Source organism: Rhipicephalus microplus, chromosome X (genome assembly GCF_043290135.1).
Source record: "Rhipicephalus microplus isolate Deutch F79 chromosome X, USDA_Rmic, whole genome shotgun sequence".
Classification (NCBI taxonomy): domain Eukaryota; kingdom Metazoa; phylum Arthropoda; class Arachnida; order Ixodida; family Ixodidae; genus Rhipicephalus; species Rhipicephalus microplus.
Genome location: NC_134710.1, coordinates 392,040,387 through 392,112,475, shown reverse-complemented (window position 1 = coordinate 392,112,475; position 72,089 = coordinate 392,040,387). Strand labels below are relative to the sequence as shown.

At 45.8% G+C, this 72,089-nt stretch overlaps 1 protein-coding gene and 2 pseudogenes across 1 annotated transcript; 2 read left to right on the top strand and 1 right to left on the bottom strand.

The window, feature by feature from the left end:
- The first annotated feature begins 5,402 nt into the window (after positions 1–5,402).
- LOC142776449 (uncharacterized) lies at positions 5,403–13,133 on the top strand (annotated as a pseudogene).
- Positions 13,134–45,595: 32,462 nt separating this feature from the next.
- LOC142777343 (protein LSM12 homolog A-like) lies at positions 45,596–49,829 on the bottom strand. Its single transcript, XM_075881643.1, has 4 exons — positions 49,699–49,829; positions 48,653–48,762; positions 47,391–47,523; positions 45,596–45,750 (listed from the first exon to the last, which is right to left on the bottom strand). The coding sequence occupies exons 1-4, from the start codon at positions 49,789–49,791 to the stop codon at positions 45,667–45,669; spliced, it is 420 nt and encodes a 139-aa protein (XP_075737758.1). The 5' UTR covers positions 49,792–49,829; the 3' UTR covers positions 45,596–45,666.
- A 1,336-nt stretch (positions 49,830–51,165) lies between these two features.
- Positions 51,166–51,786, top strand: LOC142777342 (proteasome subunit beta type-3 pseudogene; annotated as a pseudogene).
- The last annotated feature ends 20,303 nt before the right edge of the window (positions 51,787–72,089 follow it).

Sequence of the window (72,089 nt, the reverse complement as noted above, 5' to 3'; positions counted from 1 at the left end):
TATAGATTGCAACATGATGTGTCATTTCACCTAGCAGGCTCTGCAAAAGCTACAAGTATTGGCTTAACCAGCGATGCTGAAAAGGGTGGTAGCTGAACTTGCCATGTGTTGTAGCAGGCTCTTGGTATAAATACCCAACTTGATGTTAATGTCACGTTCATATACTGCCGGTCTCTATGCAATTCTGCCACAAATTCTAGATGCCTCTTTTTTTTTTTTTGGCTCGGGAGGGGAAGAGGGGACCGTTGCAAACAATACCAACTACAACTTATTTAACACATTGTCAAGTCAGGCAAAAAAATATTCACTAAGTTGTGGAGTCCAAAATATGTCATAATTGCTGAAGTTAAAGGTCATTGTGAGTATTGAATAATTCTTTGTTGCTTTCAGTCAACAGTCTGTACAGACAGAGTCCTTTCCTGGCGTGCACCGAGCCAAATGATTGTTCAACACTACCATCATCTTCATGATGGCATGGCGGCTGAAGCACCTCTGGGGTGCCCAGTGAGATGTGCGACAACCACTCATATGGTGCTCATACAATCGTACGGTGCCATGCCATTGCACAGAATACAACATACGAGCAGCCAGCTGCAAATGTGATAAAAGCATAGCTATTTCAGCAGTGCAGCTGTGAAAAGAGTTTTGTACTTCTAGTTATTCTTACTTAGATAATTATATTTTACAAAGCAGTGCATTATGAAAGAGCTTATCCCCCTTTGCACCCATGTGTGTCATGCAGGATGGCTTTTCACAAAATTTGGCGCTGCCAGCATGACACAAAGAACAAGAAGAGTGGCCCACGCAATGCCAAGGGCATGGCAAAAGTTGACGTAAAAATAAAGCTGGCCACATTTGACACCAAACACAGGGACAAGTATCTGCAGAGAGAGGTGCCTCTTTTTGCAGTGATACGAATCGACGACAGGCACAGCTACAGCACTGACTCAGCGGATGCTCTGCGGCTACTTCGCGGCACCAGGTCAACAAGGCAAACATTCCTCCGTTACTTCAGCGAAGGCATGACCCCTAGTGAAGCAAGGAGACTGCATGAGAGCAAGCTCTCTATGGAAGATGATGGCCCTGCAAAGCTGGCCAATGCAGCTTTAAATCCGCCTCAAAGAACGGTCTACCACTGGCACAGCGTTTGGAGGGAGGCCTGTTTTTGGTGGTACCTACATCGACCCAGTGCTGAAACTGGAGGAAAAGGCTTCTTTGTATGCAGCTCAAGGTATGTCTAAACTTGTGGGAGAATCTGTCCTCTACGTAAAACAGTATTCATAAGCACTCATTTTCAATGTGTGAATGGTGAAGTTGTAGCTATGACAAATTACAGACACATTCAGCACAAAGCCTCATCTACTTGTGATTCATGCCAGTGGCTTGGCTGTACACTGCACCTGCCAGTCAGAGCATAAATTTACCATTAGTTTCTTGGAAAGTAAGAAATGATGTATTTACTTTGAAACCCACAACTTTTTGATGAATTTATGTTCCTGTGAAATCAGAAACATCAAATGCTTGGAGTAACCTTGAGTATGGCAAACTTAAAGCCCAAGAGGTGCACAGGTGGTCGGAGTTTCGCGAAACTAGATCAGATTGATAGGGAAACCGAAATGATGAAAAAGAAAGGGGGGAAGAAGAACATATACATGACCAGATAAAAGAAATAACAAAAACGTTATTTATTTTCTTTGAAAGTGACACTGACTTATTTTTAAAAGGTTTTTGGTTCAAGGCATAAGTTGGCAATCTAGACCAACTGACACGTTGCATGAGCATCAATTCACAGGGAACCAGCATTAGTGAAGCTCGCGAGTCAGCCCATAGAAACAAATTGTGAAATATAAAACATGAAAAGAAGAGATGAGATGCCTCATACTGGCCGGCCTATGTTTCAATGTAAGTATTTATCTTTGTCAAAGGCATTTTGTCCTTCTTGGCTGTTACTTGAAAGGATTAGTTGTAAATGTCATTAAAGGAAGTGTTGAAATTTCGGAAAGCATGACAGCAGCAGCAACCAGAGCTGTACAGAGTGTCAGCCACACAGGTCAATCTAGATAGGCCATTTAAACTTGGGAGAAAACAAAAAAAGAAAAGCGCAAAGCGCAAGAATGGGACAAAGGAAGGCGATACAAAAATGGGCGCTGACTGCCAAGTGAAATTTTAATTGACAAAATCAAGGATAGACGGATACAAAAAAAAATGGTTAGATTACAAATCTTCAGTCATGTGCGTCACATCAAATAGATTTTTTTTTCAAACAGATTAAGTAGCGGAGTGCTCACGCATCTATGGCCCCTTTGGTGGATGGCAAAAGCCTCAAATATCTCCCGCGCGAGCCTTTGACAACAGCATTTTAGGACTGTAACATCCGACAGACGAAGGCATGGTGCAGTCATGCCTAGCACAATGTGTGGCTAAATTACTACAAACACCAATCTTTACATGAATTGACACGTTTGCGAGGCCTATAACTGATGCACCGCCCAGTCTGTACCACAGACACACAGCCGCTTGAACACTGAATTATGACATATATTGATCACTGGATGAACGGCTTGATATGTTTCTTTGAACAGCTTGCTCCGCTTCCTTTCTGTTCGTTCGCATGGCGGCACATTCCGCCTAGTTTGGTGGCACCGATTGCTCTCACTGCTCAGGAAGATGGTCAGGTATCTTAAACCTATCTTATCCTGGTCCTGGCGCCATACCATTGAAGACTGAGAAGTAGAGCCGAAACAGAGAACACCCTATTTGACAGATGCAAAACTAAAAAAAAAAAATTCAGCAGATCCCATATACTTTGGGACTTCACATTATGTGAAGCATGCGGAGGGAAGGTGGCCGTGTTGTAACTTTTTTTATTCAGCGACATGTTATGAAATGATGCTAAATATATGTACAAATGTTGCAGGAACAGATGCATATTGAACAGTTGCAGATGTTTCTATAACCAGTTGTTTGCACTTGCACAACGGTGCCATCAGTAACATGAGTATTAGCAACACCAGAAGTGATAAGCTGATATGAAGGGTTTGTGCTTGCAAGGATGGTAGCCCTGGACACTGGTACATAAATCCACTTCTGCGCATGGCACCTAACTACAATGCACATTTACACAACATAAAGATTGTAGCATAGGAGTAAATATGTAATCTTTATGAGATTGCATAGCCAGCACTGCAACCACATTTGACGTTTTACGAACATTACGGTCTATTTGAAAAATAGTTCCGAGATCTAGCATGGCTCTGTGGTAGAATTCTTGATTGCCTCGCATTATGCTTGGATTCGACTCCTGCTCACACCCTGATAGATTAATATGTGGAGTTTGACGTCCCAAAACCACCATATGATTATGAGAGACGCTGTAGTGGAGGGCTTCGCAAATTCCAACCACCTGAGGTTCTTTAACGTGCACCCTAATCTGAGCACACTAGCCTACAACATTTTTGCCTGCATCGAAAATGCAGCCGCCACAGCCAGAATTTGATTCCGCGACGTGCAAGTCAGCAGCCGAGTACCTTAGCCATTAGACCACCGCGGTGGGGCCCTGCTCGCACCCTGAAATTTTTCTTTGTGTTTGTCGAGTAAACGCTGCCGCTGTCAGTGTTGTCTTAAAGAGGCCCTGCAACACTTTTTGAGCATGGCCAGAAAATGTTGCCATTTGGTAGAAGAGGCTCCCGAGAACACACGGGCCAAATATTATAGTGCAGCACGCGGCTTGTAATTTGCAATAAATAAATGACCAAAGTCAGCTAAAAATTGCTTTCTCTCGTTTCAACAAATGACGGAGGAAGCTGAAAAATCATTCAAAGGCCATCTATGAGCCATTTGCTGATTTTAACATGGCGCGTTCGGTCCTTACAGGGATCGCCGCGAGATGCTGCAACTTGTCCCCACGCGCGCTCGCGATCACACAGAAAAGACCATGTATTCAAAGCGAAAAACAAAAAACAAAGAGAAAGTTTTCAATGACAAAAGGCACGTGTGACATTTTTTTTTTTGCCCATACCATACCCCCCCCCCCCCCCCCGGCTTAGCTCCCAGAGCTTTTGCCGGGATGAGAGCAGAGCGAATGCGATTGCAGCATGACAAATCTTTGCGAGTCCGCTCATACTGGACGTATTCTTAAAATTTTTGCAGCGTTGAATTCGTGAGGCAATAAGCTCTTTTAGTGAATCCATTCCATGGTTACTTAAAAAGGTGTTTTAGAGTCCCTTTAACGTTCATGCGTTACAATGGCCCATGTGTGTTCTCGTCGTTTTTGGGTAGATACCAAGTGTCAAACAGCTGTGGCAAGGTATGTGCCACTGTTTAACTGTTTAACAAGAAGTGTTTAACAATGCATATAATGTTATTTGTGTTTTGACCAGCGCGTCATAATCATCAAACCCTCTTATATTAATTTAGGTTCCCACCAAGTTAAGGAGATTATCACGAGAGCACCCAGACGTAAGCGGCTAGATAGATAGATAGAGATAGACAGACAGATAGATAGATGCCACCACCGCAACCAGGATTCGATCCCGCACCCTGTGGGACAGCAGCCGAGTACCTTAGCCACTAGACCACCGCGGCAGGGCTTGATAGATAGATAGATTAGATAGATTAGATAGGTAGGTAGGTAGGTAGGTAGGTAGGTAGGTAGGTAGGTAGGTAGGTAGGTAGGTAGGTAGGTAGGTAGGTAGGTAGGTAGGTAGGTAGGTAGGTAGGTAGATAGATAGATAGATAGATAGATAGATAGATAGATAGATAGATAGATAGATAGATAGATAGATACCGAAAGTGCATGCAGTACGCAAAGAAATGGTCCACATTCATAAGGGTCCATGCTCTCTTGATTTTGCTCATCTTCCCTGCTCTATCTGATACTAATTTGTTACAATGCTCGCTGATGTAGCCTCTTTCCCTTTGTCATTAATCGCTGTGTAGCTGACAGTGTGCTCGTGGAGAATCAATAAATGAAGTACAAAAAGATTGCAGTAAACCTGAACTCCACTCATACTTCAAGGAGTCAAAATATTTTTGCTGCGATTGATTTGTGAGGCAACAAACTCCGACAATGAGGTAATGTTATGATCGCTTGAAAAAAGCCTGCAGGACGTTTTTAAAAGGCAAGGTGAAGCTATAACTAAAACTTACTTTGCAAGAACACTTTGCACTGTACAGAGAGCAAAATGGCCATTAAAAGTCATGCGCCTGAAGATTGTTCTTAAAAGACCACCTGCCATTCCACATAACTTTCCAGGCACTCACATAAGTGTGACTCGTGGTGGCAGCAGTGCCTGCTGGGCAGTGATCGTGGTTACCCCCATCATGCGACGAGCTCATAACCTCGAGCTGGCAAGGGAGATCGTCTTTCTTGATTCGACTGCCTCATGCGACACCACCAAATGCACAGTAACAGTGGTGCTGACTGCGACAAAGGCTGGTGCTGTCCCACTCGCAGTACTAATTCACAAGGAGCAGAGCACCGATGGCTACCTGGCTGCTTTCAAGCTCCTCAAGGAAGCCCATCCTCTCTGCTTTGGAGGCCAACCAGTAAGTAAGGAAGTAGGCACAAAATTGTAAATTTTGTGCACAGTGAATTGCTATATACTAATGCCATCCCAATTCTCTACAATAGCATTGTTAACACAAACTTACAAGAGCAACTAGTGAAGAAAATGTTGAGGCCAGTGCTCAATGCGTGGCTTGACTGTAATTCAGTATCTGAACTACAGGTTTTCCCACCCACTTTAATCCAAGTGCCAGCTTAAATAATCTGCTTGCCATTGAAATAATCTGAGCGCCGAGCTATTTAATCCATGTGCCAACTCAATGAGGCCGCATGTCAGTGAGTTTAATCCAATTGCCAATGACAAATAAAGTGCCAGTCATTTTAATCCACACACTAGAAACACTAGTTTGCCGCTTTATACAGTATAAATGTGAAAATAACGTAAACATGAAGTCACAGAAAGAACTTTTCCTTCACCTATGCATGCTTGCGCTTATGAAATGAAGTGCACATTGCTATTTCCTCCTAACATTTTGGCGTCATAGCTTCAAAATAAAAAAAGAACAGTGTGTGTTGATTGCATTTATGGGTACTAAGAGTATTTGCTCATAGAGTCAGTGTATGGTTCGTCGCTACTGCATTATTCTGGCTAACCATGTACACCATCCCATATGGATAGATTCGTGTCGTCTGCTAAGCAGACGGCTTTCGGCTACTTATTTGCTGAGGCATTCGCAGTCGTCTGCTCAGCCCCGTGATAACGGTGATAGACAGATGGTCACCAGGGCCTTTGTCAAGCCCTTCTCGCTGCTTTTAGCCTTGGCGACCCTCCAGTTTTTGTATGGTAAATAAATAAAGTTTGATTTGATTTGATATTCATTCGTTCTTGAAATCAGAAACAACCATTTAAAACTCAAGTTGCATTTGTTTCAGTTCATTTGGAATTAAGTTTTTTATAAAAGCATCAAAAGAGAAACTCCTGTTTTCATATAAAAAGACAACGCTAGTATTCCTGAAGCGTGTTTGCTTGAAACATGCGTTCATCGAATACACATAATTTTGTTTGAATAAAAGATAACTAATATGAATATAAAATATGACTTCTGTTTTTCACATCAGGGTCACGAGTTTGCGTCTTATGTGCCCTGCAGGACGAAAGCCTCTTTTAAATGATTTCTAATTTGCTCTGCCCTAATTTATTGAGCATGTACCTGTTTCTGACTCATCACTGCCCACAGTCAAGTTCTTCATATCTTGTTATGCATCCCGGCACTCCAATAACAATATTATGTCTGCCGCATTACATGACCTGGCCCAGACATGTAATGCTATACAAATCTAATTATGAGCTTTGTTGATGAACACAAAATATCCTTGCTTTTTTCTTTCATTGCTATTAAAATGACTCCACCCGGGCCAAGCACTCATCTACAAACTTGTACATAGCACAGTATAAGCACTGCAAACATGGCTCAAGCGAACCACGGAATTTTTGTTTCCTTGAGTACTAGCGGCGAATACTAATAATAATGATTTATTCTACTTTCCGACTATAGTATTTTATATTGTAGAAACTGCATTTCAAATGCATTGCCATTTTTACGGCCCGTATAGTGCTTTTTGTGCATGGATTGAACTGACTGGCACCTGAATTCAAGCCATTGGCGATTGGATTAAACATGGTGGCACTTGGATTAAAATCACTGGCACGCAGCCTGATTGAGTTGGCACTTGGATTAAATATGTTGGGGCTTGGATTAAATGTTTGGCACATGGATTAAAGAGGTTGGCGCTCAGATTATTTCAATGGCGTGCAGATTATCTAAGCTGCTACTTGGATCAAAGTGAGCGGGAAAACCTGTAGTTTCCTATGGAACTTCTGTAACTACTTCTGAAGACATTTCTGAATTCGCATAGTGTAAGTAATGACACAATAGCAAATAGCTCCATTAAGCTGGACCAAAAAAATAAAAAGTTGTACCAGGACAGAAATTATTTGTGACAAAAACAAAAGTAAACAATGCTGCACAGACTAAGCCACAGGAGAGGGCCTTTGTGGTTCTTGTGGGCATTTATAGAAATCACCTACATGCTCTCATCATCATCATCACACATTTGGCTATGAATTCTAATCTTTCCCATGTGACACCATCATTGCGGGTGAAGTGTGCCTGTTCTGTGCATTTCACTCAGGCTAGATAAGCGTTTCTCAAGCTAAAACATGTGCCCACACCATAGGTCGGCATGGCTTGTGGAACTCTCTCAGGCTCATTCATGAAATATATCAGTCTGTTCAATTTGCCTCCACCACGTGAACCAGTTCACGATGTTCTGCGTCTTGCCATTCGTTTCAGCGGTGCAGCATTGACAACCTCTGAACCCTGCCATTCATTTCTAAAGGTGCAGAAGAGGTACAGCGCTGGTTCACGATTTTCCCGCCCCTCCCACACTGACAGTGCCGGCTTGGTGCAGCCGTGCGTGCAGCTGAGCAGACGACGCAATACTTTCGTGTAGGCACCGTACCTGCCTCTACTAACACGATGTGTTTTTTGCTAAGAAGTTTGTGCCTCATAAACTGTATGCATAATCATTTGGCCATCGATCAGTGTTACCTTAACGGTGTTAACTAAGTGAACAGAAATAAGGCCTGCATCAGCACATCGTCATTCGTTTTGGGTGTTTCACTGTGCCTGCACCACTGAACTTGCGCTTCACAATTTCTGAACTTTGCATGCACAGCCGTGAATCGGTTTCAATTGGTGCAGGTAAATCAAATGCACCTTGTATATTGAACTTTCCACTCATTGTACTCAGACTCACAAAATTTTTTCTGAGCTGAACTCACCCAAACTCTCGTTCACACATATTTATTTATTTAACAATACTGTAGGCCTTTGTACAGGCCCATACAGGTTCTTAAGCCGGACTCACTCAGACTCAAGCTCACCAAAACATTACTCAACCGCACACACTCAGCCTCAGACTCACGGCTGGACCTGAGTGTGAGTGAGTACTACTGAGTCAACTCATGAGTTCATCAGAATGGAATTAGCTTCTTTGATTGTGGTGTTAATGCTCTTTAACACCAATATCTGATGTAATCGGTGCTCTTCTTGGTGCCGCTTCACACAGCATCTTCGAAAACGAGTTCCGAGTGCTTCCAAACCAGTAAAGTCATTTTTCTTGGAGGAGATGTTAGAATATAATAGTCGAGAAATTCCCTGGAAAACTTAGTTTGGGACTGCCAAGGCGCCCCCTTGTATAATTAAAATGTCTAATTAATAAATATTGAAACGGTGTATGAAAAACACTGCTTTGGAATACCTATGAATAGATGTGAGTATAAATGTGAATCTAGGTAAGGCTGAGTAATGCTGAAAATGTCTAGGTGGAACCTCAAGTCTGCAAAAGAAAGTGGAACTCACTCAAGAAATATATTTTGCGCTTTAGACACACTCGGACTCAGACTCTCCAAAATTTTGCTTAGCCGAACCCGCTCGGGCTCACACTCACTAAAATTTTCTTCAAACAAACTCTCTCGGACTTCGACTCACAAAAATAGTGCTTATCCAGACTCAGACTCATAATGTGAGTCTGAGTGAGTCCGTGTGAGTTGGCCAATGAGTGAGTTCGTGGACCTATTGCCCGAACTCTCTCCTCTTTTTAAAATACTGGTAACAGATGCAAACTTACACTTGTCTTTAACCTTGAAACTTACCATAAATGTTACTGCTCTCTATAGTTTATTGAAAAGCAAATAGCGAACTCAAATTCAATAGAAAATTATTAGCCAAGGCTATTTATATTTTTAGATTCACCCACGAAAATTGTTCTCACAACATCCACGACTTTTCTATGCCTTTTATAACTATGGACAGCTTTCAACTTTATTGCATTGTCTTCCAGGCCCCACAGGTACTCATGAGTGACAATTCGAGTGCTGAGAAGGCCGCCCTGCAGCAGACATGGCCGTCAGCAAGGCAGCTTTTGTGCCATTTTCATGTGGCACAAGCGGAGTGGCGCTGGCTGACGACATCTCAAAACTCTGTTGACAAAGACCAGAGGAAACGATTCATGTCTGCCTTCCAACTGGCAAGTTTTTTTGCAATCTAGTTGTAACTCTAGCTCTAAGATACGAGGTGCATTCGTTGCATCTGCACTTAGTGAACAAATTCACAATGGTCTGCTATTTTAGCATTCGTTTCATGTTTCCAAGATGATGGCGCTGGCATAGCAGCATAGGTGTATAAAAAGCACAGCTGTCCTGCAAGGCTAGTGCATGAATTACCTTCACTTCCTCGTGATATAATTTGGAGTGTATGCCGCACAAGATGCCCTAATCTGCAGATGAAAACGCAGACAGTATTTGTGTCCATTTTAATCACATTTAAAAAATACACCAGTAAACGTCTGGTGGGTTCAAATGATTTCGAATGCCATAAAATGAGGCTTGTACAAATATTCAAATGCTTTGAATATTCAAATGAATAATGCAGTAATCAAATTTGATTTGAATCGAAGTTAAATTGCTGAAATTTTTGAATTATTAAAAACGAACAAAATAGGTGTATATTAGTCCACATTTAACACTTTGTAAAGGTGGTTTCACGGCAGTGGAGGGATGCTAAACCATGAAAGCACTTACCCAAGCATATTAGACCAGTGGTAAAAGTGGTTTCACTGCAGTGAATTGGTGCTAAGCCGTGAAAACACAAAATCAAGAGAAATTCGCACTGCAGCAAAGCCCCACTTCAAGGTTTTAATAAAGAATTACAATGACATCGATTCTGCTTTTTTTTTTGTTTTCAGTTTAAAAGCTCGTTACACAGATTTATATGCTCTAAGTAAAAAAAAATTGAAACACAGCATATTTTACTGGCTATTACTTGGACTGCACCAAAAGTCGAATGCTGCTACAATTCGAAGTTGTTGCCACTTCCTTTGATGAAAAAAAAAATGGCCTTTGCATAGGCCCTCTTTCAATTTTTAAAGATCTGTGCAAGTTTGTTTGGCCATGACAAATATGCCCCTTTTTGTTTATAATATGCAATATATATACTATTACAATTCAATTAGATATTATTCGACCAAAATCACTATTCGCTTCGAATTCACTTCGAACCTAAAATTACCTATTCGCACAAGCGTACAGAAAATGTCAGCAGCATCAACTTTTATGGACCACCGCTTGGCAATTTGTAGAGCAGACCGCGGCAATCAATATCCAGATTACAGCGCAGCGCACCGTGCACAGCCTCCATTTAGAAAAACAATTACCGCGCTCCTTTCCTACACCTGACCAATCCTCCTTTCATGAGCAGTGACACAAATTCGCCGATCGGCGACTTGACGAAGCACGCAGCTCATCGATTGGGTTAAACCAGTCACGACGGCAGGCTACGCTTTTTTTCTCCCTTTGAAAGAGAAGGGTGGCGAGACCGCACGAAAATTTGAAACTAGCTGAAACCAATGTTCTAACCCCTGTGAATTCCTTAATAAAGTATTTGCAAAATCCTTGAGGAGGCAGCATGTTCACGGAGCAAAGGTGCACATAGTTTTGATTTTTGGTCCTTGGGGGTTGTTTACTGGCCTTTTGAACTGGGGCAAGCATGTGCAGATCACAAAGTGACTTCAATGCAGACAGTGAAGCATGAATCTGTATTATGGTGCAGTTTAAAAAAAGCGAAAATATCCAAATACGAGCACCTCATTGAAAAATTTCCTGCTATCTGCAGGTCATGTGTGCAGACACAGCAGAAAAACTTGAAGCTGCCACTGCCGAAGTGAAGGCCCTACAACACGATGCCTTCGTGTCTAGAGTTCTGACATTCTTGCGCCGACAAGAAGAGTGGGTGCAGCTCTACCGTTTGGACGTGTTGACAAGGGGCCACAACACCAACAATTTTGCGGAGGCAGCCATACGCGTGCTCAAAGACATTATTCTGAACAGAGTCGAAGCATTTAATGCAGTCGCACTCGTAGACTCGGTGGCTCTGGTGTGGGAGAAATACTTTGAAAGCCGTATCCTCCGCCACGCCTACAGCCGTGTTGCAGCCCATCAACTGCTGTACAAGCGGCTGCTGTCGAGAATGCCGAAAGATGCAGCCGAGGCCATCCAAGTGGTAGGCCAGGGACAGTACATTGTGCCTAGTGCGACCCACCCCAGCTCCAGTTATGAGGTCTATGCTGAAATAGGACTATGTACGTGTCTCTTTGGTAAACAAGGTGCATTTTGTAAGCACCAGGCTTTGGTGCAGAAAAAGTACGGAGGACTGTTTCCGAATGTTCCGGCACTGAGTACTGACGACCGGTACCAACTGGGACAGCTGGCCCTGGGCGAGAAGTGTCCCCCCAGGATATTTTTCAAACCCTTCCAAGAGGAGGAGCCCAGCAGTAGTTCCAGAACCACGGCAGGTACCAGTGTCCAGCAGGAGGAGCCAGACGAACTCCAAGCAATGCAAGGCACCAGCACGCAAGAGGCCACACACCTCGCACCTGTACCGTTGGTGCCTGATGCAGCCCAACTTGCCCAGGTAGGACAAGCCCCTTGAAAGGGCCCTGAAGTACTTTTCAATTAAACATAGGGAACGCTACTGAACAGTAGTCAAGGCTTCTTTTATTCCTGTAAGCATTTTATTGTGCTCCACCGCACTCACGAATTTACAATTTCATATTGGTGGATGTCATCATTCTGAGGGCGATTTCAAGATTTCAACACTATTGGTGTCGTATTGTTCCATGTTTGGGACTACAGGTCACCAATTGTTGGTATTAGCAGCACTTCCACTAACAGAATAGTCAAAACAGGTGACAGGAAAACCTTAACTTAAACTGACTCCTCAGCTTGAACTTTATTCTCGAGCAGTTGTCTGCAGTTAGAGAGGAGCAAAATAAATGTGCAGTTCTTGTTGGTGTGCTGTACACTTGAAGTATATTTCTTTCATCACTTTTGGTGCAGGCCCAAGAACATGCATATGAGTTCCTGGAGGTCCAGTTGCGGCGTGTGCATTCTATGAATGCACACAATCCAGCTTACCTTGATATCGTGAAGGGCCTTGCATAGGAGCTTGCTCGTGTTCAGAACAGCAGCGATGGGACAGAACTGATGCTGGCATTCAAGGCTACCGCTGCAGCAAGACGTCACCGGGCCCGTCACATAAGGGTGCAACCGACCAGCACTGCTAGGCGTAGGCCAGGGCTTACAAGGGGGTCCAAGAGGGTCCCTACAGGGCGCCCAGCAGTTGAGCCAGCTGCCAAGAGAGCAAAGAAGAGGCCCCATTCTTTGAGCCACAGCATAGAGAAAAATGTGCCTGGTGCAAGGCTGCACTGAATGGCAGCTGCCTCCCACCAACTGGGCTCACGACAGTTCTAGGCACAGAGCCAACTTGGTTTCAAACATCATTTCTAGGGTTTTATGTGGCGAAACGATGATATGATTGTGAAGCACACCACAGTGGGCGACTGATGATATGTGGGGTTTAACGTCCCAAAACCACCATATGATTGTGAGAGATGCCGTAGTGGAGGGCTCCGGAAATTTCGACCACCTGGGGTTCTTTAACGGGCTCCCAAATCTGGGCACACTGGCCTACACCATTTCCACCTCCATCGGAAATGTAGTCACCACAGCCGGGATTCAATGCCACGACCTGCGGGTCAGCAGCCAAGTATTTTAGCCAGTAGACTACCGCGACGGGGCCCACAGTGGGTGACTTCGGATCAAATTAGGCCATGTGGGATTCTTTAAAGTGAACCTAAATCTATGCGAAGGAGCAGCTCATCGCCACCGCTGCACTTGATGCTTCATCTTTGATTGAAGCAAAGCGAGAACGACTCCTCGCATTAGCTGTAATATCATAACCTTACAATTGGTCACCTTAGCCACGGGCAAAAGCATTTGGCTCTGCACTACTACCTCAGTATCATGCATACAGCCTTGTCAAAGCTGATGTTAAAGAATGGTGCCCACTAATCCCACTAGTCTCTTGGATCCACCAGGTGTGGCCCTCACAAGTCACAATCAGATACTCATCAATGTTGTTCAGTAACATTGTGCAATTCCACCATGAGCGACTTTTGTTTCGCCTTACCGTCAGGAGTAATGAGCTCTTCAATTGCGTTTTTTGAGTGGCGGTGGGGTTAATATCCCAAAACCACGACACTGACAGTATAGTTATGTGCCGCTTACCTAGAAACCGAAGAAGTTAGAAGACTAGGTGGTGCCTGTCCTGGCCATCGTGGTTGTTTTTAATCGCAGTATTGTTACTATGAATATTGTAAATGCACTCGTTTTCTGTCATCTCCCCGTAACATCTTTGGTAAAGGTGCTGGGCACATCAGGAGCACACAACGGAACTTCACAGCGGGCGTATTCTTGGACAGTCCATCATGCTGGCAGACAATTCTGCTGATCCAGCCCCCGCTATGCCGAATGCACCCAGTCACATTGTCGTGACCCACCTCCGAGGCCCAGGCCCCTTTTGCGGGACTGATAACAGTCAGGTGGAGAAGTGGCTGGCCAACTAAGAGTGCAGCAGCAAGACCAATCGCTGGGATTCGACTTTGATGCTTGCAAACGTCAGGTACTACCTCAGGGGTAGGGCCAACGTGTGGTTCGACACACACGAGGAGAATTTAAACGTACGTAACAAAAAAAAAGACGTATGTAAACAAAAAAAATGAAACACCTTTTTGGAAAGCCCATTGCATGCCAAGAGAAAGAACTCTCGTGCCGTGCCCAAACCTCAAAGGAGCTACACATGGTTTACATACAAGATGTCTTAGCCTTGTGCCGGCAAGTTAATAGCTAAATGGCCGAAGCCAACAGTCACCCACATTAATGAAGGAATCGCTCACGACGCCCTTCACTTGCTCGTGTACAAAGACTGCTCCACCATTTACGACATTATCAGGGAGTGCTGAAGTTTCGAAGAAGCAAAAAGCCGGCATGTTACGCAGCAATTTGTTCAGCTCCCTACCACTGCTGCCACGTCGTCGTGCAAAGACGTCTAGATCCAGCCGCAGCCCTGTACCAAAAACTTCCTGCGTCTCGTGCGGCGTAATATCGAGGCAGCAACTCCATCTACTCCCCAGGCTAATTCTCACGAGGAGGCCCGCCCGACAGTGTCATTAATTCAGGCCGCCGTGCGCGAAGAACTGGCAAATCCAGGCATCCAGCCTGTATGTGCCCAAAGTCGTTCTACGTCAGCCCTGCTCCATACTACCAGCCACAACTGACTTATTCCGGGTACCATGATTCGAACCAGTGGCGCACGCGAGAAGACGGGTCGATATGCTTCAACTGCAATGGCGCCGGTCACATTTCCCTCTATTGTCGCTATCGTCGGCCATTGTCTCCTCGTGCACCATACTGTCCAGACGACACTTCATCCTCCCCTTTGCACGGCAATCCACTGAACACTAATGCCCGAACATCAACCCTACATTATGAGCCGTCGCCGTCTCCCCAGACCCAACGACTTTCTCGGTTGCTTATGTCCCGTCGCTCCCCCTCACCGTCCTTCCTCGTGAAAACAGACCAGTGCAGCTCCCGGAAGGTGATGCTGCCTTGACTGATCGACTCGGAAATCCTCTGTTAACTCTGGCATCTTGACAAAAGCTTATGGATGTAGATGTAGAAGGCATGCCTGTTTCAGCGCTCATCCACACAAGGGCCCAATAATCATTGATGAGTGCTCACCTTTCTCGTCGTCTTCGTAAAGTCGTTACACGCGCCTCATCACCTGTTGTTCGCGAAGCCAATAGCCGTACACCTACCGTCATTTGAATGTGCTTTGCGCACGTGAGCTTCGATGACCACAACACCTCAGTTCTCTTTGCTGTTCTGGACGTTGCTCCTGGGACGTTCTACTGACGCGAAGATTAGTTTTGCCTCACTATCTTGTGACTGTTTCTGCGAACAACTTTTGCACACCTGTCCTGAACTTTGGACGCTGCGCACAACTGCTTCCTGAAGGTATCTCGCTGGGCACAATATCACCTTTAGACGCAAACAACCCTGTTGTTCTGGCCATTGATGCCCCACAGTCGCCTCCAGGCAGCCCTGCTGCTGGCCCGACACCTGATGACACATTCGAAAACATGATTGCCTGCCCCGAACCCTGACCCTTCTAAAAGCCAGGACCTACGCCTTTCCTAGGAGTCATACCGCGACTTTTGATTTCGCTTCACCCAAACTTGGACAAACATATCTGGTGAGGCATCGAATTGACAACGCGGACACAACACCCATTCATCGACACCCTTAGCATGTCTCGGCGACCGATCGCAGCGTCATTCAAACGGAAGTTGATGAAATACTCTCTAAGGACATCATGGAGCCATTTTCGAGCCCTTGAGCGTCGCCCGTAGTATTTGTAAAAAACAAAGACAACACCTGGCAGTTCTGCGTCGACTACCGGCATTTCACCGGCACTTCAACAAAATAAAAAAATACTTCTGCCTATTGCTGTAAATAGACGACGCCATTGATTCCCTTTTGGTGCACGGTACTTTTCTTCCATCAACCTTCGTTTGGGCTATTGACAAATAGCTCTCGATGAAAATGATTGGGAGTTAAGTCATGCCCTTTGGGTTGTGTAATGCGCCAGCAACATTTTGAGCGTGTGATGGACTCTCTACTGAGGGGTTTCAAGTGGTCCACATGCCTCTCTGCTGCCTTGACAATATCGTAGTTTTCTCCCCTTACATTCATTATTCACCTGCAAAACTTGTCGGCCATATTGCAAGTCTTTCACATTGCTGATCTTCAACTCAACTCTTCAAAATGCTGCTTTTTGCGCCTTGAGATCGCCGTGCTTGGCCATCTTGTTGACGCTGCAAGTAAACGAGCTGATCCAGCAAAAATACGCGCCGTCATCAACTTCCCTATTACACGTTCTTCCAAAGAGGTTCGCTTGTTTTTTTTGGCTCGTGCTTCATCCAATGTGCTTCAAAAAATAAAAAAAACCTTTTCGGAAAGCCCGTTGCACGCCAACATAAAGAACTCTCGTGCCGTGCCCGAACCTCAACAGAGCCGTACATGGTTTACATACAAGATGTCGTAGCCTTGTGCAACATATACGTCGTAACACGAGGCAGCTGGCTGTTCGCCTTTATTTTATTTGACTGAAATCCAATGTTGCCTATAAACACCAATGATGCCTCCTTCAACATGCCCACCCACTGAATACGCTCAATAAGCTATAGCCCATGCCGACCATACACGTCAACTTGTGTGCGTTCGGCTAACTGACTCGCAAGCGGGCCAACGATTTCGTTACGAGAGCAGTCATATAAACACTCACTTTCCTCCAGGATTCCTGTGCTGTGGTCTCCAGCACGCTGTATTGGGCTTTTTACAAAGCTACTGTTCCCGCCCTCCGAACCGTACCCTATGCACCGCCAAGTGACCGTCGTGACATAAGAAATTGAATTGTCTTTGTCCTCGTCGACTCACCCCGTACCAACATCGTTTACGTTGTACGTCTGAAGCCATGTCATACACCGGGCTGCCGCAACGTATAATAACCACCTCTATACCGTCTTTCTCTGACTGCACCGAGTCGGTGCCTTCACCGCCGGAGGGTAACGTTATGTGCCGCTCACATAGAGAGGACGAAAAAGTCAAGGACTAGGTGGTGCCTGCTCTCGCTATCGCAGTTGTTTTTATCCGCAATACTGTGACTGTATATATTGTAAATATACCTGTTTTCAGTCATCTACCAGTAACAATATCATTTATGAAACACCCGTTGGGGCACAGACATATTTTCGGACGTTTTTGGGCTATGATTCTATTTCGGGCCTTACAAGGTTTTACAGCGAAATACTGAAGTACCCTATGAGGTTCTCCCAGAAGGCACCTCAAGAAACTGCTATTAGCTTCCAGAAAGTGTAGTCGCGCGCGTTTCTAGACTTTAACTGTACTTTTATTGCTCCGACTCGTCTAATTAGCAACATTACAGTGTATTGACAACTTAGCATGGTTTCTTTTAATTCATCTTCTCCATTTTGTTGTTTGCTGCTTATTCTTATTTGATACCTTGCTTGATAGCGGCCGATTGAGCTATTTTGCGTTATGACACGTCGTCCCATTGTGTAGTGCACTCACCCTTTTTCTTTCATTCCAATGTGCTGCATCGAGACTGCCACCGCGGCCGGGATTTTAATGCCGTAACCTGCAGGTCACCACTAGATGTGGTGGGTTGGTCCTCAGTGCTGTCGGCCCACATCACTCAATGTATACAACGGTACCAGAACACCACTTGTCACCACCAAGTTCCCTGCAATGCACACTTATGTGTTAACCCGGCAAACTACCTGTGCTGTCAGCAATAGTATGCCCTTCTGTGAACACCACATCATTCAGTGCATCATTATATGATGGCCAACTACCGAACCCACATTTTTAGTACCGATGTGCCACTTGCATTTTCAATTTTAGCTCAAAACAACAGAGCCCTACTCTGGTCTCAAGATGGCTGAGCCTAAGTGCAGTATAGTGCTTTCTGGTCAACAGAAAGTCAAATTGATATTGCCTGTGTATGCACCATGCTTCATCTGTGTACTTTACACACATTGGCATGACAGCATCGTGTCGATAGTGTCTATTTAATATACGTGCCTGCTATGCCGCTTCCACTGAAATTCTAACAAAGACTTTGTGCTTTTTGGATCAATACTTCTTTGCAGACTAGTTGGTTTCATACTTGAAAACTCTGCTGGCAGTGCAAGCAGAGTTCATTTTGCTTTTCAAAGTTATTACCATGACTGTTCATACATGAACTCACCAATGTGTACATTCACGTATGCCTATGCTTGACGCATAAAGTGTTATCTTTGTTGTGCCAATCTCCTGTAAATACCTTCAGTGTTCTCTCATGGGACAGTTTTCATGTTAATAAATTATCTAATGTACTGCATATTTATTTTTGCATGGGTATAGTGGTTACAACAGTTGGCAGCTGTGATTTTAGTAAGCTTTGCAATAATACATTATTTTATTGAAGAAGCCTCTCAAAGGAGACATCATGCAGAGTAGAGCCGCATGGAATGCACTCGACAGTTTCATAGAGAAGGGTGGCAGATTATTTTCAGATCACATAATAACACAGGGGGGCGAAAAAAAAAAGCGACAACCACGAACGGGCGAGGATAACTGCGAGTCTAACTTGCCTTCACCTGAACACGGGGCCGTATTGAAGTGAAGCCATGAAAAAAAAAACATCCGATAAGTTTAATTCTCTTGTCTCAAATTAGTTCGACTAAAGACAATGTCTTGAGGCTGCATGCTTTACTTTTAGCTTCGACATTGTGGTAGTGACGCACGACAAAGTTTTGCGCGCAGGCTTTCAAGGATTTTACGATCGCACGCATGTATCACCACTACATTTCTGTCCTTGCTGCCCGAACTCAGTTCGTAGCCTTATTTAAAACGACAGTATCAGAAACGCGCTTTCAATAACAGCATGCTGATAATCAACAAATACTCACCAAGTGGAGTTCAGTAATCTCCGGCGCGGCGTTTTTCGCAGCAGGCCTAGGTGTATCAGGCGTAGTCAGTCGACTCGGCTTCAATGCATCCTGAACGGCGCGGCTTTGCGACTCGGCAGTGAAAGGTGGGGCACACGCTTTCTTCATGAGTATCCAACCCGGCGTAGGGCGTTCGTTCAGTGGGAGGTGGGCGCACACGCTTCTTTCGCGAGTATCCTACTCGGCGCAGGGCTTCCATCCGAGCACTTGGCAACAGGCGTAGTTGGCGACTCGGCTTCATTGCGTCCTGAATAACGCGGCTTTGCGACAGTGAGAGGTGGGGGCACACGCTTTATTCACGAGTATCTAACTCAGCGCAGCATGTTCGGTCAGACGAGCCGCACACGATTACTTCGCGAGCATCCGATTGCAGGGCCATATGCCTTGGCAGGGCTTCCTTCCGCGAGCGCGACCCCCCGCTAGGCTGCTGCAACACTATACGAAAGTGCGGGGAGCGACAGCGCGATGTCACAGTTAGGCCAGCAGAAATGCATAGCCTCCAAGAGCGCTGGCCCGCGGTGCATTGTGGGTGGCTCTATCCGCTCGCCTTTGTAAACTCGCCGCCGGGCCATCGAAGTGGCTATGATTCCGGTGAAAATACGTGCGATCGGTGGAACTTCTTCAAACTCTCAAATGACCCTGCAGTTCTCAAGGCCTGGACATCTTCTATTCTACGAAAAGCCTTGCAGGTGACAGTCAAGACCTATATTTGCGAACTGCATTTCGAATGCGAAGACCTAATCACTTGTTACGAGCACATAGTAGGCGGAAACATTGTAAATATTCCACATGGTAGGGGGGCGCTTAGGCCCGGCGCTGTTCCTTGAAATTTCCCGAATATTGGTGCACACTTTTCTTAAGCAGTGGCGTTAAATCGCTAGAGGAAACCCCCGAGACTTAGAGAAACAGTTAATTTCAAGGGCCCTGTGTCGGCAAGGGGGGGTGATGTGTCTGGCGTTAACATCGAGAAGAGCGATGTTGATGAAGCTACCCACGAAGCCACTCTCACTGCAGAGCTATAACAGCCGTACGTAGTGTTGAGAATGTATTTTGCTACAGAAGATGCATGTCAGCCGCTGACTGCTTCTGGCGCTATTTTTTTCTGTATAGAAGACAGTGAAACTAATGTAAAACTTCTGTGACTTCAATGATAAAAATCTACCATAAGCACTTGGAAAAACTTTTCCACTGAAATGCAATTTAACTACTGTGTGCATTTCATTCATTGGACTGCGTTCTATTTTTATTAAATTTTTCTCCCTTCACTTTAGAAGCCCTTCACGTAACTGCTCGGATAATTTTAGCTACAATCCAAACAGTTTGTCTATGAAAGGTATCTTCACATAAAAATTATACCATTTATGTCAGCCGTGCCAGCTGCAAGGCAAGATAGCCCACCGATATAAAACTAAGCAGGACTGTGGCGCTGATTCGCACAAGACTGCCAATGTGGCCTGACTACTTTTTCTTAGCTGTTCACAAAAAAGCATGACTGTTTCTAAATATATTCTTATGCGCAATTTATATGACGTGTAGTTTCAGCAGGCTTGTTGGCTTAGAATTGTCCAACAACAGCAGGCGCAAATGAACGCTATTTATAGCAGAGGCGCAGGCCAGATTTTTTTTTTTTGGGGGGGGGGGGCGTAGGGGTGCCAGACAGGCAAGTGGAATCAAGTGTCACTTCTTGCTCCGTAAAAATTACCGGGAAAGATTTTTCGGGGGGGGGGGGGGGGGAGAACGTTACAGGCCCGGTGTGCAACCCCCTTGCCGCTGTACTGATTTATTGCAGGTACAGAATTAATCATACCTTTGATAGGCGCGGCCCTTATTTATCACCAAGTAGTGTTCATTCAGCCCTCATCTAATTGATCTAGCTAAAATCCACGTATTTGGAAATGAAGTTCCCGCTGTTTCGCATGCAGAGGTAGCAGACAACGCTGATTCACCAATCCAATAGCTACAGCAGCGCCGCCACTGCACTGGACATGAGAGGGGGCCGCTCTTCGCCGCTGCGACCGCGCGCTTACACAACTGATAGTATCTAAAAACGTGTCCACATGATAACCTAGAAAGATGGTAAAGAGAAGAGGGAGTTTAACCAAAAGGTAGTGTCTCGTACGAAATACGTATTAGACATATTGCCTTACTTATAGACCTGCTTTCGCGGTTCATTGCGACCTAAAAAACGAAAAACAACAATACCCTGAAATTTGCATCTTAAGACAGCACACAGATATGAACACGGAAGAATGAAAAAGGAACCGATGACTCGAGCGTCTTCCTTATTTTGTTTTTTGTTTTTTTGTGCTCGTATATGCAGGCTGTCTCAATATGATTTCCCAAGTCGCCCAAATAGCCACTTCCCTATTGAAGTATGCACCGCTGGTAAATTGCAGCTATATCGATGCAGTACAGCACACTTTGGTATACTTCAATAATAATTAAGTGTATATATACCTGTTAGATCTGTGCTACATCAGATTGAGCCACGGATCCAGCTTATTTTATTTACGGTTTTGGTAACCTGGTAAACCGCAAACATCAACAATCTGGCAGACAAGCTGCAGCTCTCTAGGTCCGTTCGATTCGCCTGCACCACGTGAACCAGTTCACGAGGTGCTGCACCTTGCCATTCGTTTCAGCGGTGTAGCAATGACGGCCTCTGAACCCTGCCATTTGTTTCGAAAGGTACAGAAGAGGTGTAGCACTGGTTCACGATTTTCTTGCACCTCCTACGCTGACGGTGCCGGCTTGGTGCAGCCGCGCGTGCAGCTGACCATACGACGCAGCACTTTGGCGTAGGTGGCTTAGGCGCCGTGTGCCCGCCTACACAAACGCGGTGGGTTTTGTCAAGATGTTAGCGCCTCATAAACTGCCCGCATGTTCGATTCGCCATCGGTCAGTGTTTGCTGAACGGTGTAAATTAAGCGAAAAGAAATAAGGCCTGCACCTTGTCGGCACATCGTCATTCGTTTCGGGTATCGTGCTGTGCCTGCATCGCTGAACTCGCGCTGCACAATTTCTGAACTTCGCGTGCACAGCTGTGAACCGGTTCTGAATGGTGCAGGTGAATCGAACGGACCTTCTATCACGTGCGTCAATGGTGCACCCAACGCGCGTCTTTCAAACCGTATACCATGTACACAGTTGATTGATATGATTGATATGTGGGGTTTAACGTGCCAAATACCACTATAGGATTATGAGAGACGCCGTAGTGGAGGGCTACGGAAATTGTAACCACCGAGGGGTTCTTGAATGCGCTTTCAAATTTGAGCACACCGGCCTACAGCATTTTCGTTCCATAAGATATGCAGCTGAAGCAGCCGGGATTCAATGCCGCGACCTGGGGGTCAGCAGCCGAGTACCCTAGTCACTAGACCACCGCTTCGGGGCACCGTGTACACAGTGCCGTCCCCAAAGTACTGCAGGGAGGAATCATGTAGCGAAAGAAAACACTGACGATGATCGTCAGCAAAAACATTGACAAAACCAAGTAAATAATGCAAGTGCTCAGCTGCAGATGCCACCAGACCCCTGCCACTTCCGGTCTGCTACTTCATTGCCCGATCTGCGGAATCTCGCGCGCTACCCTCGAGAGACCGACGTCGTCTTCGGTGGCAGTCGCCGGCTCAGTGGTGCGTCGTCTCAATTCTCCATCCTCTTGCCGTACATTTGCTTCCCGACAGACAACCGCAACAGCAGAGAGGGTCAGCGAACCTTTCGAGACATTGCGCCCTCCCCACCTCTTCCGGTTGATTTCGCTGTGCTTTCTCATTTTCCTCGATTTGCCCCTCGATCCTGATTCGCCCTACGGTCTCGCGCACCAGCGGACGCGGAGCCCTCATTTAGTTTGCGCCAGCCACGATAACCCACCTCCATTGTTTTTACCGGGTGACTGCCCGAGCGGCACATACGAGACAACGGCCACTCTTAATTACTTTAGGGAGCCGCAAATACGAGTATGATCCTGTCATGGGCGTCGAAGTGCGTCACGTTGGACTTAGACGGGAGTAACCAAAGCAAACAAGCCGCACTCACTCACTCACTCACTCACTCACAAAGATAAGTTGACAACAACCAGGCGATTGTATTGGAATACTACCCTACTCAGCCGTGAAACATCGCGGAAAGGAATCAGTGCAGACATTTGCTCGAAATTCGGCGAATAAAGCAATATTACGCCGGCTTAATGAGGAATGCCGACTTAAAAATACATTTTTCAGCTCATTTCTGCAGGTGTCGGAATAGCAGAACCGCACATACAAACGTCAAAGCAGAGCCGAATACACCTCGAAGTTGATTGATTGATATGTAGGTTGAACGTCTCAAAACAATCATATGATTAAGAGAAGCCGTAGTGGAGGGCTCCGGAAATTTCGAGCACCTGGGGTTCCTTACCTTGCACACAAATCTGAGCACACAGGCCTACAACATATCCGCCTCAATCGGAATTGTAGCCGCCACATCCGGGATTCGATCCCGCGACCTGCGGGTCAGCAGCCGAGTACCTTTGCAACTAGACCACCGCGGCGGGGCTACACCTCGAAGTTTGTTATTTAGGAATAGAGTCCAGGCAACCGCGAACATACGTTTATCAACATCATCTCGCCAACAAAAACGAAGCCCAGTGGACAAGCTCGTAGAATCGGTGTCTCAGTAGGGGTCAAAAGCGCGCGAACCAGTAGCGCGACATTGGCCGCTGCAGATCTATGTCTCCATGGGGTTAAACAATGACCACTGAAGTGATGCATCGCGTCCAGAAAATGTGGTCTCAACAGTACTGCATGGAAAACTCCTATCGTTAAACCACTCGTGGGTCCATTGTTCGAGATGCGTAGGCAACAAATTGTTTCTTGCTATGTGCATAATATTGATTGTATCTGGAGTTTTACGTGCCAAAATCATGATAAGATCAGAAGGCGCGTGCCTTAGTGGAAGGCTCCTGAAATTTCTACGATTTTTTAAAACTTTCCTTGCCCTTGCATAGTACACAGGCCTCATACATTTGGCCCCCATCGAAACTCGACCGCCGCCACCGGGAGATTCAACGCATTACCTCCGGGTCAGCAATCGAGCACCGTATAAGCACTGCACCAAAACGGTACACCTTCCTTTGTGCACGAAATAAGCCATTTGTTGTGACCGGCTCTGTGCACGAGAAACGAAGACCCTTATGCTTTACGCAACAAAGAAATATTCATTGCCTGCTTTTCTAGAACAAAGAAAATAAAAGAGAAGGACGCGTTTACAAGAAACGGACCGCACAGACCTTGTATACACGTTTGGAAACCATCTTCATCTGTTTTGCCTAAACAAGCCGCTACTCAAGCGAGATGCTCGGCTGAGACTGATATTTGGCCCTTAGTCGCCGTTGAAGCGAAGAACACAGCCTCTCTCGGGAGCGCCAGCGTGTGCGTTATCGCGCACAACACCAACATGACTCGCCGCGATTGCGAAAGGTGGTGCGAGCAGAATGCGCCTGCTTTCTCGCATTTCCCGATCGTTTCGCGTTGCTCCTTCTTAGTTATTGCCCAGAGCTGTCACATTTTCACTTCATGCATGCAAACTCAAAAACGTAGCCAATGAAACTGATGGAGTTTTTTTGATTCTTCAACAATACAGAGGCAATAGTGCCGAAGCGTGAAATTATCAAAACCTGGCTTTAAAGATTTCGAGGCCCGTTAACAAATATGCTGGCAGCACATAGCAAATGTAGGAACATTTCAATGTAAAGAATTGAATGAAACGAGATTTGATTGTGTAACGTCGAGCACGCGAGGGGAGAAAGAACTTACATTTACGCATTTAATAAATATTGCTACATGCATGCATACTGATATTTCAGGGGGCGACGAGCGTGTGTGCCTAACGAGGAAAACGAAGGGTGGTCTGCGCTCGATCTCTGGTGAACTGGTCACGCTCTTACCGCTGGTTTCAGATACATCTAATCCACAGCCTCATCGATACGGCGTCTCTTCTTTTCCGTAACATATTTGGTGGAGGTGCCCCCTTCCCCGTCCTCCCCACGAATGGTGGCTGCACCATTCAGACTCCGGGCATGGCTACCATTAACAACAGCCCATCTGCGTCTCCATCTGCACCTCCAGGCACCACATGCATACCTGACGGTGCCCCACCCCCGTGATCCCGGTACATTCTCCGCACGACCTGGGCTTGACGTTGACTACTGGCTCCGTATGTACGAGCGTGTTAGCCAGACACACCTATGGGACCCTACAATGATGTTCGCCAACGTAATATTTTACTTGGACGGCACTCCACGTGCTTGGTTCGAAGCCCATGAGACCAAGCTCACCAGCTGGGATATTTTCAAGGAGCGACTACGCGACCTCTTTGCGGACCCGTCCGGTCGCCAAATCGAAGCGCAAAAAGAACTTGCAACTCGTTCACAGTCCTCAACTGTGTCGTATGTCTCGTACATACAGGACGTGCTCGCGTTGTGGCGGAAAGTGGATGAGCAAATGACCGAAAGTGACGATGTGGGCCACACTCTCAAGGGCATCGTGGACAACGCCTTCAACTTGCTCGTGTATACCAACGTCATGACAGTAGAGATGATTACTAAGGAATGCCGCCGCTTCGAAATGGCCAAAAGACGCCGAGTTCTGCCTTAATTTACGCGGCTACGAAACATGGCTGTTACATCAACTTGCACTGACCTCGTTTCCACACCACCCATGCAGGACAGTGTGTCACGTATAGTTCGACGGGAGCTTGGGGCGCAAAGTCCAGCATGATTTCCTCCACATCCGCTCGACCATGGCGCCACACAAACACCTCCGGCGGTGTCGGTTATCCAAGCCGTCGTGAGGCAGAAAATTGCAAAGCTCGGCATTACTGTGGCCTGCTCTGCCTTCCGACCCACCTCCAGACCAATGACATCAAATGCACCACGCCATGACTTAAATTTTATTCCGTGATCCCGCAGTCCAAAGGAATGGAGAACTGCAGACGACAAACCTATCTGCTTCCTCTGCCACCGTTTTGGCTATATCTCCCACTACTGCCGCATCACTTACGCCTTCAAACTGGAGCCCATTTTCCTCTACTCGAGCATACGGGGACTCCCGTCGGTATTCGCCCAGTCGTGTGTACCCTTCTTCCGACATCCCTAACAGCCGCTTCACCACTCGTTCGCCGTCACCTCAACGCTGCCGTTCCCCATCGCCCCAACCACGCCGCTATCCGTCGCCGGTCAACTTGGGATCCTCTCGGACGGAAAACTAGATCATGCAGCTCCGGGAGGTAGTGCTGCATCAATTGCGACTGATCTAAATCTTCCTTTCACGCTCCCCACTTATACGAACTTGATTGAGGTGTATGTGGACGGCATTTCTTTGACGGCGTTAGTCGATACCGGAGCTCAAGCGTCCATAATGAGTGCTCATCTGTGTCGCCTGCTCAAAAAAGTCCTCACGCCATCAGCAGCTAATGCCCTCCGTGTCACTGATTGTGGAACTGTGGCCATCACTGGAATGTGTACCGCTCGCGTTAGTGTAGCCGTCCGCCATGTCCTCGTTTTAGTTACGGTGCTTGGAAATTGCCCTCACGACCTAATCTTCGGCATGGACTTCCTATCGACGCACTCTGCCATCATCGATTGTGCCGCCGGTACTCTCTGCCTAAAACTTCCTCTTCTCGTGGATTGTCACCCTGAACTCCCGAACAGCTTGCGCACCACTGACTTTTTCCGGATACCACCTAAAGCTCTCACGTTCGTTGAATTAGCAACACTCCTCCCGTGCTTGACGGTGATTATATCGTGACGCCGATTCCTGATGTTCTCCTTGTGCACGACATTACTGTTCCACACTCCGCCGTAACCATGGTCTCTAACCGAGTGTATTTACCTGTTATCAATTTTGGTTTCATAAAAAAGGTGATACTTCAAGGAATATTGGTCGCCACCCTAAGACTCTTAATTGACGACCACGTCGCCTGTTTTGAGGCAGACGTATGTCCCGATCACCCACGTAACTCGCAGGATGCCACGTGCCTCTATGCAACCTTACGCTTCATGATCGCCCCGGACCTCGATCCTGTGAAGTCAGCCGCGCTCTGCCGCCTTCTGGCTTCATACCACGACATATTCGACATAGGCAGCCGTCCACTCGGTAAGGCTTCACTCCTCAAGCACCGCATTATTACCCGTGATTCTCAGCCCATTCATCAGCGACCATACTAGGTGTCTGCCACCGAGCGTAAAGTAATTCAACAAGAAGTCAGCAACATGCTAGCCAAAGAAATTGTTGAACCCTCTTCGAGCCCTTGGGGGTCCCCTATTGTGCTCGTTAAAGAGAAAGATGGCACGTGGCGCTTATGCGTGGATTACCGCCATCTGAATCGAATCACGAAAAAGGATGTTTACCCTTTACCCCGAATCGATGACGCTCTCGATTGACTGAAGGGCGCCCAATACTTTTCTTCAATAGATCTACGTTCCGGCTACTGGCAGATTGCTGTCGACGAAAAAGACCAAGAGAAGAAAAACTGCGTTTGTAACTCCAGACGGCCTATATCAGTTCAAGGTTACGCTGTTTGGGCTATGCATCGCCCCAGCCACGTTTGAGCGGATGATGGACTCTCTGATATAAGGGTTCAAATGGTCAACATGTCTTTGTTATCTTGACGATGTCGTTGTATATTCCCCAACATTTGAGACCCACCTTTAACGTTTGTCAGGTATTCGCGACATATTCCGCACTGCACGCCTTCAATTAAACTCATCGAAGTGCCATTTCGGACGCCAGCCAATCACGGTGTTGGGCCACCTTGTCGACAAATCTGGTGTGCAGCTGGACCCGGAGAAAATTCGTGCAGTCCCCAGTTTTCCTGTACCCTGGTCAGTAAAAGACGTCCAAAGTTTTGTAGGACTTTGTTCCTACTTTAGAAGGTTTGTAAAATGTTTCGAAACCATTGCTCGACCCCTCACTGAGCTTCTGAAAAAAGGCGTCACGTTTACGTGCGGTACCGACCAAGCTGCTTCTTTTTCTCATCTAATCACGCTTCTGACGACTCCACCTATATTGGCTCACTTTGACCTATCCGCTACGACAGAAGTCCGAACCGATGCAAATGGTCACAGGACCAGAGCCATCCTAGCCCAACGCCAACGGGGACACGACTAAGTTGTCGCCTACGCTTGCCGCCTCCTCACAGCTGCTGAGCGCAACTATTCCATTAAAGAGCGTGAGTGTCTTGCTCTTGTTTGGACAGTCTCAAAGTTCCGCCATAAATTATATGGCACAAATTTCTCTATAATAACTGACCATCATGCGCTATGTTGGCTTACGTCACCGAAGGATCCTACTGGCCTGCTCGGGCGCTGGGCTCTGCGACTGCAAGAGTATACCTACAGGGTGACGTACAAGTCCGGACGCCTACATCAGGACGCAGACTGCCTGTCCCGCTACGCGGTTGCTGAGCCAAGCACTATGCCTGACACCGACACCGAGCCTTGCGTATTTTCCCTTTCGCAAACGACATCCATCGGTGAAGATCAGCGCCACGATGCGTCCTTGCGTGCTACTATTGAGCACCTTGAATCACCATCTTCCAATCAGTCCCATCGCTCATTCGTGCTCCACGATAATGTATTATACCGCCAAAGTTTTGAGCCGGATGGACCAGCCCTGCTGCTTGTCATTACGAAACAAATACGCTCGGAAGTTCTAAATGAACTTCACGACCTTCCGACTGCCGGTCACCTTGGTGTGTCACGCACTTACGACCGAATACGCATACGCATCTTCTGGCAAGAGCTTACACGCTCAGTCAGAAGATACGTTGTGGCTTGTGAGAAATGTCAGCGCCGCAAAACGCCATCGACACTTCCCGCCGGGTGCCTTCAACCACTTGACATTCTGTCCGAACCATTTTTCCGCGTTGGCTTGGACCTACTTGGTCCTTTCCCCTTGTCTTCCTCGGGTAACAAGTGGATAGCTGTGGCCACCGACTACGCCACGCGTTACGCCATCACACGAGCTCTTTCAACAAGCTGCGCCCCAGACGTCGCCGACTTCCTCCTCAAGGACGTGATTTTGCAACACGAAGCCCCAGGACAGCTGCTTACAGACCATGGCTGCACCTGTTTTGTCGAAGGTAATAGCCGACACTTGCAGTCTTGTCAAACGAGAAACAAGCTGACCACGTCATTACATCCGCAAACCAACGGACTCACGGAGCAACTAAATCGAAGTCTTACAGACATACTCGCTAAGTATGTTTCTACCAACCACACCGACTGGGATCTTGCGTTGCCGTACGTCACATTTGCCTGTAATTCTTCGCGCCATGACACTGCTGGTTACTCTCCATTTTTTCTGCTGTTGGGTCGAGAACCAACATTGCCCCTAGACACCGTCATACCACACCCTGCAGTACCGACCAGTGAATATGCCATGGACGCTACCACTCGGGCCGCTCACGCACGCGAAATCACCCGTACTCGCCTTCTGACCTCTCAAGAGAAGCAACGGCGTCTGTATGACCAACGACACCGCGACGTACACTAGCCGCACCGTTGGTCTTGCTCTGGTCTCCAACCCGTCAAGTTGGCTTGTCAGAAAAACTGCTTACTCGCTACACAGGTCCATACCGAGTCCTTCGTATGGTTACTCCTGTGACATATGAAATACCTCCAGTCACCCCGTCACCTTCATGCGCCCAACAGGCTACCGATATTGTACATGTTGCGCGCTTGAAGCCCTACCACTGTCTTAGTGATGTTGACATTTAGATGCGCCGAGACGGTGCTTCTGGCGCCGGGGAATATGCTACATGCATGCATACTGAGATTCTAGGAGGCGACGCGCGTGTGTGCATGACGAGAAAGACGAAGGGCGGTCTCCACTAGATCACTGGTGAACTAGTCACTTCATTACCGCTGGTTTCAGATACATCTAATTTACAGCCTCCTCGATAAGGCGTCTCTTCTTTTCCGTAACAATATTAAGTAATATGCAAATAGCCTACACACACGTTAGAGTAACTTATCTCTTTCATCGTGAGAGAAAAAGAAAGCCGTCCACAAACTTACATCGATGTAGTACTAAACAAATGTAGGGATGGGAAGCAACACTGATAGGAGCTATTTCTTTGACCCAATTTATCTGCTCTCGAAGCTGGGGCGAAGCCGGTGCACCTGATTACGTGAACTTATATTTTAGGAGAAGGCTTAAAGAACAGCAAAGTGGCCCACCTAATTCTAAGTCATACCACCACTGCATTACTTGTAATTACAGGGTGGTTCACCCCGTAATACTCGAAAAAAGTTAAAAACTTAACATATACCGTGAATCGACGACGTTCGCGTGGAAACAATAACCTCGACAAGGTTCCAGTATATCGGAGCGTGCTAATACATCTGTGCGCTGATTTTATATCATGCACGCACTTCAAATAGCAGCAAGACTCGTGCGTATGCATGGCTGAAGAGCTGTCTTACTGTGTCATGCTTCTGTATACACAGCACGTGGCATTGTTGTTCATGCCGCTTTGAAAGGCAAATGATGAAAATCATGATCAGCATTAGCAGCCATACATATACGACGGGCACCTCAATGACTCCATGTATGTATAACCAAGCTGAGTTCACGATGCGCTGGGAAACTGCTTTTAACGCGATAGCGAAATCATGATCAGCTTTAGCAGCCAAACATATACGATGTGCACCTCAATGACTCCATTACGCGCAGTTCATAATACAGGACCATGAGACTATATCACTGTACAACATTTTCATGAAGTTGTTATAAGAGTGCTGTTAAATCGATCGAAAACCTGTACCATTACTATAGATACGTCGCACTTAATTGGGCGCCCGCCCGCGTGTGTGTGTGTGCATGTGTGTGTGTGCATGTGCGTGTGTGTGTGCGTGTGTGTGTGTGCGTGTGTGCGTGCGTGCTGTGTGTGTGTGTGTGTGTGTGTGTGTGTGTAGTCGCATGCGCTAAATTAGTAACATGACACCGCGACCAAATGTAATATTTCCTCCGACATTAAAACATCTGATAATGCAAATATTCAGAAAAGTTGAGTACATTCTTGCCCTTGCCTCTTTTTTGCGTTAACTACTATAGAGTTTTTCAATTCTCCTTTACGAGATAAACAAATTCTGAATGCTGTGTAAACTGAGCATTTGTCGTAATTTTTTTATTTATGATGTGAAGTACAACTACAATTATGAGAAAAGAAACACGAAAAATATTGTTACGCCCTACCGCGGTGGTTTTGTGGCTAAGGTACTGTGCTTCTGAGCCACAGGTCGTGGGACTGAATCCCGGTTTCGGCGGCTGCATTTTCCGTGGAGGCGAAACTTCTGTAGGCCCATGGGCTCCGATTTGGTTGCTCGTTAAAGAGCCCCAAGTGGTTCGAATTTCCGGAGCCCTCCACTACAGCGTTCTCATGATTATTTGGTGGTTTTAGGATGTTAAACGCCACATATAAATAAAAAAAATATTGTTACGGCATTTACAAAAGACTTCTAGGTCTCAGATATAGTTCGCATAAGCATGTCCTAAATGTGCATACCTGAATCGCAGCGCACATTTGACAGGTTTCCCAGCCACATTGTGCTATGTATTGTAGCACTGTCTTCGAAATGCTAAACATTTCGAGTATATGTCAAGTATGGCTGAGTTAATTCGTTGTGGTTTCAGATTTTATTGAAAACCAAACCTCCTATGAGATACAAAATAAGCGTGTAGATCCTACGTAAGGCTAGTGCATATTGCGTGGTTGAAGTACTCGCTCAATGGCTACATATTTTAGTCTTTTAGCAGTACATACGCAGACCGATATTTTATTCTCGCAGATTAAAAACCTAATTCAGCATATGGGACAAAATGACAAAGTTTATCCAGTACACTTCTCCTTTTTTTGTCATTTTGTTCCATATTACGATTTTCTCCTAACCTATTTTGGGGTATTTCCTTTGTTCATTTTGTAGTGAATCGGTTCAAGCTCGTGAAAATTTATTGCAGTGCAAGGCCACCAACGTTTTGTTTTAGTGGCAAACTTCCTGGTGATCTAGAGGAGTCAATCCCTGCGGCGTAGCCAGCAGAGACAGACAAAGAGATGAACGGACGCTTCGCACCACTCTTCATCATTTCCTCCGTCAATATGCTTTGATTTGTTAATTATTGGTTTGCTGACAGGCTGAAAAATACACATACACGTGGTACGTGATGTATAATCATGCAGCGTGCCTTCCACGAGTGCAAGAAAAAATAGAAGAGAATGGTTGCGTGGCTCAGCATTCCTTGATGCATCGTATGGTTCTCTTTTTACGATAGCAATAAAGAAGGCGCCTTTACAGAAAATGGAAGCAATGTTGGCAATTGCGTGGGGACACCGCATCGAACAAAATAAATAGGGAGTTCCATTGTGCAAACACTCGCGTAAATTTTATGATATGTGGGGTTTAGCGTCCCGAAACCACCTTATGATTATGAGAGACGCCGTAGTGGAGGACTCCAGAAATTTCGACAACTTGGGGTTCTTTAACTTGCACCCAAATCTGAGCCCACGTGCCTACAACGTTTCCGCCTTCATCAAAATGCAGCAGCCGCAGCCGGGATTCATTCCCGAGACCTGCGGGTCAGCAGTCGAGTACCTTAACTACTAGACCACCACGGCGGGGCCTCTTGCGGGAATTTGCCCTACGATTTGTACTTGTGGAAAGAAGTGCTTTAGATTGTTAAAACGTCACAGGCTGGGCGCAATGCTGTAGTCTCAAGAAAAGCGAAGTGAGACTTGCGCAGGAAAAAAAAACAAAAAACCAAAATGTAATCCACCTTGGTATAGAAAACCAAAAGAAACAACAAACGCAAAAACTTTTTGTTCTGATTGCCATCATAATCTGTTACCTACTATGGTAACAATATCGCACAGCTTTAACTTCCTCATTTATTGAAGAAGTGATTCAGCCTTAATTTTGAAGAATCGTTAAAAGGGTGGAGACAGAGTAGCGCCATCTCTATTTAGAGTGAGTGCTTTTCAACGTCGGCTGCATTCAGTATTGGTTGCGAGAGGGCGCCGCAATACTGACTGAAAACATATTGAATTGCGAAAACATGCCAGAACTTGCAAACTTGCAAAGCTCCCTTGTATCTAGTACGTTAGCGGAAAATATGGTATTCGTTTATCACAGATGTAGCAACACACAAAACATCGCAATATAGATTCAAAACAAGTCAAATAGTCAGAATACATGAAACACACTTTTGACCAGTGTTGCGGAGTGTCTATTCCATAACTGGAATGACTCCGCAATCAATGTACATTTTTGCGACCTCGTAATAAAATAGGGGACATCACTTGAAGAAGTGAAATGAGAATGGAAATGAGTGTGTTTTTAGCGGGATGGAATGGGAATCGTATTGCGTCTCTTCGGGAAAATAGAGCCTGTTTGCATACACGCACTCTGATTCCATTTTCATCCATTAATGAATCAGAGCACCGAACCGGCAATAAAGCAGCATTTTGAAAATGCATTCGTCATTGAATTTATAAGCCGAACACAGCCACCAGCTGTCTACACGCCCTTATATCTTTATTTGATTCGGTTGCCGCCCACGACTGGGACGAAAAAGCGCTTCTCTAAATTGTGATGCGAATTTGAAGCCGGCGCAGTGCTCGTGTTGACTGCATCCTTCCGTATACCAGCCTGCGCACCGTCTCCCCTCATACATCCCGCCCTCGAATACACACCATTTTGCAGCACTGTCCTCCCTGTCTAGGCACATGAGCGCCTTTGGCCGACACTCAGTGAACGAAGGCCTGCAGGTCAGTGCAGCGTAGAGTCGTGCACAATCAACTGTGAGTTTGATATGACAATTTATAACTTGAAAATCGTGACATCTATGTCATGAATGTCATAATATACATTTCATGGTCCTGTAGCTCTCGCGGTGCTTTCGTTAACTTGGCATGTTGCAAAACTGTTAGGGTGAGGCATCATTGCAATTGCGCACACAAGCGACAGAGCCTAACATAAAACATGGCATGCATGTCATGTAACATGACCACATGCTACGCTCATGATGCGCTGGCGACCGTTTCGCTAGCTTAGCATGTACCAAACTCGGTATTACGCTACGCGAACGGACTACGTAGGTAAATGACACATCCAAACATGATAATCATGACATGCGTGTCATGTAACAACGTGACTACGTGCCACACTGATGATGCGCTCGCGGCCATTTCGCTAGCTTCACATATGCCGAATTCGGTACTACGTCACGCCAGCGCATGACGAAGGTATGTGACTGGTGCAAACATGATAATCATGAGATGCGTGTCTTTTGAGAATAAAACTGCATGCCACATTCAAGGCGCCAATATATTTCGACGTGCCGCGGTGCGCGTGCTCGCTGGCGTTCATTTCGTCGCGTCACGCCGGAGTTGCCACACCAGGCGCCGGTGCAGCCATATACTCGCAGGTGCGCACCGCGCTGCGTCGCTTTGACGCATGCGCGTTTCAGCGCGTCCGGCGGCCCTTCGTCATGAAAAGAGGGAGACGCAGTGTTTTCTGGGTAAGGCAGTGGCGCGAAATGCAGCATGTCACGTTTCGCACCGGTTGCCGTCGGCGCGGCGCCTGGCGTCAGCCTATAGCATTCTAACGTTTTGCTAAAGTAGCGTCGTTGTGCCCCGCGTCCGCGCGCGTCAACGCTACATTGGAGTATATTGGGCCCTTCATGATGCGCTCGTGGCTCATATATATCATAGATAGATACCTATCTATCTATACAGCCGCCTACGACTTTTAGCTCTCCTGGCCGTTTGGATAATGGTATCAATACCAAACTTGGTATGGCATAACATGACTGTATGACTAGCATAATGCGCTCGTGGCTCATATATATCATAGATAGATATCTATCTATCTATATAGCCGCCTACGACTTTTAGCTCTCCTGGCCGTTTGGATTATGGTATCGATACCAAACTTGGTATGGCATAACATGACTGTATGACTAGCATATTTGAAAAGAAATAACATGAAAATCGTGACATCTATGTCATGAATATCATGATTTACATTTCATAGCCTTGCGGTTATTGTGATGCTCTCGTTCGCAAGACATGTGGGAAAACTGGTATGGTATGACACGACTGCATGGCGAACACAAGAGACAGACCCTAACGTGGAAATCATGACACGCATGTCTTGTAAGTCATGAGTCATGGCTACACGTCATGCTCATGATGTGCTCACAGCCGTCTCGCTCGCTTCACATATACCAAATTCGGCGTTACGTGATGCGAATGGATGACGAAGGTACGTGACTGGTGCAAACATGATAATCATGAGATGCGTGTCATGTGACATTATGACGACAAGCCACAGTCATGATGCCCTCGAAGCCGTTTCGCTAGCTTCACATACACCAAAGTATGTATTACGGGACGTCAATGGACGACGTAGGGACGTGACTAGTGCCAGCATGATAATCATGTGATGCGTGTCATGTAACAACATGACTACATGCTACGCTCATGATGCGCTCGCGGCCGTCTCGCTAGCTTCACAGGTACCAAAAATTCAGTATTACGTGATGCGAATGGATGACATATGTAAATGACATGTCCAATTTTTATAATCATGACATGCGTGTCATGTAGCATGACTACATGCCGCACTCATGATGCGCTCGGGGCGGTTTCGCTAGATCCATATATGCTAAATTTGGTATTACGTCACGTGAATGGACGACGAAGGTATGTGACTGGTGCAAAAATCATAATTATGAGATGCGTGTCATGTAAGAGCATGACTACATGCCACACTCAAGGCACCAATACACTTAGACGTGACCCGGTGCGCGTGTGCTCCAGCGTTCGTTTCGTCACGCCATGCCGGTGATGCCATGCCAGGCGCCGGTCTGCCTGGCATATACTCGCAAGCTCGCGCCACACTGCGTTGCTTTGACGCATGCGCGTTTAGCACGCCCGGCGTCCCTTCGTCACGAAGCTAGGCAGATGCGGGGCATTCTGGGTAACGTCATTGGTGCGAAATGCAGCATGTCGTGTTTCGCACCGGTTGCCGCCGGGCTGCGCCGACAGACGCTGGTCGCGTCTGGCGTCACACTTTAGAATTTCCGCATTTAGCTAGCGTAGCGTCGCTGGACTCAGCGTGCGCTCGTCAACGTCATGTCGCTCTACATTGGGCCCTTCATGATGCTCTCCCCGCCATTTCGCTAGCTTCATATTTTCCAAGTTTGTTATTACGGGACGTGAATGGACAACGAAGGTATGTGACTGGTGCAAACATGATAATCATGATATGCGTGTCATGTAAAACATGACTACATGCTACACTCATAGCACGCTCGCGGCCGTTTCGCTAGCTCCACATATACCAAATTTGGTGTGAGGTGGCGTGAATAGATGATGAAGGTAAATCGCACGTCCAAACAAAATATTTATGACATGAAAGTTATCTACGGCATAAATTACTTCCACCTCGTAACGTTGTTTTCATTTTAAACTGGCATATAAACCTTCCTCATTCGTGCTTCGCATATCATTGATTCCCACTAGTACGTGGGATTTGCCTATTTTTTGTTTATTGTAAAGAGCACAAATGTGTTTCAAAATCACTACGCTATTATTCCAAAAATCAACATCAATATCTCGTTGAACCGCGCAGGTTTCTAGCGAAAATTGTTGTTTTTAACCTGTTGTTTGTTTAATAAATATTTATTTTCACAGAATATTTAAAAGAGTACAACAAAAACTCCTAAATGGGGCACGCTACAATGGAGTGCATCGTACACTGCTTCATCAAAAAAATGGCAGTATATTCACGGAGTGAATAATGGAGAGTGAGGCGAAGCATCCATCAATCCATTCGTTCTTGCTTCCGTCCGTCCACGCGTCCGTCTGTGTGACCATCCTTGCGTCCATTCGCCCGTCGGTGCGTGCGTCTGTTAGTGCGTCCATACGTCCATCTGTGCGTCCGTCCCTGTGTTCGTCCATGCATCCGCCCCTGCGTCCGTCCATGCGTCCATCCGTCGGTGCAGCCATCCGTGAGTCCTTCCATGCATCTGTCTGTGTGTCCGTTCGTCCATCTATTCAACACTCCAAGTACCACCATCTCGCATCTTTTCAACATACATTCAGCATATGCACCGCCATCCAGCGGACATTCCAAGGACTAAACGAGAGGTGGCACACGCACACTTTCTTATGGCTTGCGCTTCGTGTCTACTTCCCACCTTTAACCACCTTGAGTTCATGGTATATACTAGTTCACTGTATTCATGGCACTGCGGCCAAACGCTCGCTACACCTTTCTAAAACCCAGGAGGTTACGCCCAGCGAGTATAACGTATCAACCCTTTCTTGTAATATAGTGCTCAATGTACATGCCAATGGCTGCTAATGCGGAATGAGAGACAGGAGAATTGGGCTTGTAGTTAACGCGCACGCTGCGAATTTTTCATTGTTCAACAACGCACAAAAGAAATCTCCCACCAGCACCACCTCGCAGGTCAAAGCGTAAAGACTGGTACACACCGGGGACTAGCAGCGGTCGCGCGACCATTTGCGACTGGCGACCAAAAAGCGACGGATGTTCACACCGGCAGGGGCTGCATGCAAGCGACCGGAAGTTGCAAAAGCGGAGAGTCACGTCCGGATCTAGTTATCAGCGAGAACTCTGGAGACTGGCGCTGATCAGCTGATCACCGCCAGCTGAGTGAGCGGAGCAAACCGGGCGCGCTGCATTTATTGTTTTCGTCCGTTTTCGCACAGCGTTACCAACTGCGTCAAGTACGATTCAAGCGAAGAACAAGACATTGTCATGGTGCTGATGCGCTGTGTCATGGTGTCAGCGCTGACATCACAAATGCTTGATTGATTGATATGTGGGGTTTAACGTCCCAAAACCACTATTTGATTATGAGAGACGCCGTATAGTGGAGGGCTCCGGAAATTTCGACCACCTGGGGTTCTTTAACGTGCGCCCAAATCTGAGCACACGGGCCTACAACATTTCCGCCTCCATCGGAAATGCAGCCGCCGCAGCCGGGATTCGAACCCGCGACCTGTGGGTCAGCAGCCGAGTACCTTAGCCACTAGACCACCGCGGCGGGGCTGACATCACAAATGCCTCCAAAGAAAAAAAAAAGCCGATAGTGGGTGTGACCATCCTTTCGCTCACGCGAGTTGGCTGGCCATGCAAGCCGCCTGCCTCCCGAGCTGCACTGAGACGACGAGGAGTATTTCCGAGAATCGTACGTATTAGGAAACAGTCCTTGAATTTAAATTGACTTGCCACAGCCGACAATACAGCACAAACGTGTCTTAAACGCGGTGTCTTAAGTCGTTGCCAAGGCATGAAGCACAAACGCCTTCCAAACGCGCTGCATTGAAAGCGGTGACAAGTTCAAGACAAAAAACCTTTCTGAATACGGAGAAAAGATAGTGCACAATTTACTTTCTCTTTTCTTTGTCGGTGTTTAGTTTCTTGCGAATGCCTCCACGTAAACTCGACACTTTGCTCGAGCTGCTGTGCCCCGCCATTTCCACGCCAAGTATTCCGTGGTGGCCATGGTGCCACAGACCCAGAAGAACGCACACGTTTGTATCAAGTGGCAGGAAGCCAGTGCAATGAAAAAAACAACAGAACAAAAATTTAGCATCGCTGATTGGTTCCACCAGCTTTGCGACTGCAGTCGCGCGACTGAAAAGTCGGTCAGGAAGCGACTAGCCAAATCAGTCGCTTTGCGACCGTTTGCGACCGTTCGCGACTGTTTGCGACCAGTCGCAAATGGTCGTGCGACCGCTGCTAGTCGCCGGTGTGCACCAGCCTTAATACATGTTATGCACTACTACAAGGGACGAACGGGTGCCACTTTAAAGAGCCTCGCCCCTTAAAACCGTAGGCGGCTAGATAGATAGATAGATAGATAGATAGATAGATAGATAGATAGATAGATAGATAGATAGATAGATAGATAGATAGATAGATAGATAGATAGATAGATAGATAGATAGATAGATAGATAGATAGATACGCTCAAAGTCACCGAATTTGGTCAAGAAATGCTTGGCATTTATTATGAACACTGACATATCTATTGGTGGCTAAATATTACGGATAGGTTCTACAGTGACGCCAAGAAACAGTTAGTAATCGTCTGCCGAGCAGAAGTGAGACAAATGGATAAGTTAATTTATGGGTGAAATAAAATTTGTCCCGCATATATTGGCGTCTCGGATAAGTTTTCTAAAGAAGTATAGTGTAACAGTACACGGAAATTTCATAACTAATCAATCGGCATCATTTTGGCGGACTTTCATGATGATTATTGAAAAGATAGTGTGGTTCTTCAGTTCGCTAAATTAAGGCGGTTGCCGCAAATAATTCATCAAAGGCGAAATCGGACCATCGGTGTCACCATGCATCAACCGTAGTTTCTGCTGCTGTTACTTGTCACAAACCCTTGTTGGACACAATCACGCAGGTTCATTGCCCGCCATGCGAGAGCACCTAGATTGATCTCGTATTTGCATAATTTAGTTTGCTGACGCCATCACGTGATCGAGAGAGAGTGTTAGCGGGAGAGGCTACAACCTATTTATTATACAGCTACTTAAGCAGGGCTGCTCATGCTAGCGCGTGCAAACGCGTTCTGACTAGAATACAGCACGCTGGTTTGTCTTGCGCCTGCAGAATATCGTTCTCTAACGCCATCAAATGATCGCTGAGATAGTGGAGTGGAGAGAGGCCAAAGCGTCTTACCCAGCTCTTATACAGGCCGCAACGCGCTAGCGCATGAGTACGTTCTGGGAGTGCTTGAGTCAGTTTTTGCGCATGCGAAGTAAGGCTGGCCCACTGCACACAACTGCCATTCGTTCGATGTCCCGTTTCCCTCTAAGGCGTGGTCAGGCTGCTCGCTCCCGTGCAGGGGCGCATTTCTTCATGCTCATCATTACCACGCTTAACTGGTTGTGGGGCTCAGCCTCAGCCTTACCATATATTCAAGACATCCTTCATGTCGCGCTCACTCTTTGATTCATTGCAAGGCAATAATATTCTCTTATTGCAGGCACGATGGCAAAACGCGAAAAAGAAACGGGGACTTGGGAGCTGAAGGGCCCTTTGATGTTTTTTATGAGCAGAAGGCAAGGTCGAAGCAAAGCCCTCATATAGTTTGACATACGGAAATCGGACGCTCCATTAAGGGGTCCTGCATCTCTCTTCCAAGTACTGATAAAATTGATTCACTAAAAGAGGTTATTCACTGCCGCAAAAAAAAAAGTCAAAATCTGCCCAGTACAAGTGAAGTCGCAATGCTTTGTCGCGTGCTGCAACTGCATTCTATTTTATCTTCTAACGACGAATGCCCTGGAAGCTATGCAGAGATGGATTAAACGGGAGAAAAAAAGTATGCCATGCGCAATTTTATATTTATTAGGTCATCTATTATCTAAAACTTGCGCCAAACAAATATCCGCTCTAGTAAGCATGAGGACTTGGGAGCTCAAGGGCCATTTGATGCTTTTTTATGAGCAGAAGGCAAGGTCGAAGCAAAGCCCTCATATAGTTTGACATGCGGAAATCAGACGCTCAATTAAGGGGTCCTGCATCTCACTTCCAAGTACTGATAAAATTGATTCACTAAAAGAGGTTATTCACTGCTGCAAAAAAAGTCAAAATCCGCCCAGTACAAGTGAAGTCGCAATGATTTGTCGCATGCTGCAACTGCATTCTATTTTATCTTCTAATGATGAAAGCCCTGGAAGCTATGCAGAGATAGATTAAACGGGAGAAAAAAATACACCATGCGCCATTTTATATTTATTAGGTCATCTATTATCTAAAGCTTGCGCCAAACATTAATGTTTCCGTGTATCATCGCCATGGTAGGATTCGTAACTTTTACTTACTGAATTTTGTGGCAGAAGAATTCAGGGTTATCGTATGCAGCCATGCTACATACCTAATTATTAAGAACTAATAACAAATGATGCCGAAGAATGTATCCGGAATGTCATTGGTGTTATTATATGTTATTGTGAAAAAATAAAAGGGGACGAAAATTCATGTCTTGCCACTCGTTGGCTCAGTTCGTCTACCAACTAAGCTACAGGGGCAGTGGTCCCCCATCCTTGCCCCACCTCTGTGGTCTAGTGGCTAAGGTACTCGGCTGCTGACCCGCAGGTCGCGGGATCGAATCCCGGCGGCGGCAGATGCATTTCCGATGGAGGCAGAAATGTTGTAGGCCCGTGTGCTCAAATTTGGGTTCACGTTAAAGAACCCCAGGTGGTCGAAATTTCCGGAGCCTTCCAATACGGCGTCTCTCATAATCATATGGTGGTTTTGGGACGTTAAACCCCACATATCAATCAATCAATCAAATCCCCCATCCTTGGTACCCATCTGTGAATAAACCTTGCGTTCAAACTTAGCAACCAAGTTGTGTCTCCCCTTCAGTTGTCTGTGTTTATTCAGCGCTAACTTTTATTACAATATCTACTTACAAGACAAAATTGAAACGTGCCGATACGCACAGTAATTATGCGCTTCAAACTTAAAAAAAAGATACGTGAGTATGGCGCCATGTTCTGAAATATAGTCAGCAGATCTCTTTTAAAATTTTATTTGTGGCTCAATATTTCATGTACAATGAACTGTCCAAACGTTCTGTGTTTAAGACTGCGCATGCTGAACATGCATACAGAGGCACTTGTGTATATTAGGTCTGAAATGTTTGTCTATGCATGATCAGCTCTTTTATGTGTTTGCCTAATCGCGTCTTACAGATTAAAATATGCAGAACGAACATGCCTATGCTGACGTTGTTGTAATGTACACTGATATGTAAGGAGATAGATTCCTAAGATGCATTCTCATCATGGTTCCTGTAGGATTTCTTACGGATCAGTGCATTCCAACTCGCTTAAACAGAGAACAAGAAATGTATATCAAGGAATGAATTGTCTCAGTGTTTTTCAACGCTCACTACCTGGACATTAACAATTGTTCTGCACACTCTAAACTATTATTTATAATAAAAACGCTACATAGTAATCTCGCTATAATACATTTATATTATCATATTGATTTATGAAAAGGTAGAAGCTGGTTGAATGCATGGTTTTAGAAAGCAAGAAAGACAACTATACAGGCCAGGGCGTACTCAGCAGGTAACACGTCCTAATTGGGAAATAAAAAAAATAGGGAAACTTCAATTTTGTCAAACAATGTATGTAATAACACTACCTGAATTGACGCTAACAGAAACACTTAAAAAAAACCGAACTTGCATGGTTCTTTTCAGGGAGACTTAAAGGTGAAGTGCATCGTCTTCGTTTTCTGAATTATCACTTATCTCATGGTGGAGAGGGGCTGGTCACAAAATCCACACTGCCCCAACAATGAGAACGTTTTGTTTGAGGATTCTATGCTTTCTTGTATCTCCCAGCTTTTTATTTTTTTCTTGTACTCTTTCAATTCATATTCAAAATATTTGATTGATTTGTGGGGTTTAAGGTCCCAAAACCACTATATGATTATGAGAGACGCCGTAGTGGAGGGCTCCGGAAATTTCAACCACCTGGGGTTCTTTAACGTGCACCCAAATCTGACTACACGGGCCTACAACATTTCCGCCTCCATCGGAAATGCAGCCGCAACAGCCGGGATTTGATCCCACGACCTGCGGGTCAGCAGCCGAGTACCTTAGCCACTGGACCACCGTGGCGGGGCATATTCAAAATATTTGAACAAGCTCATTACTGTATTTATTCTTATTCATTTATTTATTATTCATTTATTTACTGATTTACTGCAAAATTTGTTTCGCTCGGAGGCGGTAGTAAATCTCAACTGCAAAGTTGCATGAAATTTGATTAGCCAGATTTGCGGAGGCAACGTTCTGATTCCTTCATACAACTTGAACGCACCTACACGCTCCTGAATGCGCTTATGTCTTCCGCGAGTTTCGCTACTCTGCCTAGTCTTTCCCCTTTCTTTTGAACGCTTGAAATAGTTGTACAATTGTCGACACTGAAACGCAGCTATGTCAGCTGTTTCTGCAAAGTGCATCGCCATTCTTTTTACTGTTTTTACCAGCATCTCCTGAAACCTACAACATTGACAAGCACAGAAATTACTGCCGGGAAGGGCCACCCCCTCATAGTTTCCGACGAATATTTTCCTATTTATTTCAGAAGATAGCGTGAATTTATTCTGATCACTTTTTGTCCTATCTGGCATACATCTTTCTCCTCTTTGATTTATTTATTTCATTTTGTAGCATTGTTTTAGGTTACTACTGTTAACTACTTCGCAACAGAGTGACCACGTTTTTACTCATCCATTATGTAATTAAGAAAGCGAGTTATATCAAGTGATTTCTATCAGTGATACTCTGATCCTTTTTGTATGGTAGGTAGGGAAGATGGAAGCTTGCGATGAAAAAAAAAAGGCAGATCCCATGTACAGTGGGAATCGATGATATGCGAAGCACGAATGAGAAATGTTGATATGTCATTTTAAAATCGTCCCAACGTTACGAGGTGGAGGTAAATGACCGTACATGACTTCCGTGTCATGATTATCCTGTTTGAATGTCTCGTTTACCTTCGTCATCTCTTCAGGTCACGTGATACCAAATTTAGTGTATGTGGAGCTAGCCAAACGGCCACGAGCACGCTATGACGTGCTATGTTGTCGTGTTCTTACATGACACGAGTGTGAGGATTATGATGTTTGCACCAGCCATACATTTCATCATCAATTGACATCACGTAACATCAAATTTGGTATATGTGGAGCTAGCAAAACGGAGGCGAGCGCATCATGAAGGCCCAATATACTCCAATGTAGCGTTGACGCCCGCACATGCGGGGCACAGCGACGCTACGTTAGCAAAACGCGAGCCCTCTATAGTCTGATGCCAGGCGCGCCCAGCGTCCGTCGGAGCGGCTCGACGGCAACTGGCGCGAAATGCGACATCACAGAAACGCGATTCGAAATGCCACCTCTCAGCCATCGTAGGCATCTTCCGTCGCGCTGGCCTGCACCTCAACTCGTCCAATTGTCACATTGGACGCCTTCAAAGCACAGTACTTGGCCATTTAGTAGACACCAACTGTGTACAACTAGACCCAGCAAAAATCAGCGCCATCAAAAACTTTCCTGTACCACGATATGCGAAGGATGTACGCAGCTTTATCGGACTATGTTCCTACTTCCGACGCTTCGTTAAAAGTTTTGCTCACATGGCGAGGCCGCCTACGCAGCTCCTCAAAAAAAGCACGTTTCGTTTTTATGGAGCTTCGAAGAGGCTTCTGCGTTCTCGACTCTCATCACTCTTCTCACTGCTCCTCCAATTCTGGCACTCTTCAACCCTGCTACCCCTACAGAAATCCGTACAGATGCAAGTGGACATGGCATTGGTGCAGTGCTCGCTCAGAAATAACATGACCATTATTGCGTTATTGCGTATGACAGCCGCCTCCTATCCGCTCCTGAACGTAACTATTCAATCACAGAGCGTGAGTGCTTGGCTCTTGTATGGGCGGTGGTGAAATTCCGACCTTATCTCTACGGACGCCCATTTTCTGTAGTTACCGACACCACGTGCTCTGCTGGCCCAACTCTCTGAAAGATTCTTCAGGCCGCCTTGGTCATGGGCTTTGCGCCTGCAAGAGTTTTCCTATTCAGTGGTCTACAAATCTGGCCGCCTACACCATGATGCCGATTGCCTCTCCCGGTACCCTGTCGACGATTCTGAGGACACTGACGAGCCCTCGGAGAACTCAATCTTCTCAGTGTCCGACTTCCTTAACAACCGGGAAGAACAGAAGCGCGATCCAGTGCTGCTTGACATCATCAGCCGTACGGAATCCTTCCTAAATGATGCTTTCGTCCGCTACTTTGTCATTCAAAAGGGTGTGCTATACCACCGCAATTTCCGACCAGATGGGCCTGACCTTCTTGATTGATTTGTGGGGTTTAACGTCCCAAAACCACCATATGATTATGAGAGACGCCGTAGTGGAGGGCTCCGGAAATTTTGACCACCTGGGGTTCTTTAACGTGGGGCCTGACCTTCTTGTTGTTGTGCCTAAGCATTTGCGCTGCTGTGTTCTCACCGAACTTCACGACGCTCTCACGGCTGGACAACTTGGCCTATCCCGCACGTGTGTTATTGATACCCAAAGAAACAACGGAGCAGTCTGAAGTTTTCGATAACTCCCCATTGAGTAGCGGAAACTAGATTAAGAGTCAGTGCAGTGATTGTTAGGTATGTCACCTTTGTCTCATGGAACTTAAATTGTGCATAACAACTAAAAACGTCACTATTAACATGTGATTAAATTTTCTTAGTGATATCTTTTTTTTATTTTTTTATTGCAAACGGATTGCCACCAGTCCTTGTACTCTTAGACACGGCAATCAGGCCTGCTGTTCTTCGAGGCCAAACACAAATTCAACTATTGTGATCATTTGTTGTAAAATGCTGCTTATGACTGAAAAGTTCTCCAAACTGAAAGAAAAAGGTATAAAGGAGAAAAGAATTAAAGAGGGAAAAAAACAATGGCAGGCAGGTGTTAGGGTAGGGGCAAAACAGAGTGAGAGCTTAGGCCTTTGTTGAACGTTGTGTTGGTGAAGTTTGGCGTGTCCCTTGGCTTTGTTTCTGTTGATCCCGAAGATGCTTCTCAACCTGTGAGTAGAACAAAAGGCCATCAGCAAAAAAAGCGAGTGAGTGTACACGACTATCGACACATGTCAATACGGCTGCAAAGCATGCCAGTGATGGCCTTTAGCCACTTAAGGCAACTATGGCAAGAAGCGCGATGTACTAGTAACATGAAAAGTACCTCTATGTTCAAAAGGCAGGGAAGTGAAAGCACGATTATATGGAGTGACAATGAGAATATGCACGCAACAATTTCCATTTAGTATTCACAATGGCATTTTTCTCATTTTATTTCTTGCACTCCATGAAACGAATGAGTAAGCAGCAAGGAATGTTGTTATAGTGATGCCGTTTGAGCTGGAACGTGGGTCTGGTAAAAACGCTGCCTAAATTTCAAAACACTGAAAACCTATCACGCAAGTGTATTTGGCAGCTTATGCCGTAGCAGTCTGCAGCGAGTGTGCCTAAAAATTTGAATGCTTGAGCTGTGCAGGAACTGCCGTATTGAACACAAGCAGTGTGCATACTTTCATAATTCTGTCCTTACTGATCTTATTAGTTCTTATTTTCTGGGAAGAGCAACATGCCTTTCAGCAAGATCACCTGTACCAACTATATATGCGCAGACACACACAAATACAATAACGGGCCTCACTGGTGTTTTCAAGAAAGATATAAAGAAATGCGTTATGACGGAGTGAAAAAATTCACCTAAGGGAATTCACATGCATAGTTTTTGTCTGGTAAGTACAAACAAAGCATGCCAGCTATTTTATCATGAATAGCAGTTTGTATTTCAATGAATGTGTCACCTGGTTGATTCATTTGAATCTTGCCAAGACATAATTATATTTAGTGCCAATAGTAATGTAATCTATAGCTTGTTGGAATAAGCTTGTTATTTTTCACACTAGTAAATTAACTATGGCACCTAGATACAGCATTAAAAAAATAAAAGACAGAAGGTAGCTCTGTTGGAGCCACGTCAGTAACTTATATTCTGCAAGTGTCTTGCTTGCAAATGTATTGAAAATCTTGAGTTGCATCTTCCATTTTGTCATGTATTATGTCAAGTAACTAATACGAGATTGCCCACCACAAGCTCAAGGGACTAATAAACTATCTGCACAGAGTCCATTGAGCTAGTCGTGGGCTATCTTACAGCTATTAGATGTAGTAATGGTGCATGCTAGCAATGATTTTTAGAATTTGTCATATTTACTAGGCACTCGTTTTTGTTTCTTGCAATTCAGCACACTGGGTTGCACTCCTCAGACAATAGCTCCAGAAGAATGGCAACCAGAATAAATGCGCACTTATATTGCACTTTTGTCAGAAGATGTATCTCGCATTGTGCTTTAACATTAAGTGCGGATGAAGCAGTTATCAACATAATCAAGGACTGAATGCTATGAACTCCAGTTCCCTTGTTAAGCCATACTTGATGCAGGAGCTCCGCAAAGGAAGAAAATTTATTGCGATCCCATAAAGAGCAAACAATAAATTTGAACGAAAGTAAGAACCTTGCTAACACGTGCTGGGAACCGGTAAAACAATCGTGGCTGCCACACATGATTCTGCTCAGCACACCAATCAGCTAAGCTGAGGAGTGCTCAGGCAGCAACGTTTTTCATGGGTCGCTCCAACTAGAAGTGGCTGCTTACAATCTTGCGCACATGCAGCACACTGGCGTCGCTGTCCGATTTCCCCTTGCAGTTCTCTGGCCGATAGGGTGGAACGATGATTAACTGGTTCATAACAATTATATTCTTTCCCTGCCACGTGACGTCGTCGATCCTGTTGAAAGAAAGGAGTAGGCAAGTTGGTTTTCACACTTAGCAGTGGCATTACAAGTCAAGATCTCTCCAGACCTGTGGTGCATTTCCACACCAAAGGCAATTGTTGCACCCCACAACAATATATAATGCTTAGACCTATTTCTGCAGGTGCACATTAACTGCGGAACAGATTCAATATCCAACACAATTGAGAGGCCATGAAGCACTCGAACGACACAATATCAGAGTTCATTGCTTCACAATCTGATTGCTCCGAAATGTTTTTGAATCAGTCAAAAACGAGAGGAGTGACAGGGTTTGTCACGTGCTTTAAGTGCTTGCTCTCTTCTCTCGTCTTGACGAGCACTCTGGAAGCTAAGCAGGGAGAAAGAGAATACGCCAGCGTGCATTACAATTTCGAGCATGCATAACGAAGTCCGCTTGCTCGCTCCTGATGTTACTTTTATATGTCAACGTCATTCACTGTGGTTTATTAACCTGTGGTTTATTAGCACACTATAGAGCGCTGCTTTGGCACAAGGGCACACCTCTGATCCAAATATTGCACTTTATTATGTTGGCTGTTGGCCAACAGCATGTCACTCGGTGTTCAACGTGAAACAGTAGGTTCTGGCTCCTCCAAGGCGAGTGAGGATGAACATCAGTAAATTTGTAAATTCGTCAGGTTTTGGTTTTTTTTTTCACTTTCATTTGTATTTTATATTTGGTGTCCATCACTCATTTATTGTCCTACTGAGAAACCTTGAGGTATCAATAAAATAATGAAACAACTGTTTGAAAAAGGCACACGAGAAAACGGCAACTTCACTGTCTGCCTGAAGGCTGTTCTTGGCGCGTATGATTTGCCCGAGATGTTCACAGCAGTGTCTAAGTGTTTCATCACCAAGCCCAAGTGGTTCTTTATGAGCCATTTAAATTGGTGTAAGCCTTTAAAGTGTTCAATAATTCACCCAAGCTTCGTGGCTGTATTTATACATACAGTGATGCGTTTTTGCCCAAGAAAGCATGCCAAGGACACAAATTCAAGCTCCAAGCTTACGTATATCTAATGAAAACGTAGCAAAAAGTGCAATGTATTGAAGATGCATCATGTCTGACCTGACTGCAAAGTAAAAAAAAACACTCACGTTTTTCGTATGGCCAGAAAAAAGCGAATGCCGTCGTGGGACACACGAGCTGAAACGGCAGCTGCCAAGCGCTGTCGCTCATCTATGTTTTGTTTTGCCCTCGTGTTGAGCTGCATCCGATTGATAATAAGAATTGTTGGGGTTTTCCACCCTCAAAACCACGATACCATTATGAAAGACACCGCAGTGCAGTGCTGCGGAAATTTCAACCAGCAGGGGTTGTTTAACGTACACCTAAACTTGGGTGCAGAGACCTCTAGCATTTTGCCACCATGGAAATGCGCCAGTGAATAATTCTGCACAGGTTGCACGTACACCATATCGCAACGCCAAAGAACGCAGCTAGAACTAGAGCGTTTCTGAAGTTCAAACGTTTTCCTATGAGTTTGTTGCACACAGAAAAGTGATGGTTCTTGAAGGGATTCCTTCAAATTTGACATAAGCCCTACAACAGGATCCACCATCACAACAGCTGGCCAAGACCAATCAATTTTCGCCTTTTAGAAATAAACAAGCAACAGAATGATATAAGCGATATTTATGGAGATTTCTTGCAGAGGTTTCAAACAAAATAGAAATTAATAAAGTATATAAGTATATTGCAACCCCCAGTGGTCCCACGAATACATTTTTTTAATTGTAGGTGTCTGCATTTTATAGTGAAGCACACAGTTGGAATTCATCAGTCCTAGGCAAAGTGTGTTTCAATGATAAAAGCTGATGTACATGCTTGTCTTACCATAGGGCAAACACAATCTCAGAGCAAAGACTGATTTTAAAGTGCGATGAGCCACCACGTGAACAAACTGAAAAACTGCGATTAGATGACCCAATGTGTAAGTAAAATATAAAAATCGGACAGACGTAGCTATACTACACTGTTCAAAAGTTGTCGATGGGGCCAGGGCATAAGTTCTGCTGTAAGGAAAGCTGCGAGAAATGCTGAAACTGAAGAGTGCTTTATCCATGCAAACACATGGAACATCCTTTTTCGATGACTATGAATTAGGGATGTTTGTGGACTATGGATGTTATTGAGTACGCACCTTCTCTGTGTTCACGGGCTGCGGTGGTGTAAGCTGACTGGAGCTGGCTTCCTTCTTTACGGTCAACTCCGAGACGAAGTTGAGGTTGACCATGCGTATGTCGCTGACATTGGCTTTGCCGCTAGAACTGGCACAATCTGAGACAAGTGTGTCAAGGAGCAGCACATGAAGAGTGTCACAACATGAAGGCACATAACGCGCTGACATTAAGCCACTACGTCCAATGCATCGTCATGCTTCCTTTCTTTTTTGTTTGTTTACTTCAACTTCCCGGGGCGCAGATTTCACGGGCTTCGCATGTTACATGATTATGAGGCATGCAGTAGCGAGGAAAACCGGATTAACTTATACCACTTTTTGGACGCACCCAAATCGAGGTTTACGAGCGTTCACGCATTTCGCCCCTATCAATTGAACCCACGACATCCAAGTCAAGCAACGCCAAAGGGACACTAAAGAAGCTGAAGGAGTGGGTAAAGGCTGAAAAGGCATTAAACATATAACCTGAAAACATGATATCACATCCCTATCATTAGCAATTGATATTTCAAAAAGCCGGACGCTGTTACAGAAAATTACGCATTAAAAAAAGGGCCACTTGGTGAACATGAACGGTGCCAAAACACTCAGCCGCCTAGACTATCGTAGCGCAAGTGCATGTCGGCGCCCTAGGCAATGCGTCAGATCATTGCATCGCTGAGGCCGGTAACAAGTTGCTGCTACCTAGCATCGGCTCAACCGTCCTTCCATGTCAGAAAGATACACGACAAAGCGAGCCTACTTCATTGACCACGTCTACTCAATAAACTCTGAAAGTCAAAAATGCTGGGTGCCGCAATACTAGCAGCACACTAGCAAACCCGAGGCGAGTCTTGCGAAGCAGGTTTCCCCTTTCTCCTTACCAAAGGCACCGACCGAAGCTGTACAACGAGCAGCACGATTGCCGAAAGAATATTTAGCATGAGAGCATTGGTCTGCTGGTCGAAGGTCAACACTTCTCCCTCGATAACCTGGTCATAGCAAGTTTTACAACAAACAACATATCCAAGGGAAAAACATTCAGGCCTATCCGCCATAGCTTTCATTTTCGGGAATGGACGATCGGCATAGTTGTCACGTTCTTACCGAAACCACCTACTTCAGCTAAACACAGCACTTACAGCGCTTCGTTGGTCACTGCTATACAGGGACATGAATACCGCCATCAGTAATTGCACTTCAAGTACAACACTGCATATTTGTTGTGAGTTTTACGCGAACATCTAAGTTGTTGAGTGAGATGAAAGTTTGCAGCACGGTGTTTTAAGCTGCATACGTGGTCCGGCCAATGCGGTACTGACAGAACCAGTCTGATCCAAAAGCATCTTTTGGATTTGCATCATTCTTGCGGAAGGATTTTGAAGAGACATTGCTAGCTCGTGAGTCGCTGTTTGTGTTCCTCAATCGTGCTGTACAACAAAAGTCGGCAAGATGAATATTATGTCCTACAATGGAGGTGTCGTGGTCGCCATGAAGGGCAAAGAATGCGTCAACATCGCAGACGACCGGCGTCTGGGCGCGCGCGGCCACAGCATTGCGCTAGATTTCGAACGCATCTTCGAGATGGGCCCGAAGCTCTACTGCGGCCTGCCGGGCCTTGCCACGGACATGCAGACGGTGGCACAGAAGCTCAAGCTCCGCATAAACATGTACGAGTTGCACGAGGGCCGCTCTATAACTCCCAAGACGCTCGGCTCAGTCATCTCCAACCTGCTGTATGAGCGCCGCTTCGGTCCGTACTTCGTGCAGCCCATAGTGGCCGGCTTGGACCCCGTGACAAATGAGCCCTACATCTGCGTGATGGACCTGATCGGCTGCATCGACGAGCCTACCCACTTCGTGATCTCGGGTACGTGCAAGGAGCAGTGCTACGGCATGTGCGAGACGCTCTGGGAACCCGACATGGGGCCTGACGAACTGTTCGAGGCGACCGCGCAGGCACTCATGAATGCCTCCGATAAAGACTCTGCCTCGGGTAGGGGTGGCGTTGTGCACATCATCGAGAAGAATAAGGTCACCACCAAGTACATCAAGACCAGGATGGACTGAAAAGAACTTTGGCGACCGCCCGTCAGAAGCCTGATACTCCATCCTTTGTGCTGGGAATTGGTTGTGTTTGCGCAGAACCAGCATGGTACTGCGGCACAACACTTGAAGAGTGCCTAAGAATAATCGTACACTCGTAAACTCTTGGACGTATATACGGCCAAATTTAGTATCGTTCACTGCATGGTTTACAGCAGTAGTGGCGTCTAACTTGACTGAAAGAATACTGTTCTTGTGAGACTAGAACCACTACTTCACATGCTGTACATAACTACACGCTGTACACACAATCGCCAACACACTTACTAATTCTAGTTGCTCGGATGTGTGTCGCCTTGACCGTGTTGGTTATCTCTGAGGTGACGCTAGTCTTTGGTTCCACGTCTAAGGCCGCCGTACTGCCCGTTGTTTGCACCACAACGGGTTCGTTTGCGATGTAGCGCGGCTCGGCGGCGCTAGTTGCCTCTTCGGTCGTGTTGATGGCCGCAGTCTGACGGACGGTTGCAAGGCCGAACAAAATGTCAGCTAACGTTGCCGTTTTCAATCAAGACATTTGCCATAGTTCGTATATGAGTCATCCCCGAAGAAGATTTGACCTCAGCTTTCGAGAAATGTATTGTCACGGAGTCATGACGTGGAAAAAGGAAGCAGTCGACGCCTTCAAGGTGAAACTCCTTATTCGGCCGAACTTGTGGCCATGAAACGGAAACTCAGATTACAGCAAAAAACGCACGCTGTACAGTGATATTAGCAGTCGATAAAACTGAGAAGCGGTCAAACGCGTCGACTTTTCTACAAGTACCATCGGCGTGTCCAGCGTTATAGCTATAGCGGCCGCGCAAGTTCCAGAGCTATAACTGTAATTGTTCTCTCTCTCTCTCTCTCTCTCTCTCTATATATATATATATATATATATATATATATATATATATATATATGTGTGTGTGTGTGTGTGTGTGTGTGTGTGTGTGTGAGGTATGAAGCGATGGTTGGTAGAAGCTGAGAAGGAAGAAGAGAGAATAGAATAAACATGGCGTATGAGCCAATGAGCCAGGCCACGTCACCCATTCACGATAGCGTCACACGAGTCGACAGGATGGAGACCTGCCTGCCCCTTCATCAGTCACTCATCATCGACGCAGTTCCCCAGAAGACACCCTGACCATACATTGACTACCGAATCATCGCCTAGAAGGACAACGACCAGCACCACGACAGAACCATCGGCTGACCTCGACATCCCCAAGTACACCGGATCAGCGGACTACGGACCCGTACAGGACTGGTTCCAGCTATTCGAGGTCCACGCCGCCGCTGCATCCTGGTCGGAACGGGAGATGATCATCAACTTTACTGACTACATCTCCGGTGAGGCATTTAAGTTTTACCTCACCCACATCTTTGAAAATGACGAGTCTTGGCAAAAGATAAAAGAAGAAATGATCATTCGTTTTAGCGACTATGACCAAGACCTACTTATTGCCAACCATCTCGAGAAAACCTGACACTATCGTAAATTCCCTAAGCAATCATCGAGCATTCGAAAGCCCAACGTGAATCGACAAATGCCACAACACAAAGTCGCACATGCGTTTACTTTCAGAAGACCATGCGTGTTTTGGGAAAAACCTAACCATTAAGCGCGCCTCCCTTCTACACGAAAGTCAACATTTCGAAAGTCCTCGCTCCAGGATATGACGCGAGGCGTTGCTCACCGACCTGATGCTCTCAATTCTTCTCCTCGCATACGCGGTCCACCACGCAGTTTTTCATCACCCGGCTCTTCAAGCGCCCCTATCGCTTACTATTTGCCTCATAAGCACGCTGCAACTACGGTAGATGACCTGACGCTTCACGAAAATACCCTGTCAAGCCATGCTCTTTCCGGACATGTTCGTTCATCACCGTGCGGTGCACACACACTGGACAGTCGAAGCAAAGCAGAAGGCTCAGACGCATCGAACGTCGCAAGCTACCAGGCGCAAGAACCACTCGCAGTGAAATGCGAAGAAGCCCCTGAAGAGCTTCGTGTCGTTTCTGCGGCACCACAGACTTGCCAAAATCTGCAATTAAAACCTAGTAATACCACGTTACCTGTGGTATCCCCATGCAGTGCTTACAGCTCCAAGAACCGAAAAAATGAGAAGTAATACATACACCAAACCTCGCACGCAGGTGTCTGTCTGAAGCGTCCATACTGGAACACCTTACCGAAGTCTTTGAAGAGCATAATGATGGCACATTACCAACTATGCCCGATAAGCAAGACACCAGCTCATGCATCAGCTGTCTACAAAACGCGTCAAACCTCGAAGGAAATGAATGCCCGATTCCAGAAGGGGCGCCACTACAGCCATCTCCTGAGCAGCACCAGCAAAGCAAGCAAAACGAAGTTAGAAACTCAGAAAACAACGAGAGAGACTGCAATGAGAGCATCAGCGAACGCCAAATTCAATGGAAGCGCGTTCACCAATTGAAGAAAATCGAAAAATAGGATCTCCAAACCAACAAGACGTCAGACACTTTCGGACAAAGAAAAGTCGCCAGAAACGCTCCCAGTGCCAGCTATTCCGCCGACTGCAACACCACAGAAAGTGCCGAGAAAGACGCGGAAGCACTGCTTGCAAACCGCAAGCACTCAGGCACTCCATCACAGTCTGTCGAGAAGCACACAAGTAAGAAGCATCAGGATTGCACCATTCACGGCGAAAAATACAACCCCGACGACATCCGAGCTGCCGATGCAACTCGGTTTTCCGTCACGCGGCTCTTCAAGCGTTCCTGGCGCTCACCGTTTGCCTCATAAGGACACCATGTTCACGATAGACGAGTTGACACACCGAGAAAATACCCAGTCGAGCCATGCTCCTTCCGCACGGGTTCATGCATCACCGTCGTGTGCATACACACTCGACAGTCGAAGCAACACCGAAGGGTCAGGCGCATCGAACGTCACACGCTGCCATGCGCAAGAGCCTCTCGTTGTGAACAGTGCAGAAAAAGCCTCTGAAGAACTTTCTATCAACTCTGAAGGATCATCTTCATTGCCTGAATTGCATGACAACAGCTCACAGACTACCAGCTGCCGACTGGAGACCCCATCAGGTTGTCATGAAAACCAGCGCAATGTTCAAGAGGGGAATCCACCGCAATACGGTCCACAGCAACGTCAGCAACGCCAGCAAAAGCAAGTCCGTGAATCGCAGACACTCCAACGGACACACCAAATAGGACGACTACGCAAAGCAAGCCTTTTCAAACAAATTCAAGAAGCGAGGCAACTTCGCATAAGGGATCGGTGCCAGAAACGCATTTGGCACAAAATATCAAGACTGCGCCTAAGATTACAGCTCCAAAACCTCAGGAAACACTGAGCAAGACAAGAAGTCACAAGTTCTACCACGCAATGATTCAGACACCATCCCATTAGTTTGGGACAACGGAGCCAACGCCATAGAAAACTACGAAAGAGACTGAACGTTATAATTTGTACAACGCACGGACATAGACGTAATTCCTTGAACTTCAGTTCTTGTACACGCAGGCTGCAAGCACGAATTCTGTCTCAGCCGCGACACAGAATACAGCGCGTACGACAGAGGATTCGGCGCCTGCGACATTCGACCTTCAAGTGCTCCAAGGACTTCCAACCTTGTTCGTTCCTCGCAGGTGCTCAATTCATGTCATGGTCAGTGCAGTTTTGCAAGACGCGGTTATCTTCTCCAGAACGCCACAGCCAACCTCCCCCACCAGAACTCCCCCATTCAATGGACTGCTGCACTCTTTTCTGAAGTTTTGCGAGTTTACGGAACACCACTGGGACATGAAACCAATTGTGCATTTTGACATTTGTGCTTGCTTTGTTTACTTTTTCTTGTTCGTAAGCCATGCCTTCTTTCGGGGGGAGGGGAATCATGTGACGTATGAAGCGATGGTTAGGAGAAGTAGAGGAGGAAGAAGTGAGAATAGAAAAAATATGGCGAATGGGCCAGGCCATGTCACCCATTCATCATAGCGTCATATATATATATATATATATATATATATATATAATCTGTTCCTTTTTGAGTATATAACGTTTCGACCATGACACGGCTTTCTTGGCCTGTTGGTAATCGATTTACATTCCACAATGGCGATAATATATTAAACATTACGCCCTTATCTAATTTCAACGTTAGAGAAGCAAGTACATACTGCTAGTCAGTGCCATGGGGACAACGAAGGCCAACAGAATGACGAATGGCGCAAAGTACATGACCCACTTGGGTCGCTTGTGGCCACTGCGTGTGGAACAAGAGTGGTTAAAATATAATAAAGTAGGTTTCTGTACATCAGAGTAATAAGACGTTTGTTCTACTTTTGTTCAGGACTACCTCCGTGTTCAAGCAGCCCCTTTTTAATAACGCGAAAGCCAGCCGCATAGCAAAAAAATTCCGCCATATCCACGAAGTGAATGATGATGAGTGGGCGAAGCTCCGGAGGTAAACCTGGTAAACCATGAATCCTCTGTAAATTTTGCCCACTCGATTTTATTACATCGCTGCCCCTAGCGTACGTCGCCGCACTAAATCGAACGATTGCCTTCAACCAATGACACGCGCCATATGTGACATCATTCCTATTTTATAAGATCTCGCGTCTTTCATCAACTACAAGTACCGCTTTCTAGTTTATAACATCTTGCATCTTTTCATCATCAGCTACAAGTACCACCATCTAGTAAACACTACAAGAACTAAACGAGAGGTGGCTACATACAGGAGACGGTACCGCCATCTAGTGAACACTGCAAGAACTAAACTAGAGGTGGCTACATACAGGCTACAGGGGACGCACAGCCCACGCCCTAAGGAGCTTCGCCCCTAAAAAAAACTTATTCAAGGTGAGTTCGGGAATGGTAAACCCTGTTCCTATTATGTTCGTGAGTACGTTTGTATGAATACATGTATATACCAACCCATGCAAAACTAAACTTTTGGGAGACGGGGTTGAAACCTCCCAGCTTCCTCCTCCCCTCCCGGCTACGTCATTGGTGAAGGCCATAAGTTACAATAGGAATGAAGAATGGGCTAGTAGGCGTGGTAGCATGTTTGAGTAAAACGCGAGAACAACGAACACGGAAGAGTGCATTCTTTCGTCCATTCATTATTGCATTCCTTCAGTATAACCACGGTCTTGTTCTGCAAACTTGGTGCATTTAGGTCGTATATATATGTATACGAGGAATCATTGGTCAGCTGCGAGCTCGTATTAAGTTCTTATGCTACGGGATGCCAAACAGGTTGAGAAAGAGTGTCCCACACTCGCCGCCATGGCTATAGTCCTGGCGCTGACTGACACTCCCACGTTTAATTCACATATATACCCAATAAAGTGGATGGGATATAGCCGCCGTTGAATCGCAGTTAGTAGAGCATCGAACGCGTTATTCGAAGGTCACAGGTTTGGTCCCTGTCCACCGCAAGTTATCTCTTCATCCACTTTTATTTCTTCACATTTACTTTAAGATTACTTCTAATAACTTTCCCTATTTTTTCCTTCACATGATTGTCTGTTAGATCCCATTAATATTGTGTCCAACTAAGTATACACTTCTTTCCTTCTCTCTTGTCCAAGTTACTTTTGTTCGCTGTTTCTCCAGGAACAAATGCGTAAGACAAACACAAAATTGGTGAACGAGCAGCTCTTTGTTCTTTTCTGTATTCTGTGTTTGGCCATTTTTCAAATATTTCATTGAGCAACATACACCAGCTGCCCCAAGCTCGTGCACTATATATCCCCCGTAGATTGCGGTTTTTTTTTCGTGACAAGTTTTACCCCTACTTCTATTTTCCAACTATTGTGACGGAAAGAATACTCCAATTCCTACTAACATTCTTATATATAACATTGCGAGTCTATTTTGTGGCTGGCAAATCTGGACCACGCCGGCTTTTGTTGCTTAAGTGGATTCGGCATGCCACACGAGATGACTGCCTATTGCCTCCAAGAAGAATGCGAAGTGTTTTATGAATTTTCGCGCTCTACAAGAATATACAGTAAGTCTACTGAAAGAAGAGCTTTGTTTTACTTACGCAAGTTGTTGCGGCTCTGTCACTAGGATAGTCAAACACAAACGGGAAACAAAAGACGTCTGTAAGGTTTACAATCTTTCATCGCGTGACAAGCATGATACCTACCTGATGTTGTCTAAGCGGTGTACAGATCTGTAAGGGAGAATATTGGATCACATTAATTATTTATTTATTCATATTTATTCAGCTAGTTAGCTTTTATTTATTTGTGTGAAATTACCTTACATGACCACACAGACATCGAGTAAGGGGAGCGTGACAGAAATTGTATGCACCAGAGGTACCTACCCGAAGTTGTCTGAGCGGTGTACTGATCTGTGAAGGAGAATATTTGATCACTTTATGTATTTATTTATTAATTATTTGTTTATTTATTTAATTGTGCGAAAGTACCTTACTTGGCCACACAGGCAGTTGAGTAAGGGGAGCGTGACAGAAATTGTATACACCAAAGTCATAAACCAATTAACTAAAATTAAGCAAAAGATATACGATAGAACGCAGCACAGCTCTTTTGCTGCATACTGTATCTCATAAAGGCCAAAACGAAACAAAAAACAAATAAATTAGCAGAATTTTATAAAATACCAATAATTTCAATCATTCATGCAGCCATTCACTTTCGTCCGTCTCGGTGGCGCAGTTGTAACAGTGTTCGGGTATTGATTCGAAGGTCGCAGGTTCGTTCCCCGCAGCAGCGGCCGCGTTTCGGTGGTGGTCATAAGCAAGCGCGGGGTTTTCAGATGCTCAAGGGGGGAGGGGGGCGAAGGTCTATCGTATAGCGCCTCGCCTCCCTGTTAACTCAATGTATCAAACAGACTTCGCTAACCCCCTCCCCTATAAGGTGACATCCGGTTGGGGAGGAGGTCACCTTCCTGCCCCTCGTGTGGACATATACGGTGGAGGCGAAGTGGTGAATGCCCGGGTACTGCGTTATCTCAGTGCACGTTTAACATATATATGGTCAAAATTTCCACAGCTCTCCACTATATACGGCACGTTTCATATGGTGGTTTCCTCACGTAAAACAAAGAGGTTACTTTCATCGATTGATTGATTCATTGATTCATTCATTTATGCATGCAATATTCCCGCCACTTACAACACATGCCCAATGACCTTGAACGGCTCAATGAAGCTTATTATGCACCAGATGGATCGAACAGAGTCGGCACCTAACGGTGAGCCGACAAGCCCGCAGCTACAGCAGCGCCACCGGTGGCGGGAGCTTTGGAGCCTCATAAGAAGCGCCTCACATCTGCCATTTTGATTGATTGATTTGTGGTGTTTAACGTCCCAAAACCACCATATGATTATGAGAGACGCCGTAGTGGAGGGCTCCGGAAATTTTGACCACCTGGGGTTCTTTAACGTGCACCCAAATCTGAGCACACGGGCCTCGACATTTCCGCCTCCATCGGAAATGCAGCCGCCGCAGCCGGGATTTGAACCCGCGACCTGCGGGTCAGCAGCCGAGTACCTTAGCCACTAGACCACCGCGGCGGGGCCATCTGCCATTTTGTCTCTTTAACAGTGACCTTGGTTGGTGGCAAGCAATCTCACTAGGACCAGTGTGACACAAGTCAGCGTCGATGGGGAGTGTGGATGTCAGCTTTAGGTGAAGCGAGGGACGCCCTAGATGGGAGCAGAATGCCTTGCCGCGTTCACAGCACAAGCTATGAATTCTCGCTCGCATTCCTGGAAAAGCGTACGTTACCCTATCAGTGGGGTGTGCACACCTTGTCGTTTCTTTCATCAAGCGACGACGCTTTGAATCCGCGCACATCGAGCCCCAGTGTCTATTATGCGCTTGCTTATGCTATTTCTGGGAAATATTCACCATACCTTGTGCCCAGGTGTATTCAGATTACTTCAGCTGTTACCAGGGTTATATCTCAATCATGGACGTTAGTCTTCCGGATTAAGATTTGGCACCATGCGCCAGCGTTGGTGCATCCATGTCACATGGTTCTACAGCTGCGTAATCCGTGGTTCATGCGTGCCAATGTACAATGAAAAATCTACTATTTCTAAGAAGGCGCTGTTCACTTTCATGTTAAACCGATTCATACGACGGAGGGATCGACCATGTTTTAAACAAACCGCCACACTGCACGCTGAAACACAATAAATGTACCTTTAAACACCATGTGATTCGTCGAAAGCTTTTGAAAATCAATATATCAAACTCGTGTCGCTTCACCCTTCCTGAATCACTTCTGCCAGCTCCCTCCAAAACGTACATGGGACGAGCTGAAAATGTACCCGATCGCGAGAAGGAGCCATCTTTTTCTAGACCTCAAGGGTCGTTTTCCGAGTGGAACCACCTTGACGTGATCGATAACTCAATGTTATTGAAGTAAAGTGGATGCCACCATCACCACCTGTCTTCACATTTTTGTAATGGTGTAATCGCCACTTCCCGAAGATATGCACAAATCCGTCGGACCATTGTGTTCACACTTGTATTGCCACATTCATGACCATCTCTTGGCCGTGGTGGGAAAGCAGATCCTGCGTTAGCAGACACTGCTGTGAACATCTGTAAGAGCCCTACAGAAGAACGAAGACGAAGAGGTGCAGGCAACGCTCGAAACTGCACGAGCGTGTAGGCCATATCGCGAAGCACAAAGCACGTGACCCGAGCTGTGATCGGGACGCGAACAACGATACACTGGCATTGTCGACGTGGGCTTGCAAGGAGAAGGTCGTCTCGCCAGCAAGCGCACTGGCGACGGGAGCGGCAGGAGTTCGGCCCGGCAGCCTGTGACGGGAGCGTCCCGAGAGGTGGCCGTAGACATCGACCCGGTTCGGGAGTGGCCTCGGTAAGCAGCAACCGCGCACAGCAATATCCGCCATTCTTGACGCAAGCCCCTTTCGAAGCAAGTTGGCGAAGACAGTTCGCGGTGGGCCGCGTCAGCTCTTATAGCACCGGGCACTCTCGAGCGCCGCTATAGCCCCCCGCTTCACTGGACGACATCAGGTGACGATGACGGCGGGAGACCACGTCGGTAGCGGTAGGGACGGCAGCGTTCGAAAATTCCGACAGCCGACAGGGACACAGCACGACCGAACCCGGACATTGACGAGCAGTGAATCAGGTGGGTCAAGTAAGGTAGGAACGAGTAGTAAGGCTAAAGGTACATCACTATGTTTAGGACGGCTAAGTCACCAGTGTGATTTGTTCGGGTTTGAGCAGTAGTTCTATTTATGGTACATTTATATATTTTAGAGTATTATGCCTGTGTTTATTCGATGTGTTCTGTCGTTTACCGAATCTTGTCTCATTTCATCATATGCAGCCACCATAATCTGTGACATCTCAGCGAAACCTTGCAGTCGGGTGCAGCTGGAGTTGCCATTTTCCGAGACATCCCCTTCACATGAAGAGGCCTGTGCTTTCTCCTCAGAGCTACAGGCGCCTGCCATGTGACGTCCAACAGCAGACATCACGCTACTGGCTAATAGTCCGAATAAATCAAGAGTGGCGTTCGGATCAGATGAGTTTCTTGCCGCGAGGTACCGCCATGTGATGGAGTCACGATGCATCTAGTCTGCTAACATTACACAGTGAGACACCCTCACACAAAGGAATTCCACTCGCATCACAACGAGAGAGTGAGCGATCAATTTCATCACACGCGCTCAACGTTATGACGCGCTGGCGTAAAGGCCTGACAACACGTTGCAGCGTGTGCGTGGCTTTTTGACGCGGCGCAGCGCCCTCTCGCTATGGAGAGAGGGCGCATGCATGCAAAAAGCTCGTTTACACCCTCATGGGTCAGAATTTGTTTAGTGTGTGGCTACGCGAAGCTGTGTGCCCTCCATATGACAGCGGGCGTGGCGCCGCCACCATAGCCGCGTCATCAAGACATGCGCCGACCCGCTGCAATGGATGCGTGTGGTCAGCTGGGCCTTCTGTCTCCTTCCCTGCCAGCGTCCAGCACGCTCGTCGAGACGAAGGAGAGGGGATGAGCTGAAAACGCGCAACAAACCCCTGTAACTCCACTCATTCTCGACGAAGTGGAGAAACTTTTGCGACAATTCATTTAAGAGCAATATAACTCAGACACTGAGGCTATTAGACGATTAGATGGAAAATTGGTTCGTGGTCCCTTTCAACACTGTGATACGATGTATTTCGGGGTATGGGATTGCTCAGGGCGCATCCAACGTTCAAAGCATCGCCCTTGAGAAGTTTGTCTGTTTCAGTACGAAACTGGTACGTGTGCGCCGAGCTTTGGCAGCATCTAAACCATTCGTGATTGTCTTACCTGGAACTTCTAGCGGCTCTTCGGCGTTTACTTCTGTAGGTTAACAAGACATCGTGGTCAGCATAAATTTAGCGTTATATAGTATCGACTTTACTGGCATTCCCTCATTCAGAACTGTCGCCGGGTTTTCCAGGCTGTGTGATTGGTATCAAAAAAGCAAGAAATGTAAATCGCGGAATCATACCTAAACTTCGGCGAGTATACCTTGTATTTGGTTCCGCGTACTTTGCAACAAAAAATAAATACCATGGCTTATTTTTTTCTTCTGTTAGCTTACGTGATAGACACGTCTCTATTGTATCACGTTTATCGTAAGTTCAACATTGCGGTTGGTGGTCGGCTTCTTTACAAATACTTCACCTCAAAGCAGGCTTTGGTTAATATATGTACTAATCGTCAGCAAGCTTATCACGAACGCTCTGACGCGCCACTTGGAGTGGTTTGTCTGAATGATGCAAGCCGCGAAGTGCTGTTGCTGAGACGATAAATACCACGGTACGTTTGGATAATGCGTAGTTTTCGAATAGCGAACCACAAGCCTTTGCGGTGCGGTCACTGCCACTGCGCATGCGTCGTGACGCGAACCGCCGTTCGCGTATGCGGTACGCTCACAAGAAATCCGAAATATCGTGAGGCCTGCAAGAACCGCAAAACCCTCTTGCGGTGGTGGAGCACAGACGCTATTTGATAACTCATATGACACCCATACGCAAATGGTACGCCCGCAACGCCCACTAACTTGGAGAACGCTGTTCGAAAACTCCCTAGTATATGTCGGCATGCATGGCAATAGAACGTCGCGGCAACAGAACACAAAGCTACGCGGCGCTAGCGTCAACTTTGAACTGTTTCAGGACACGCTGCGGAGCATTCGTGTTGAGCTTGATGACGACTGTAAGTCGATGGGTTTCAATGATCCGCAGCACATAAAAGTGGTCTCGGGACAATGAGCTAGGGCACCACATTCAGCGTTCATGAATCCCTTACCTGGAACTTCAAGTGGCTCTTCGGTGCCCGTTTCTGTTCGCCAAAAAGAAGGAAAGAACGAAACAACGTGGCCATCATGAATTTAAATCTGGTATTGACAATATTCGATAGCACTGTTTAAACCTTTCAACTGTCAGCCCGGTTTTCTTGACTGCATGTGCGATGGGTATCGCAAGAACAAGAAACGCAGATCGCAAAACTCAAAAGCAGTTCGGTCCATAGTCACTGGGAACATGCGTGCAGATCACACACCGAGATAAAGGGGCGCGCTCAGGGGTGCAGAGGATTTAGAACCTTTCTGCTGCTGAAGTACCATATTTGAAAACCAAGGTCAACAGCGTTTATTTAATTTCCCTGAACTTTTTTTTCCATTCGCACAACGAAACAGAAAGCTACACCATACTTGAAAAAATTGACTTTATATGCATCATCCAGCACTAACGAAAATTGAAAAATTAGGACAGGTATAGGACGCTGGTCTTCAACTGAATTGAAGACCCGCATTCAAAATAGCAGCTGCCTTTCCTATTGCCTGATTTGTCAATTCCCGTTTAGCGTAATATATTTAAGGAAACTGCAACTCTATAACTCCCAGTCTAATTTGGTTACACATCATTAGCAAGTAATACATACAGAAGCAATCTCGGAAAACCTGCACGAACTGTTTATGTCCAATGTCTTATCGTTAACGTTTACATAGCGCTTCAGAAAACACAAGCTTGTGTGTACCAAATATGAAGCGAACCTAGGGCCGTAGCCTTTGAGACTACTGGCGCCTGCGGAACGTCACATAGACCATTCCTTGTTCGCTCGACGCATGGCTCGATGTTTCTCGGTGTAATAGCTTCGGCGTAATTTTCGAAAGAAAATACAAGGACGCGTTTTTTTTTTCTTTTGTCAGCTTAGGTGACAAACATATGTCTCTATCTGATCTTGATCGTAGCGGCAACATTTCGGTGGGCGGGTGGCTGCTTCACAATTACGTTACCTCGAAGCAGGCTTTGCAAACGCGATGGATTTCAATAAGTCCCATATCACATAAAGTGGTTTGAGGACGCCGAGCTTGAACACTATCTATATAGTGATTAAAAGTCCCTTACCTTGAACTTCAAGTGGCTCTTCGGTGATCACTTCTGTTGACAAAAAAAAAAGAACACCGCAGTTATCGCGAATTTAGCTTCGATATACCGACGGCATCTAATAATGCATTGTTTTAACCTGTAAGTTCGCGTTTTTTTTTTCGATTGGTGTCGCAAGAACAAGAAATGTAGACCTCGAAACCAAAGCGCAGTACGGCCCATCGTTAGAGGGAACAAGCGATCACACACCGAGGTACAAAGGCGTGGGACTTGAAACCCCTCTTACCCGGAACTTTTGTAATTTTATGTGCATATTATAGACGCACACAAACGCTCGCGTCAAAACGCATAAAGTATGGTTGGACCAACCCCTCCCGAAAAAGCTTCTGGATACTCTCCTGCTGAAATATTATACTCGACAATCAAAGTTAGCAGCGTTCAATTTATTTCCCTGAAGTTTCTTTTGCATCTGCACAATGACTCTGCAACTGCATAAAGCAAAATGCTGGGTTAGCTGCAAAATTTACTTTCTATGCATTCTCCAGTGTTAAAAGAAAAGTGAAAAATCGGGCACTGGCCTTTCACCGAGTAGGAATTAGAAAAAAAATCAAAGGTTAGTAAAGGCAAAGCACCGGTAGGACGCGCTGACATTCGGCTGAGTTGAAAACCAGCGCCCTATACCTGTCCTCTGCCTTTCATTTTCCTGATTTTCCCATTCCTACTTAGCGCGGTAACTGCATGAAAACTGCACCTAATTGTTATTCACACATGGTTGTACACCACTAGCAAATAATACTAGAACAATCCTGGCAGAACTTGTGTGGTTAATAACTGTCCATTACCTTAATTAGGAAGGCGGAAATCTTAGATGCCTCAGAAAAACGGGTAAATTGAACGTCTGTGTCGCAGGACTGACCACGAATGATTCAAAAAGTTATCGCGTGATGACGTCCCCGTGTGACGTAATTGTGACTTCAAATAACATGACGTCTAGTTCATGTGACATCAAAGCTTGGTGAAAGGTGGAGCCATCACGGGAGCAGTGCAAAAGCAGATGAGGCGCAGAATGCTCGCCACGTCTCGACCTGACCATGAAGGAAGTGCAAAAGCAGAAAACTTTCGAAGAGGCGAGGAGGAGAAACACATTCACTGAGAGGATAAGCATGCAGATTGGGCTAGTTGGTATGGATCCATGTTCGTGGAAAGCGTAGCTCCCCCCGAACATCGAATGAATCCAGTATAAACATGGTATAACAGTAGGCATGAATCCATATTCATGTGTAGCTTAATTTTGCGCTTCCCACGAACATGGCTGAGAAGAAGATGTCTCTCACTTTGCAGTCGTCTAGGGAGAACTGATACGCGACCGTGCGACTATTGCTAGTATTTGTAGGCCACCTCTGAAGACGCGATGGAGCTGCTGGATTTGTCAGCGAGCGGATATCAGGCAAGCCCCGAGCCGAAGCTTCTGAGACCATTTCGTATTTGCTCGAATTTTGTTCATTGTGTTGACGAAAAATAAGCACGATACTTGGCCAAATGAGGCCCGGTCCAGGAGAAAGTGTATCATCATCACATCGATTACGTCCATTCAAGGACGGAAGCCTCCATGTTTCGCCACATGACACGTTTCTATAACGGAGTTATAAAAACGTGTCGCACGCGTCAAGCGCTTTTTCTCTCCTTTCGTACCAGCGTGAGCGCTAAAAGCTACCCAGGGAGGGGGCAAGAAGATAGCATATATTTGTCAGTACGCGTCAGGACTTTGAGCCCGTTTTTTACATATCTTTTTTTTCCTTGGAAGCGTGGCTTACATTCAGTGTGATCGCTACTTGCTCGCGCACGCAGGCACATGGCGTCATCTTGTGGCCGCTACAGTAATTACGCAGTTCCCGGTGCTCAAACCAGTCATATGACCGTACATTTGAACAGTTATGGCGCGATCATTTTGGCATATGCATAGTTTGTCCAGAGAACGGAGTGATTACTAGTTGACTGACAATAAATTGTACTATTTCTCGGGCAGCGTGCAGCGCTGCAATGCTTGGCTCGCGATTATTCAGGGTTCTCGACTGCCGATTGGTAGCGTCTTCTGACCACGCTGCACGGCGCCTTTCGCGAGTCTCTCACACTATGGTTTCTCACACTATGGTAGAGTCTCTCACACTATGGTAGAGCAGACTTTCGCCTTCGGTTTTGTTACAGAGAGTGTAACGTGTTACACAACATATTCAATTTGCCCTAGCTTCCACTGTATGTACATTATCGAAACCACCCGGACGCTGGAACATCGCGTATTTCCTGGGCGCGCTTGGAGTCACCGTAACCATTTGCTATCTCCAGCCAGACAGTGCCACACTTCTTAAGCAACTGGAAATGTCATGTTGTCATGTTGCATAATTGCTACATCTATATAATTTTTACAGCTACAAAAGATAAACTCACCCATAGCAAGCAGCAAGCAACGAAAAGCTGTTGAGGATAATGAATGGTTTCACGAAGGTTGGCCAACACCCTAGGTGGTGTTGCGTTGGCACGTACCCGCGCGCACCGTGCCCTTTAGCCGTCCCGCTTGCTTGATCTTCTACTTTTGGCTCAGACCCACTACAGAGTCCAAGGAATAAATCTATCTTAGCTATGAATTCAATATCCAACGCATTTGCGTATTATACACATAAAAAAATGAGCATAAAGTTTAAGGGAGCTCTTCCTACAACTAGAACATGAAAAAAACACAGAATTTTTTAAAAAATCACAAAGTCCTTTATTCATTTGTCTGATATAACGTGAAGACAAGAGCCGTCATAATATTTATCATCAGAGTAGCCTGAGAGCTCAGTTTTTATACCGCACGCCGTTTTCAAAGACGTGTTTTTTTTTTTTAGGAGCTTGCTCTGCGAGTTTATTATGCTCGCACCCTGTCCAGCAGCGGCGTGTACACTTCTCCGGTGATTTCAGAAATGCTGACTACTTAGCGCATTGCCGCTCACGGTGTCGGCTCTCAGGCGATTCCAACAATGCTCACTAGATTGCGCGCCACAAGTCAAGGCGTACGGCTAGGTGGCGTTAGCCGCCACCCGATCTAAAGGGTTACGTCATATCAATCAATCAATCAATCAATCAAACTTGGCTTCACTTTTGTTGACAAGGCGTTGCGAAAGCTTCCACACCAGCAGTTCCAATGAGATCTCGGACAAATGATCCCACTCACCGACCTACTCGCGCAGAACATCTAATGAACGTTTTATGATCATGAGTCCAAAGCTGTAAGATTTGTGGCTAATGTAAATATTTCTACGCCGTTTTGTGAATCTTCAAACTATGCAAGAACATGCCGGTGAACATAGGCTGCATCTGGAAGGGGGCGGCCAGAGCAGGCATGCAGTTGTCGGTACTTAAGTAAAAGAGGAAAATCTAGAGTATTTAGGCATGACCTGTCGCCTAATGCCTACGGCTACAGAATAAAGGCATTGAAGAAATATCATGCTGTCCCAAATTTTGAGAATTTCGGGCACGTTTCTTGAAACACCCGATACAAAACATGACACGCGTGGAAAATGCGTGTCTCTAAACTTTTTACCGAACCCCATGGCCAAGGAGGTTTCAAAAAAATTGCTGAAGTGAAAATTATTGCCCAGTAGTGAAGCCGTGCCTATGGCAAAACCTAGTTCTAGAAACGTTGGGCAAAACGGCAGTTGCGGCGGCCATCTTACTAGGAGCATGAAAAACTACCACCGTTTAGCTACTAAAGACGGAGCGTTTTCCTCCCACGCCCAACGAGTTTAATGTGGAAATATTTTCAGGTCACATATAGTGTTCCAACTGCGTCTTAGCGTCACTAGTTTTCCTTAGTAAGTGCCTCTAATTGGAGGTAAAGTTCATTGGAGAGTCGGTCACTCGTACTATCGTTTCTGTGTTATTTCGTCGGGATCAACTATCTTTTAATATAGAATTAACGTAGCATTTACATTAACATATCAAAGCCACTTGATCTAACAGTGGGCACTACAAAAAAAGAGCATGTTTCCGACTTCTTGGCAGGGCAAAAGCTGGCTTCTCGCTTTTGCTGACAAGGCATTGCGGGAGCTTAGTTTTTGAATTACACTCCAGCAATTTTTAAACCTCCTTGCCCATGGCAACAGCAGCGATCCTCAAACTCGGCACATCATATCGTATGAGGAAGAAGCTACCATTTCATTACCACATCACTGCAATATTCTTTGTCGTCATGGATAGTTTGAGTACTAGCGATTAAATGCACTGTAGCCGCGCTACGTCACCGTGCTCCTTGTAGAATGACCCAATGGTATCTCAAAGTGTCAGACCCTTTAACTTAGTTCTCAAAATAAAAAAAAAACACGGCTGATCATAATAACATTTTGGACATTCTGAAGTCCCATCACTCTGAATGTCTGTCTTTAATGCCTTTCCAGTGGCTATGTTGGTGCATCCGTCCGTGGGAAACTGGCAAAACGCCGTCCAAAAACCCACGTGACCTTCATAGTGACGCCACTGATTGCCTAAATTTGTGGCATTATGATGACATTGTGGAATAACGCGATGGAAAGAAAAAATTGGCCCCGTATCTACTTGTTACACTGCGAATGATGGTGACAGACGATAGTCTTGCGTTTGGAAAGAGTGAACAAAACGTTTATTTGATGTTCTGCGCAAGAAAATCGGTGAATGATATTGTGGAGGCGCTGCGTTAGAGTGCCTCGAGCGTGCAGCGGACGAGCGCATCAAGTCGCGTCCCACTAAGACATGAGCGCTATCTGGCAGTTATCTTGAAAAACGAAGCACGCCCGTCTCGGAGGTGATAAGGTGTAGAACGCAAGGCGACGGCTAGGTGCCGCCACCGTATCGTCTTAGCAAAGCGTTTGAAACACTTGCGTTTATGAGCGTCATGTTGCACTGTCAGCGCAGCGTGATAAACGCTACGGTCGTTAGAATTATCTATCGTCATGTGCCTTATCTACGACGCGTTGTTACGGTGTCTCAGATATGCGCAATTATTGCTTTCGAATTGACAATAGCACAAGTATGAACGCTGAATCTTGAGCAATATTAATGGGCACTGCGGATGCGTTCAGCCGTTTGGGGTATCGTTTGGTGCCGTTTAGGGTACCATTAAGGGCGGACAAGCAGACAAATGTACAGACAGACAAAATTTTGCATCGAAGGTCCCCAAGAAAGACTATCGTCTTTAAAAAAACGCCACGCCTACGCGGTAGGCGCAGCACAGTCACAATGAAAGCTAAAAGAGCGGCCTTTCAGAGCTTTTTCGAAACACATATTGGTAACTACTGCAAGTAAACTTGCTTGGTACCCGCTGTGGCATTAATAATATATTGAGTAATGTTCGCTTGGGGCTTTCGCTATGCTGTTTTTAGTCATTCTTCTGAGAATCGTGGTATCTGTAAAACACTTGCAAGGAATTATGTGCCAGTTGTCCATGCAGTGGCTGACGACTATGAGGAATTATCGCTGAAGTTGGTATGCGCCACAATTAATAGGGGAACAAGAACAAGCTTTTGTAATAGGTTGGAGCATTGGACGTTCCACTCGTTGCGCTATTCGCATTGTGCGACGACTGGTCGTTCTTTCGCCGTTTTAAAACACTTTACAAGTCGTATTAACGCGATTGCTTTCTCGAAATCAAAGCAAAGGAGTACCAAGTACCGGCATAGCTCAGTGGTAGAATACTGGGCTGGCACCCAGCGGACCCAGGTTCAAGCCCCTCTGTCTCCATAGGTGCTAAGCTTTTGTTTCTAATTTCGCGCGAAGTGGTTATAGACACTGGCTGTACGATTGTCTGTTAGATCTCATTATTACTGTATCCACTACATGCTTGTATGACAGTAATCCTTTATGAAGTTTTGCTTAAGTCTTAGTTTAACACACTATTCTATATCTCTGCCCAATGGGTACTCTTACTATAACCAAAATTATACATTGTCAAAGTACCCGGATATTGGCCCCCATATCAAACAGTAATAACAGCATGGCTGATTTCACTAGTAACGGGCACTCTTACTATAACCAAAATTATGCATTGTCAAAGTAACAGTATATTGGCCCCCATATCAAACAGTAAAAACAGCATGGCTGATTTCACTAGTACTCTGCAGGAGTGATGTATATTTCAGTATGAATGCACTGTCTCTTAATTTATTACGGTGGTGCATACATGACATAATTCGAGAATATGCTTCAAGCAATGCAAAGTTGTCTTTATTGAGACAAAAGGAAAACATTTTCACATGTATACAGTCACTCACATACAGACACAGCCCCTTCAGATCCAGGAAAATCTTTTGTAGAATCATTCTGCAGCCAGTTCATTGTAACCCTGTGAGGTACAATTCTCATGATGTACTACTTGACCTGACAACCCAAACACTGCCTATACAAATAGTGCATATTCCTTTACTTCTTTGAGGAAAAAAAGAAACATATATCTCTTTCTTTACACACATATCAGGTACGCGACACATCACATTCGCTTCCCCCACTCTTCACTTTTTGCCCCCAGTTATGTCATCTGCTGGAATTAGAAACCTTATATGTCTTTTTTTTTCATTAGTGATAAGCAGCAGTATACCTAAATTGCAGTGATTTTCTGAAGAAAAAGAAAAAGCAAGTAACAACAAAATATAAAAAGCTTTACATAGCATGTTGCATCCATGTAACTTCACACTATGATAAGACATTACAGCTTACAAAAATTATGAAATTTATAGCCTATGGGTGAGAGAACAGCATCTTAAGATGTGTGCATCACGCACATTCATAACTGTACAAAATGACTTAGGGCAGGGTTGCGAAGGATTAAATCGTGACAACACTTTCACTTTCTAGAGTTTTCACAACATTGGTGCGGGTTGAGGTGATGTCTCAGTAACAGTTATGACAAGCTGTCATATCCAACTTTGCACAGTGCCACGACGACATGGCCTGTGCACAGCCAAACAAGTCTGACACAACGCTTTTTTTGAAAAAAAATTTTGAAAAATTTGAATTTTTGAAAAAAATTCTCAATTTTCGAAAAAAAAAGCAATTAAATGACAGTCCTCTGTTGTCTGCTACAATCGACTCTGAAGAAGAAAAATTTTCAGAGCCGTGAGATTAGATACCCTGGTGTTGGGTGCACATGTGGCGCTTAAGGTTGGCTGCCTGCGTAAATTCAGCCGTACACTTGGGGCACTTGAAGGGCCTCTACCCGCTGTGCATCCGCATGTGGTCTTTCATGTGGGTCACGTAGTACGTGGTGTAAAAGCAGTAGCCGCAGACCAGCGGATCTTTACTTGCGAAAGCTTTTTTCTTGTTCCACTTCACCCGCACTGTGGGGCCCATGCTGGAATGCCTGAACACTTGATGGAACTTGCGGGGCCTCGTCCCTTCAGCCCGCTCCTCGTCGTCAGAATCTTCCTTCACTGCCCACCACTGGACAAACCAGCTGCTTTTACCTCGTGAATTGTGTCCTGTTGGCAGTGCAAGAAGACAGACCAGTTGCAGTAATGGGCTAACTGGTTCATCGATCTTTGAAGACATGTCTAAAGTAGGTGAAAAAGGCAACACATGAGAAACATAGAACGCACACACAGAACAGTGCTCCATGTGCATGTATGTTCTATGTTAATGTGCTGTCTTTTTTGTACAGCTTAAAAATGTCTTCAAAATAATTGTGTTACAGCGCCGAAGTACTTGCACAGTATCCCATGAACTGTAAAGTTGCTCCTAATAAGTCTACTTCCCATTTCATTGTAACCTCCCTTACTCCGTGCCTTTTGGCCTAGTAAGGTATTTTCCAATAAATAAATATTCAGGAAGCTGAACACGGATGGTGTATGCTACATAACACTTTGTTTCTTGGGTAAACAAAAATG

Coding starts and splice junctions, on each gene's coding strand:
- LOC142777343 (XM_075881643.1), bottom strand. CDS start 49,791: ATGGTCAACCTCAACTTCGTCTCGGAGTTGACCGTAAAGAAGGAAGCC. Junction 48,763..49,698: donor AGCCCGTGAACACAGAGAAG/GTGCGTACTCAA, acceptor AATCGGATGCAG/CTCAACACGAGGGCAAAACA. Junction 47,524..48,652: donor TTTCTGGCCATACGAAAAAC/GTGAGTGTTTTT, acceptor TTCTTTCAACAG/GATCGACGACGTCACGTGGC.